The sequence below is a fragment of the Talpa europaea genome, assembly GCF_964194135.1.
Source record: "Talpa europaea genome assembly, chromosome: 16".
In the NCBI taxonomy this organism is placed as follows: domain Eukaryota; kingdom Metazoa; phylum Chordata; class Mammalia; order Eulipotyphla; family Talpidae; genus Talpa; species Talpa europaea.
The window spans coordinates 29,283,693-29,355,781 of record NC_140084.1 but is presented as its reverse complement, the minus strand read 5'-3'; the positions used below and the strand labels follow the sequence as shown (position 1 = coordinate 29,355,781).

The 72,089-nt window shown below is 43.2% G+C and overlaps 1 protein-coding gene across 1 annotated transcript; it reads left to right on the top strand.

Annotated features, from left to right (window-relative positions):
• Positions 1-33,007: 33,007 nt before the first annotated feature.
• On the top strand, positions 33,008-62,035 carry LOC311185974 (carboxylesterase 5A-like; the record flags this gene model as incomplete). Its single annotated transcript, XM_084256860.1, is given in 14 exon segments — positions 33,008-33,110; positions 34,463-34,667; positions 36,752-36,890; positions 38,542-38,675; positions 40,679-40,832; positions 42,255-42,359; positions 44,789-44,893; positions 46,184-46,324; positions 49,467-49,535; positions 51,504-51,651; positions 58,669-58,818; positions 61,654-61,726; positions 61,804-61,921; positions 61,925-62,035. Coding segments are annotated over 14 exon segments (1,755 nt in total).
• Between the last annotated feature and the right edge of the window lie 10,054 nt (positions 62,036-72,089).

Below are 72,089 nucleotides of genomic sequence, written 5' to 3'. Positions count from 1 at the left end.
TTTATTGTTCTTTTGTTTGGGCCCTGCATCCTTAATACTCTCCTCAGAATCATCTCCGCTCGCCTGGAGGCCATCAAGCTCCAAATGGTCCTGCAAAAGAAACCCAAAATGACGTCTCCACGGTCCATCTTCCGGGGTCCCTTAAATCATCATCCTACTGTGGAACCCTAACTGTCTCCCCACGTCACCCACTCTCAGCAGGAAGCAGTCATTGACCAGACCTACGTCCCTTTTCCCTAACTGCAGTTAGGGCTCCATTTGTAAAAGGGGGGAATGAGACAGGGCAAGCTAGGGTTATTAGGCAGTTTTAGGACAGTGCAAGAGGGGACCTTTGAAGAATTCAGGAAGGCTTCAGAGATAAGGACGAGCAAGGAAATGAAACCAATTCCACTGGGAAAAACAAACATCCCAGCACCACAGATAATCTTGTTAAGGATGGTCCTGGTTTTCTTCAGATGATAAGATAAAGTGTAAAGATGCTCACCAGGAGGGCTAGACCATAAAGATAAAGATATAACAAATGGGGAAAGACAGACCTGTTAGATAAGGAATGTGAAGATCTCCCACTCAGTAACAAATTAAGTGAGACAGCCAAAAACTGACCAATCACAAAGAGACTGGTAGAACTTTAGAATAATGAGGGAAAAAAAGGTATATATTCCCTGAGACACAATTCCACTTTGGCTTCCTTGCCCCTCCCAGGCCTGGTTCCCTGGCCTGGGAGTCCCACTTTATTTCTGCTCTTTTTCTCCTCAATAAACTTTTTCTAAACAAAAAAAAAATTATCTTTTTATTTTTTATTTTTTTACATTTTAAAAGAACAGGTTTATTAAGAAAAGGAGAAAGAAAAGGAGGGGCACCTGTGCAGTTGCAGGCAGGCAGGAGAGCTGCCTATCTTTTTATTTTTAAAGGATCTTGAATTTATGTGTGCAGCTTAAGTACAAGTCACTCCCTTTCCCCCAAACAACCTGAGAATACACTGATGACTGTGTGCTCTCATCTCCAGTGCACACTTCCTACACATAAGGATATTCTCCTACACACGTGCTGTGCAGCCATTGAAATCAGAATTCCTACCATTCAATCCTCAGCCCCCATTTCATTTTCTCTGATTGACCTTATATGGTTCCAGTTCAGAAGCACCTTGTCCTTAAGCTGTCAAGTCTCTTTAGTCTCCTTCATCCTCAAGCTGTTCTCAGTTTTTCCTTGACTTTAAAGATTTTGATTCTTCTGAAGATTTAGAGATGAGTAGTTTGGGTTTGTCTGATGCTTCCACATAATTGAATTTAGGCTATGCATTTTGGCAGGAATATCACAAAATTGATGCCACGTCTCTCTCATCAATACAGCTTGTTAGTAGCGCATTTAACTTTGATCATGACTAGGATAGTTTCTACCAAGTTTTTCCACTTTACTATCTTTCCCTTCATAAGTAATAAGTATTTTGGAGATATACTCTGACTGTGGAAATATTCTGTTTCTCATCATACGTCTGCCCTAAAGTTTAATATCCATCAGTCTGGCTACAGTGGTTCATACTTTGATGGAGATTTTCTTATCTTTACTGTTTCTGCATCTATTAATTAAAATTCTATTCTATGGAAGAGCTAGACCTTTTCTTCTGTTTATTACTTATTCAATTTTATTTTTGTTTTTCAGATACATTTAAAATTTTTATTGTGATAAAATGTATATAACATAAAAGTTGCCATTCTAACCATATCTAAGTCTGTGACATTAATCATATTCACATCATTGTGTGATCATCATCACCTTCCATATCCAGAAATGTTTTCATTTTTCTCAGTTGTAACTTTGTACCCTCCAAACACTAATTCCCATCTCTACCTCCACCATTCTATTTTCTGCCTCTATGAATCTGACTACTGTGAGGATGTCATATAAGAGAAATATTACAATGTTTGTCATTTTATCACCAAACTGTCCCTTATTTTTTTTGCTCAGTTATTTATTTATATTAATATGCACTCAAGAATATTTATTATTTATTCTATGGCATATCATCTCTTAGTTTATATTTTTGTTGTTCAAATTGTCCCAGCTTTGCCCCTGGTAGCTCCTTCAGGTTGATGTCTATATTGTTTCAACAGGTCCATCATTTTTTTTGAATGCTTCTTTACTTTTAGATACCACTAAATGTTTCAGATTCATCTCATTTTTCCTGTCCTTGCTCTAGAAGCCACTTCTCCATAGAGCTCTGCTCCCTTTCATTGGAGAATGTTATCTTGAAACAGAATCTGGGCACTGGGCTGTTATTGCTACTGGATATCACTCTTTCTAGGCTCTTCCAGGTAGACAGAACTAGGAAATATATCTACACACACATATGTATGTATCTGTGTATGCATGAGTGCATAATATATCTGTAGATATATTAAAATTCATGCCTTTAGATTGATATCTATATCAGTGTGTGTGTGTATACACAAAGCCAGTGTGTGTGTGTGTGTGTGTGTGTGTGTGTGTGTAGATACATACACACACAGGCTTGTGCTCTACTTTCTGTTTTCCTGAGCGATAACTTCTTTCTCTGACAGTGGACAGCCTGGCTCACAATATCTACAAAATATATATTGTATATATTGCCATGAAGCTTTGCCATAGTCCTAAGAGTCAGGGGTATACAAAAAAGTAAAGGCAGAGAAATATTGCTCACCCATCCTACTACCCTTTCCCATGCCCCCATCTCCTTTTCTATTGCCACGAACAACCAGAAAGTAACCATGTGCATTGATTAGTGTTCTGCACAAGCAGCTGTATATTTTCTTTTGTCCCTTTCTTCCTTGCATGAAGGCTAGCACTGTAGATACTCTTATTGTGCTTTGCTTTTTTTTTCTTTCTTCATATATCCTGCATATCACCCCACACCAGAGAGAGCTTCCTATTCTTTCTTGTAGCTACATATAATGCAGTACTCCTTTGTGGTGTGCATCATAGTTTCTATAACTACTCTTCTATGTATAGATATTTAGATTGGCTCCGATATTTTGCAGTCACATTGTCACAATCAATAATCTTGTGATTATGTATTTTTGTTGTGTTAGAGATGTATCTTCAGTCTAGATTTATAGAAGTGGAATTGCTGGGTCAAAAGATACACACTTATGTAGTTTGTCAGGTACAGCCAAATTCCCCTCCAGAAGGGTTCTGTTAGTTTGTCTTCCCATCAGAAGTGTAGCAGAGTGCTTGTTTCCCCATAGCCTTGACAAGTTAATAATAATTTTCACTAACCCAGTAAATGAGAAATGGTATCTCAGTGTTTTAATTTGCATTTCTCTACTATAGGTGAGCTTGATCATCTTGTATAGGCTTAAGGGTCACTCTAGAGGGTGTGTGTATCTGTTTGTGTCACTGTTCCATTTTTCTATTCAATTTTTAGTCCTTTGCCTCAATTAAAAAAATTCTTTACATAGTAGGGAAATTAAACCTTATGTGTGGTATCTGCTACAAATATTTTCTCCTTGTTTGCCAACATCTTTCATTAATACTTTCTTTTACTACCTTTGGGTTTTGAACCATGGTTAAAAGCCTTTGTCTAACCTTACAGACTTTATGATATATTTTAATGTCTGGCTGTTTGTTTCTCCCTTCTTTCTCCATGCTGTTCAAGGTAGATTTTGTGATCATCTGGAATGGTCACCTGGAAAAGAATCTTAACAACAGGGGCTCTGGCCTATGCTGGAATCCTGGACAGGAGCTATAACATACTATCTAGGTTAAGTGGTCTTAAGTGGAAGGCCTGGTCAGTCATGCAGGAATGACTTGTTTATAATATGTTTCATAGTAAGATTTGACTGGTGGCAGCTTGAGATATGAGATGAATGGAGGAATAAGATGATATAAATAGGCATAATGCCCAGGGCTAAACTGTAATAATGTAGTAGAATGAGCATGGACTTTGGAGTCAGACAATTTGGATTTGAAACCAGTTCTGACATTTCCTGGCAAGTTGAGTCTCAGCTTCTCATGCGTGCTCAACATTAGTAGTACCTATCTTAGCATTGCTGCGATGATTATCGATGATGTACATACACCACAAAATGTCTGTTAGATACATAGATATGTGGTCATATATATCATTATGTAGGTCATACTGTAGACTATGACATAGAATAGAATAGAATAGAATAGAATAGAATAGAATAGAATAGAATAGAATAGAATAGAATAGAATAGAATAGAATAGAATAGAATGGAGAATATTAACCTGTGATCCCTAATCAGTGTTCTCCTTCTCTTTTCCCATTATCCTGGAACTGTGGAGCACCTTTTAAGCTTTGGGGGAGGGTAGGTCTTCATAGTTGGGGTTGCATTTAGGTGTTGGTGGATTCTAATGTTGGACAAAATATCACAGGCTTTGGTCCTCCCATGGAGGTAATGGAGGATGAATCCTATGTGTTTGGGGATCGTATTCATAGGTATTTTTTTCCCTAGGGAGCCTTCCTCCCGGTGGTCTGAGCTTTTGACTGAATCTTTGACAATTTGAGCTGCAAGAGACAATGATGGTTTTGCCTGGTGAATAGCCAGTGTTGGGGAGATGGGACTGAAAGAGGTATTGCTTTGATTTATATTCCAGTGGATAAGGGTTTGGACATTTACTGGGATATGTAGTGGGAGTAGGGATGAGGGGAGAGCTATGTGACTGAATAATGGGTCATCTTAAATATCTATGTGAGTGGCTAAAGTGATGAGACTTAAGGGTGGAAGACATGATAAAACTGCAGCTGAGGGAAGGGTCACAGGGCAGCACCCCATTCTCTGTTAGGGTACTATATAAGCTTATAGAGTCAGAGTCTAGTGTAGCAATATTTGGAAAGATGAAAGTGTGATGGCAAAGGTCCGGAAATCCTAGGGATTCCCCTTCAAAGTCAGAAATGAAAGGGCTGTCATTTGGTAAATAAATGTTAACTCCTGCTGACAGTGAGAGAGGAAAAGGAAAAGGAAGGACAAAGGGAGAAGGAACTGTGATCTCAGGAACAAAATTAATCAATAAAGTGAAACAATAGGAAGGTCAGAAAGTCAAAATCAAGCTTCATCTTACTTAATTCGACATCTGGTCAGATGAGCATCAGAGAGAGAGAATACTATGAATAAATCAAATACATGAAGAAACTTGATTGTCATGTTAACTATCCCTTCTTTCTCCCGTAATTTTTAGTAGATCATGTGGGAAGTTAAAATTTGCTGGTAGGAGTTTTCATCTTCTTTTGTTTCCTGGCCCGGCATGTGAAGAGACCAGTGAACCTCAAAATAACCAAATGGCAGAAAACCCAGGGAATTTGGAAAAGCTGAAATGCCTAAATAATCAGTCTTTGAATACTCAAGATCAGGCGACATTATAATACAGGCAGAGTAATCAGACTTAGAAACTTTAAACTATGAGGTTGTAATTTTTGTGTATAGCTGTGAAGTTAGATAGTTTGGGGAAAATTTAGTTTTTAATTGAGCGATGAAAGAATTGATTCTGGGCGCAAAGAGGGGAGGGGATCCCAAATGACTATGGTAGAGGATTATGGGTGTTTTGGTGGTAGGCTTGGTATGGTAACATACATCTGAAGAGGTATGAACCTGTACCCCTAAATCATATACAGTATTATAAACCACTGTTATCTCAAGAAAGTTAATACAATTCTTTAAAAAAGAATAACTTAAACAAAGACCCAAGTGGGACACAATTTGAGCTCTCATTGAAATCATTGTGCTCACTGATTTGCAAATCTAAAGACCCCAAATAAATGCTGTTATTTTATTTAAAGAAAAAATATTGATCATGCATTTTCTAAATATCTTGATCCATAGATCTGGAAACTCTAGGAGGATGAAACAAAAACTTAGAAACACTGCTGCATTGACCACAGGTGCTGTTACTGTAGGAAGAAAGTCCCTCCCCCCCATTTTATTTTGAATGCATGCAGTGTGCCCTCCCCAGAGTGCCTTTCAGACTCACTCCATTGAGAGACATATAATTTGGCTGACTCCCAATTATGAAAGTGAAAGCAATTATCTGGATTCTTACCATGCATTTAAGATTATAGTTTTATGTTTATTTGTATGTTAAAAAAAAACACTAACCAGGCAAATGACTTATTTAAAATGCAGCATATGGGTGAACTGATTTAAGCAATAACAACAGACATAGCCCTTGTGATTCTCCAAAATGTTCATTTTCTTTCTCTGCAGTTTGATTCCACATGTTTAGCTTGGATTTTGATGTCTCTTCTGAGTTTTGTGCCTTTCTGGACACTGAGAGATGAGGGAGAGAGAGAGAACTAAGGAGCCAAACATGGCACTGTAAGCTCCAGTTTAAGAGTTAATTTAGTTAACAATTAACATTTCTAACTTGTGTGAACAAAAGATAAAAATTCACAGAATGAGTTTGTGATTATGTAGTAGAACCCAGAAGGTAATTACCACCTCAAGTATCCTTGAATAGAAGAAACCAAATGAAGTATGATTTGAACAATACAAGTATTCCCAAATTAATTGAAAGATTCTTTAAGAATAATCATCTTTAGGGGTTGGATGGGGAGAATATTTATGATATTATAAAATGTTATGCTATATTTAGCATAACCCAAAACAGAACAGAACACAAAACTGAAACTTGCTGCTACTGACCCAACCCAAAAGTGAATCCTTTTCCCGCTAGAGAAAGAATTTACCAGAGAGCCCTAGGTGTAGTTAAACCAGGCAAGGCTCATACACGAGGAAACCAATGCCAGAAAAGAAAATTTAGTCTGGCTCCATGAAGGGAGTTAGGAGGAGTTATATGAAGCATTGGTCCACAAGGCAGAGGAGAGCAGCATCATAGCTCCTTCTGTTGGGTTACACCTGGGCATGCACAGGGAGGTTACATTCGCACAGTTCAGGTGCGTTCTTGATGTTTCTCCTTCTAGGAAATTGTGAGATAATCATTAGTAAGGATCTAAATATTTTTGTCTAGAGTGGTACCCTGTGGTCAGTGTAGTGGGCAAAATTGTTTGGACAGGATGTTGGGACAAGATTTGCCATACTGTGATTTAGTCCACCTGTTCAAACAGAACTTGGGGTAACTTATACTACAGGCTTGTAATTTCTTTTATCCAAGCTGTCTCATTGCCAATAGACTATCAACTTTACCCTGTCTCACAAAGTGAGTCTAGGTTTCAGGTAGAAATTCCTGATGTCTTAGTGATTTTCCGACAACTCCAAGCTCTTTTGAAACTAAATTTAAGATTTACATTCATTCTTTTCCATCTCTTAATCATCCTGTACCTAGCAGACATATTGGCATAGTTCTAATATTTCTTTTATTGTTGTTCTAATAAATTTGTTATATTTAATTTGCATATATTTTTATTTTTTTCTATTTATTTCTATAAATATTTCACATCATTATTCATTTTTGTACATTTTACTTTCTCCTCTCAGGTGTAGTCTCCAAAATGTGCAATATTTTTATTTTTTAAAAGATTTATTTTATTTATTTATATAAACAAGAACTGGGGTGTAGGCCAGAGGTGCAGGTGGGAAGGGTGAGAGGATTCACCAGAGACAGGTGGACTGACAGAAATACACTGCTGAGGGGGGCAGTGGGTGAGACAAGAGAGGTCTGCTGTGCCATGTGGGTCACCTCCCTGGCTGGGGATTGAACTCGTGCTGCAATGGCTGCTGATAGCTTCATAGTGCTGAGACTTAACCCCTTGCACCACCAAGGAGGACCTGCATATATTTTTATTATTTTTTATATTTTTAAAGATTCATTTATTTATGCATACAAGAACTGGTGTACAGATCAGAGGTGCGGGGCGGTGTGTGTGTGTGAGAGGATTTACCAGAGACAGAGTGGGGAGCAGAATAGGCAGACTGACTGAAATACACTGCTGAGGGGAGCAGCGGGTGAGACAGGAGAGGTCTACTGTGCCATGTGGGCAGCTCCTTGGCTGGCCGGGGATCAAACTCGTGTTGTAGAGGCTGTGGACAGCTTCACAGTGCTGTGTTTAACCTGCATATATAAATATATATATATATATATATTTTTAAGATATATTTTTATTTATACAAGAACGAGGGTCCTGGCCAGATGTGCGGGAGGGTGAAAGGATTCACCAGAGATAGAGCAGAGAACAGAACAGGCAGACCAACAGAAATACAATGCTGATGGGAGCAGCAGGCGAGACAGGAGAGGTCTGCTGCACCATGTGGGTATCTACCTGGCTGGCAGGGATCGAACCCGTGTTGCAGAGACTGCAGACAGCCTCACAGCGCTGTACTCAACCACCTGTGCCACCAGGGAGGCCCAACCTGCATATATTTTTAAACTCATCTTCCCTATAAAAAAAGGGATGGTTTTTTGATTTCTTCTTCTTCAGATTTATTGTTTGTGTATAGGAAGGCTACTGACTTTTGCGTGTTGATTTTGTATCCTGCCACTTGACTGAACTGATTGATGAGTTGAATTAGTTTTTCTGTGGAGTTTTTGGGGTTCTCTATGTATATTATCATGTCATCTGCAAATAGTGATAGTTTGACTTCTTCTTTTCCTATTTGGATTCCTTGGATGTCTTTCTCTTGTCTTATTGCTCTGGCTAGGACTTCCAGTATTATATTGAAAAGCAGTGGTGAGAGTGGACATCCTTGTCTTGTTCCAGATCTTAATGGAATTGCTTTCAGCTTTTCACCATTGAGAATGAGACTAGCTGTTGGCTTGTCATAGATGGCCTTTATGATGTTGAGGTATGTTCCTTGTATCCCAAGAATTTCAAGGGCTTTTATCATGAATGGGTGTTGCACTTTATGGTTTTTATATTTCTTTTTGTTGATGTGTTGGATAACGTTGATTGATTTTCGGATGTTAAACCATCCTTGTGTCCCTGGAATGAATCCTACTTGGTCGTGGTGAATTATCTTATGGATACATTGGTGGATTCTGATAGCTAAAATTTTATTGAGGATTTTTGCATTAGTGTTCATTAGGGAGATTGGCCTGTAGTTTTCCTTTTTTGTGTTGTCCTTGTTTGGTTTTGGTATTAGTGTAATGTTGGCTTCATAGAACGTGTTTGGTATCGTCCCTTCCTTCTCAATTTTTTGGAAGAGTTTGTGAAGGATAGGCACTAATTCGTCTCTGAATGTTTGGTAGAATTCATTTGTAAATCCATCAGGTCCTGGGCTTTTGTTTTTGGGGAGGTTTTTGATTACCATTTCAATTTCGCTGCTTGTAATTGGTCTGTTTAGGTGTTCTATTTCTTCTTTATCTAGCTTTGGGTGATTGTAGAGTTGTAGGAATTTGCCCATCTCCTCTAGATTGTTAAACTTGTTTCCATATAACTGTTCATAGTAGTTACTGATTATTCTTTTGATTTCTGCTGTGTCCGTTGTGATTTCTCCTCTTTCATTGATGATCCTGTTTATTTGTGCTTTCTCCCTTTTTTCCTTTGTGAGCCTGGCTAGGGGTTTGTCTATTTTATTGATTTTTTCAAAGAACCAGCTCTTGGTTTCATTGATCTTTTGGATTGTTTTTTTAGTTTCAATTTCATTTATTTCTGCTTTGGTTTTTATTATTTCTTTTCTTCTACTGGTTTTGGGTTTTTTTTGTTGTTCTTTTTCTTGATCTTTGAGCTTCGAGATTAGGTTGTTTATTTGAGTTCTTCCTTGTTTCTTGATGTGAGCTTCTATTGCTATATATTTTCCTCTTATTACTGCTTTTGCTGCATCCCATACATTTAGGATATTGGTGTCCTCCTTGTCGTTCAATTCAAAGAATATTTTAATTTCTTCTTTGATCTCCTCATTAGTCCAGTGGTCTTCCAGTAGTGTGGTTTTTAATCTCCATGAGGTAGGAAAGTTCCTTGCCTTCTTTTTATGGTTTATTTCTAGTTTGATGCCTTCATGGTCAGAAAAGATGGTTGATATGATTTCAATCTTGGTGTATCTGTTGATGTTTGTCTTGTGCCCCAGTATGTGATCGATCCTGGAGAATGATCCGTGTGCGCTTGAGAAAAATGTGTACTCCATTTTTTTGGGGTTTAGTGTTCTATAGATGTCTGTTAAGCCCAATTGCTCTAGGTCCTTATTTAGAGCTTTGGTTTCTTTACTTATTTTTTGTCTTGTTGATCTATCCATTGTTGATAGTGGTGTGTTGAAGTCTCCCACTACGTATGTGTTTTCTCTGATGTCTGTTTTCAGAGAGGACAACAGTTGTCTGATATATTTTGGTGTTCCTTCGTTTGGTGAGTATATGTTAATGAGTGTTATTTCTTCTTGAAGTATTGTCCCCTTGATCATAATGTAGTGACCATTGGGGTCTCTTTTTATCTTTTTGAGTTTGAAATCTGTTTTATCTGATATAAGTATAGCTGTTCATGCTTGCTTTTTTGGTCCATTTGCTTATAGGATTGTTTTCCATCCTTTAACTTTGAGCCTATTTTTATCTTTTGTAGCTAAATGTGTTTCCTGGAGACAGCAAAAGGTTGGGTTTTGTTTCTTAATCCAGGCTGCAACTCTGTGTCTTTTTATTGAAGAGTTTAGTCCATTTACATTTAGAGTTAATATTGATATGTTAGCATCTGTATTTGCCATTGTGATTGTCTTTCCTTTGATTTTATTTATTTATTCTTTTAATAACTTTTTTTTTTTTGGTCTTCTTTCGTTGTTATTCGTCCCTCTGAGGTTCTGGCTTTAGAATTCCTTGTAGTATTTTTTGGAGTGGGGGTTTAGTCGCAATGAAATTCCGGAGTTTCTCTTTGTCTGGGAAGGTCCATATTCTTTCTTCATGGAGGAAAGAGAGCTTTGCGGGATAGAGTATTCTTGGTTGACATCTGTTTTCTTGGAGTCTGTTGACTATGTCCCTCCACTCTCTCCTTGCCCGTAGTGTTTCTTCAGAGAAGTCTGATGTCAGCCTGATTGGCTTTCCTTTGAATGTTATCTGTTTCTTCCCTCTTGCCAGCTTCATTATTTTTTCCTTGTCCTGGATTCTTGGGAGCTTTACTATTATGTGTCTTGCTGTATTTTTCCTTTTGTCGTGGAAGTTTGGTGTTCTTCTTGCTTCTTGTATATCAATTTTCAGCTCCTTCTTCACATTTGGGAAGTTCTCTTCAATTATCTCTTTGAATATTTTCTCTGTTCCTACATCTCTTTCCTCTCCTTCTGGTATTCCTATAACTCTTATATTTCCTTTCCTCATGGAGTTAGATAGTTCCCGAAGTCTTTCCTCGTTCTTTTTCCTTCGTACTTCTCTTTCCTTTTCTGTTTTGGTTCTTTTTATTTCTGTGTCTTCAAGAGTACTTATTCGTTCTTCCATTTCATCTATTCTGCTTTCATTGCTTTTCCCAGAATTTTTTAGTTCTTCCATTAATTCTTTGATCTCCTGCATTTCTTTTACTTCCCTCTTTAGGGACTCAATTTCATTCTTCTGACCATTGTTTTCCCTCTCTAGGGTCGCAATTGCATTCTTCTGATCGTTGATTATTTTTCCCTTATCATTGTTTTCCTTTATGACTTCTGTCAGTTTTTTAATCACGGCAATTTTAAATTCTCTTTCTGGAAGGCTCAGAAGTTCTTCCAAGTTAATGTCGTTGCAATCTGGGGGCTGGTTTCCTTTTTGTGGTATGCTTTTTCCCTGGGGAGTTGCTAGGTTGCGTGTGGTTCTTCTACTCCCTACTGTCTGTTTTCTAATTTGCCGTATGCGTTGGGACACTGTGTTGTTGGGACTGGCCAGCATCTTGGGTGGGCTTCTCTGCTCCCCTCTGGTTCCTCCAGGAGTCATATGTCAGTTTCAAGCAGTCTTTACTGGAGAAAGGTCCCTGTTCTAAAATGCCGATGTGGGGACACACTCCCCTGTGCGCCTGGTCTGCCCCGGCAGTGGGTTCCTGCTCCCCCTCTGGGCTTGGACTGCAGGCCAGAGGGGGTCTGGCGTGGGCGAACTTCCCCTGCTCACCTCTGGCTCCTGAGGAAGCCTTCTGCAGGTAGTCTTTACTGAAGAAATGTCCCTGTTCTAAAATGGTGATGTGGGACACACTCCCTTCGCGTCCGGTCTCAGGCACACTCTTCTGCGCACCTGGTCTGCCCCAGCTGTGGGTGCTCGCTCCCCCTGTGGGCTCAGACTACTGGTCGGAAGGGGCCCGGCGTGGGCTAACTCCCCAGCTGGCCACTGGCTCCTCCAGGAGCCTCTGCTGGCTTCAAGTCGCTAGGCGGCACCAGAGATCTCTCCTAGAGCAGTTGGGGAGCTGATTTTCCACCCCGAGGGACAGGGAACAGAGCGGGAATGGTAGGGTAAACCTCAGCGGCTTTGGGGTGCTGTGTCTGCCTTGTGCACGCCCCTAATTTCGTGCCCCGGGTCTCAGTTCCAAAGCCCTCACTGAACTTTAGCCCAGTTCAGTGGTGCGGGAATGGCGCCTTTTGAATCCTGCTCCCGTGCCTGGGCGCCTGGTTCCTGCTCACTCAGTGAGGGCCTCCGCGCGTCTCCCCGCAAGCCTAGGTCGCAGGCGCGGGGACCTGGGCAGCTGCGATCTGGATCCGCGTTTGCTTTTCAACCGCACTGCTTTTCCGCGCAATCCCGATCCCGATCCCGATCCGCGTCTGCTTTTCCAGCGCTCCGCTTTTCCGCGCAAGCTTACCGGGTGGCCCGGGGCTGTGTGCTGGTCCTGGCCTCCTCCTGGGGGGCGGGGTCTCTCTTTAATGGCGCCTGGAGCTCACCTCCTCTGCGGATCCTGCAGGATTCTCCACAGCTCCCGTTCACAGGGTGTGGTGGCTGAAATAGTTCCTTTCCACTCACAGTCCCGCTTGCTGTGTAGTTTGTTCTTGTTGATCCTTTTAGTTTGTTTTTTTTTTTTTTTCCTCCTCTCTGCTGGTCGGAGAGTGCCGACTTTGTGGGCGGGGGAGGGGAGCAGGGTTCTGCGCTTTCCTCCGTTCTGGTCGGCTTTGGGTTGTTTTGAGACACGAATTGGTAATACATTTAAAGTATCTAGCACAGTAATGAGTATATTAAACGTTCAATAAATGGTGGCAATTATTATTTTAAAATAAATTTTATTAAGATTAAAGCAACCAGTCTATATGCTTGTGGGGGTCCCCTGGACCAGATAAATGTGGAGATGTGAAAAGAGTAGGAGATTTTAGGAGAGAGTGAATGAGGAGCAAGAGATAGTACAGTCTACACAGACTATAGGATTAGAGAATGAGGATTTTAGGTTCAAAATTCTGCATCCATCCGTCCGTCCATCCATACCATAAGTATTTACTGAGCAGATGCTATGTGCCAAGAGCTGTTCTAGTTGCTGGATCTATGTACTGACTATACTACCTTTGCTCTCATGAGCTTTCTATTTTTGTAACAGAAACTGGGCCATTTGGTCAATCCCTTTATCACATGTGGGAATCCTGCTGTGATGCACCAAATGAGGACCCTCTGGCCTCTGTTTTTATAAGTTTAGGAGACGTGCATTAATGAGCAGGAGTAGTGCCCTTTCTTCTCGGGCAGTTGGGAATGTGACCTTCTCTTAAAAGTACCTAAGTTTTCTATGCTTTGAAAATACTACTGAACTCTGAATAAAGACAGCATCAGAATGAACCTAGAGGCTCAGAGAGTGCAAATTCTGGTAAATACCACCCAGAACTAATAGGGTAGGAGAAACAACTGGGAAGCATCCAGGAGTATAGCTATGACAAATGCAACAAAGATTTATTTTTCTGGCTTTGCTAGGGGAAAACCCACAGTAGGATGAGGCAGAATCATGAAGTGTGATGAGTAGGCACCTTTCTCCAACCCAGATAGTGTCGGCAGTCCCATATCTGGCTTTCCCCTCAGCCACGTCTGTCTAACTCATTACCTCATGTAGTTACTCTACTATCTGCACTGCTGAAACTTTCCCTCAGAAGGAGGCAAACCTTCCCTCCAGGGAGGTTACCAAGGATTGCAGTGTTTTGCTTCATGTAAACAACCCTCCAGGGAAGGCCTGCTGTGTGGCTAGATTGAGGAGCCCCTGAGGCTTGGCAGCAGGTCAGTGCCAAGCCAAGCTTCCAGAACCAGAGGCACACATTTTTATCAGAATTTAATTCCTCTTTCAGAAGACTGTTCATTGCTTCTTAGTTCTTATTTGAATTTAATGCCATGGATTACAATTTTGTTGTATGATTCCATCTAGTAACACTGACACTTCAGGGGCTTTTGGTCCTTGGCTTCCTCACAGAGCTACAAGAGTCTGAAAAGACTCGCCCTCTCCCTCCAGATGAGGAAGCAGGGCTCAAGAAAGTCAAATGACCAGCCAAGGTCAAGTGGCCAGCTGGTGAAAGCACTGAACTAGAAATAAGGTGACCAGTTTCAGACAAGTTTTTTGCAATCACACTAACACATTTTCATTAGCAAGGGGAAACTTTTCTCAAAAGTTAACTGAAACGTATCCTAGAAGATCTTAGAGGTCATAGGTAAGAGTGACTGCATAGAGCAGGCTTCTCATCGAAGTTTTAAAGTTCTTGAGTATCCTCTCTCCTTATTTTACTTGAAAGAATGTCTGGTTTGGCACATTTGTGAATCTGTGCTGTGTTCTGCTGAGCTACATGTACCTGTGTGCCCAGGGATGATGTCACTGTGACTCCCTGAAGATTTTGAGAGAATGCCTCCTCTCAGGTTTTATTTTGTAGTAAAAATAATCTGTGGTGGTTTTGGTTTTCCTTGTTTTATGAGCTGGGGGGTGTTAGCCAGGAGGCCACCGTCTCCTGATCTTCTACGTGGTCATTATCCTACTCCATTCAGACCACAGTTAAGACCACTGATTGTAAATCACCCCCCAGAGACTGTTCGTGTGGTCATCTGTGGGGAGGGAAAGGGGAGGCATGAAGGCAAGTTACGCTGACCAAAATATTTCTTCTGAAAGCTCTCATGCTTGCAATGTGAATTCATCACTGGAAGACTGCCATGTCTTCTATTTTAAGGTTCCATGTCCCTTATGTCGCTCTGCTGCTCCTTCTTACTCTGCTGTGCAGTATGGAGCGTAGAAGAGATGAAGATATTGGGTCCTGGAATTGGAATGTCTGACTTCAAATCCTGGCTTTACATTTATTAATTTTGTGATTATGGGCAAATGTCTTAATCATTCTTGTTTGTTTGCCATCTGTAAAGTTTTTACAACTCAAATGATTGCTATGAGGTCTAGCTAGATAGAGTATAGACATGCTGGCATACTGAAGCCTTTCAATGAATGTCACTGTTTCCATTAATATCTCCTGCCCCTGTAGCCCGCTGTTGTGAACACCAGAATGATGACTCAGGGGACACAGGATCTGGTCTAGGTTCTTACTTTTACATAACTGCAAGAACTTGGGGTACTCACTTTATCCTAACTCACAGGATGCAAAACACAGAAACAAGAATTTGGTTCAACTTCCTCATTTAACAATGAAATTGGGGCTCAAGAGAAGCTCACCCAAAGTCCCCAGGGAGTTAGCTCCCAGGCCAGGGTGAGCCATCACTCACTCTTTTGACTTCCAGCCCAGTGCCCTCCAATCATTACCTTGGGGACAAAAGACCTTGCCAAGTGTCCCCAGTTTTACTAAAGACCTAAGGATTTGGGGTTGGGAGACAAATGCTTCCTAGCAAGTTGTCTTTGGGTTTGGTCCTCCCAGAAGCAGCAGCCAGTGCATTCTAGTACATCTTGGTTGGTATAAGTGTCAGAAGCACTTATCAGGTGCTGCCTGATAAAAGATGCTGTACCTCTGCAGTGCTCGGAAAACTCCTTCCAGGCCAACAGGACAAAGTTGTGCAGGTTCTGAGTCCAACAGCTTAATAATCAACCATGTTTCTTTTCTATTTCTTCACTGCTGCCAGAGAAATTTATGGTGACTGCATCTCTATCTTAAACTGTGAATGTCTTGTCTTACAACAAGCCCTCACACCCTTTCCTTCTCTCCTCTGACTCCCACTCAGATCCCAGCATTATAGGTTGACCAGATAGTCTATTCTTGAGTACATGGCTTTGACTCTCAAGATCTTCTTTCTGTTCTGCACACTGACCACAACAGACACACAGCAAAGCCAGCCCTCTGCTCATTACTCTAAATATATCCCAGGTTTCTGTCTCTGGGTCATTGACTATGATATGTCTCTCCATTGATTTTTGCTGAATCCTCTCAGATTAACCATTGCATTTCTAAGATGCCAACAATGGTCCCCATTACTTAAAAGTGCTCTTCTGCTCCTTAGAATTTTCAAAGCACATACTGACTGTAACTCTGTACACAGAGTTACATGTATATAGAGTTCCTATCACCCTAAGAATCTTGTACTGACATCTCTTTTATCCCCCAAAGTATTTGGCAGAGTTCCTTGCCATTGCAGGATCTCGGGTAGACCCCCTTGAATAAATATTGACTGGTTTGTGTGCTTGGAGTAAGATGCGCCAATCTTAAAAAAAGGTTAATCCTTCATAATTGAAAGTTCTCTCTCCTTAGATGGGACTTACCTGTGATAAGTCAGTCACAGTTATGCAAAGGTTTCTTGAAGCTTGGCAGTGCCCGGTTGTTTTTAGAATTCTACTTTTTAGAAATCTGATGTGGTATATTTTTCAAATGATAGTCAATTAAAATTCATTTTTTTTCTTTCTCTTCTTTTCTTTCTTTCTTTTTTTTTTTTGTTTGGTGGAAATTGACAACCCAAGTTGGACAAGTGAACTTTAAAAGCCTGAAACTTCTCTCATTCACCAACTCGTTCACCAATCAGCAAACATATTCTTGCAGTTTGATTCCCCACATGTCAACAGGAAACACAGTTGTATATTTTGTTCATGCAAAATTCTGTGTAGCCCTCTGCTAGAGCTCTATCCTTCTGAGATCTGTTGGCTAAAACAATGGTCAGAATTAGTTTGTGTTCATGAAGTCAAAATTAGTGTTTCTCTAAGATCAAACACTTTATCCTCCAAGTCAGGAAAAAATGAAAAGAATGTAAAGATGAATTCTTGGATTCCTCTTAAATGAGCCTTTCCTCTTCCATTCTTTTTGCTTTTTAAATTTTGCATGCAGAAGATAATAGGTGAGTCCTTCTGTGGATAATTAAAACATATGTAAATTGAAATTCACAGGCCAATAATTAAACGGAGGAGCTTACTGGGTAATGTTTACTTTTTAGCTCCAGATTATGAGATCAGTTCCTCTCAAGCTGCATTTTTCCTTTCTTTTTTTTTTTTCAATCACAGAGATTAAAGCAGTCTAAATTTTATAATAATATCCTTTAAAAGAAGGGGGTAAGCATGAGGAAGCCATAGTAGTTTTAGTATATAATGCACTTTAAGGTGCTTTTTGAGAGGCCTGATGTATCTAGGAGCATTTAGAATACAATTTTAAGTCCCCCAATCAGGACTGTTTGCAGAGCAAAATGGATGCTAACATTCCTCTCACCGCTATTTTACAACGCTGCACCTCCATTCTTTCCTCCGAATTTTGTGTGATGTACATGTCACTTCCTTACGATGTGCCCACTCTTTTTTTGGCTGCTGTCCACAGTTATAAATAGTTGTTAACCTTGGCTTGAGGGTTTGGGTAATTCATGACTTTGGGTAAGAAAGAGTACAAGAATAAGACTTAACAGAAACACATTTTTTTCTATAAAACTATAGAGACATTTCAAGAGCCCCTCTTCTGACCATCAGAAATACCTGCTGAGTTGTCACTGTGGTTAAAGATTTTATCTCTCTAGGTTGAAATGTGTTGGTCCCACTAGTTTGCTCTCTGCTGCAGGTGCCCCAGAGCCATTTTAGAAATGTCATGGCCCTTTGACTGTGTTCAGACTTCTAGGCAGCAAGAAGCTTAGAAATCCAATATATATTGTGGTATGAGGAGAAATTTCAATACTTTTCTGCTAAAATCCCAGGATAAAATCCCCTTCATACCTGCCTTGGAGCCTCTTAGATCACACAGGGCATTTGCATCCAACAAGGTCTCAGTAGCTCTTTTTATTCTGCTATAATATTGTGTTATGATGTCATGAGTGGTTGCCATGGAGGTAATTGTCATGATGTGGGAGATGTGTGAACTCAGGTGTGGAGAAACTCAACAGTCAGAGTGGGTCTTTGAGAAAAAGAGACAAATCCTCTTTCATTCCCAAATCCATAGGAATAAATGGGTGAAGCAGAAAAAAAAAGGGTGAGGGTTGTCAATGTAAATATGATAACTGAAAATTAGCTTTTGAACAGCATGCTTTGTATGCTTTGCGTAACATATTGGAAAGTCATCCATTTATTTATCTAAAGTATATTTTGATCACATATCTTGTAGCTGTAGTATGGTCTTAAAAATAACTTTGAAGTTCTTCCTTGGAGAAAAAAATATGACTTGTGATAGGCAAAGAGAACAATATATTATGAAGTCCAAGGAATACAGGTAAATCTTTTGGGTAAACCAAGAAGCTCAAAGGTGATATGTTTTTTGCCTAGTTGGGGTTAAAAAGGTTGCTGCAATCTCCAAAACAAAATAAGATACAGGCAAGCTAACAATGCAGCCAGACTGGCTTGCTGCTGGCATTTAACAAGCTAGGAAAATGAGACTGCAAAAATCCACAGGGAATTATTTTCCCCTTCGTGTTAATGAAGTACCATGCATTTCTTTCTTGCATGGAGGGGTGCTGGGGGTGAGGGCAAGGGTGCTGCTGAGCAAGTATTTTAAGGAAATGATCCAGAAGCCCTTGTCTCAGCTTGGAATAATCAATGTTATTACTGCTTGTTTGGAAGCTTTGTCTTTTCTTGGAAAGGACCCAGGGCTGGCAGACATAAGTAGTCAGTGTGGTGGCTGGTGGAGGAGGGAGGTGCTGCCAGGCAAGGGCAGGGAGTCTCAGCGCCCTTGAGCACTGGATTCCAAGAGACCTGGGTTTCAGTCCCAGCTTTGCCACGGTACGTTTTCTTTTTGACCTTTGCCAAAATCCTTTACTTCTCTGTTTTCTCATCCTTTTAATTCAGTGAGACTGTAACAGGGTGGTCCCCAGGAAAGGGGGAGGTTCCCTGCCCCACCCAAGGGAGGGTGGAGCTGAGCAGGAAGAGGAGAAGCGGCAGAAGAGACTGAGGAAGGAAGCAGGATGGAGCCAGGAGACCTGGAGGAGGTGCATGGAGCCTAGAGACACGTGAGGAAACTCTGCTTGTCTTTTGGTCGTGGACTGGGTGACACAGATGTGGGTGAGACCCATGGGGAGGTGACCATGGCAGCTTTTATCTTGATGTTGATTTTGCTCTTTTCCTTCCGGGCTTGTCTGGTTGTTTCTGACCCTTTTCTGTGGGTCCCCACTGGAAGATGCTTTAGACTTGTGGCAGGCTTTGGGGCCTTGTTCTGGGCCGATCCCATATGGATGTGTTAGGGAGAAAGGATGTCCTGAGATAATCTCATACAGGCTTTGTGGACTCCACCCCCACTCCAGACTAAAGCCATCAGGACATTGGGAAAGACAAATCGCATCACCACCAAGGGGAGGGTGGCTGGGACCTGAGGGTGGAGTTGGGCAGCCAGGTTGGATATAAAAACCAAACACGTGGGCCTTGCTCTCTCTCTGGCTCGCGATCGCTCGCCTCCTGGCTTCACCGCTCCTGGCTGGCGGCCAACTCTGAGAGCGCCATTTTGGGATTCCTGATCGGCGGATCGGGTAGGACTCATTTAAAACTTTGTCTCCCACTTTTCTCCCAGAGCTGTACATTTCCTCATTTCCCCTTCCCTTGTAGATAAACATTTTATTAACCTTTCACGTGTGCCTGCAGTAGAGCATTGATAAGTCCTTTTAAGCGCGCGCGTGAGGACCCACAGTCAGGCACCCCATTTTGTATCGGGGTTGCTCTACAACAGTTGGAGTTTTACACACGAGGGGACGGGTAACTTTGGGTGCTTCATTTAGAAACTAGAATCTTTGCCTTTCCTGTATTGTTTTCCTAGTTGCATTAAAGTTCCTTCCCATTAAAGTCTCATATGTTTTTGTGTTGATGTGGCGGATGGCAGAACCCATTTAGAATAGGCAGGTTTGAGGGGTTTGGGCTGCCCCTCTCCCTGTCCTATAACAAGACTATTATGAAAACAAATATGTTAGGCATAAAATAAAAGTTTCAGGTCAGTTACAAATGCAAGGGGTTGGAACTTATTATTTGAGGTTTCAAGTCAGCACAAAGATATTATTGAGTTGTTAAATTGTTCAATGAACTTTCAAGTTCAAGTGGGCACTTTGGTGAGCATTGGTGCTTCTAGCCAACCATGCAGGGAAGGCATTGCTTTGGGGAAAGGAGACGGTAATAGGATTCTCCAGAGAAACAGAACTAATAGGATATCTGTCTACATAGAGAAATCTTTAGCTGTTTCTATCTCTCTATCTGTCTATCTATTTACCCATCCATCTATGTAAATAACTATCTGTTCGTCTAAGATTTATTGTGAGTAGTTGGTCCCATGGTCTGCTCTCTGTAAACTGGAGACCTAAGATAACCAGTGTTATAATTCACTCTAAGTCTGAAGGCCTGCGAACTAGGGGTCCTGGTGAGGTAAACCCCAGTCTGAGAGCAGAAGATGAGATAACATGGACTAGCTTAAACTGTGAAGCAGATAAAGGGACAAATTCCTCCTTCCTCAACCCTTTGTTCTATTCAGGTGCTCAAAGCCCACCCACCTTCATTGGGGAAGTCAATCTACTTTACTGAGCTCACTGATTCAAATGTTAATCTCAGCTGGAAAAATCCTCATGGACACACACCCAGGAATAATGAGTGTTTAATCTGAGCACCTCTGTGACCCACAGAAATTGACACCTAAAATTAACCACTGCAGAGAATGAAGTCCCTGGACAAGGCTCAGCTCTTACAGGTCAAGTAAACAAATGCTTCTTAGCCTGGCATTTGGGCCTTCTATAACACTCCCCAAACCCCCAATCTCATTTCCTTTCGCCACCAGGTGCACCTTTCACCTTGATCAAACCTGATTTGTCCATGGACATGCCTCTGCCATTCCTTTAGTAATTTTGTCTTTCCTTCCCTGTTACTTTGGCCTAGTCCCTGACTTGCCCACCCTGTATTGGGCCTCCCTGCGATCTGCGTGGGTTGTACAAAGGTGCCTGCCCCATGCAGGGAGATAGGGCTGAAATCCAGGCAAGTCACATGACCCATTGAGGGCCTTGTCTGGAAGAAGAATCCCTTTTTCCACTGAGAGGGTAGGGTGGCTGTGTGTGTATTAATAAAATTAATTTTTCATCTATCTTTGTGTTGTATTTTCTTGAGATTATAAATTCCTTGAAGGCTAGAGCTTTGTTTTTCTTGTAAATACCTCACATGGAATAATGTATAACTTGGTTTTGAATTATGATCAGAGCACTGAGTTCTGAGTAAAAGGTTGCATTAGAAGCAACTGAAGACAGAGCTTACGTATTTTCTCTACTTGTGCTTTGCACATAAGTAGCCTTTAATACATATGTACACCCCTAATAAATATCTGATTATTGCTTCTCTAGTAGTAGCAAGAAGCCATGAATGCCATGCTCTTTTTATGATTCTTCAGTACCCATCTTGGTTTCTCGGAAACAGAGATACGGAATGGGAGACCATTTCCCCTCTGAAAACACTGGTTTTTAGATGAGGTTCTTGGATCTGGGCCTACATGCTCTCCCACTTCCAGAGCAACACAGCACAGGGCTTTGAGTTGGGCCACAAAGTGGGCCTGTATCTTACTGCTCACTTAAGAGCGAGGTCTGCTCCATGTGCTGAAGGACAGCCACGTGTCTCTGTCCCCAAGGTGTTCCTGGATTGTTAGTGGAGAAGATATGAAGAGACTGGCCACACAATGATACAAGAGGCCCTGTAGCATCGGGAGCAGGTACCGAGGCTTAAGGGGTTGCCCGAGGCAGCAGAGATCTGCCCTCCCTGCATGGGGACAGGCTCAACTGGAGAGAGGAGGTGACCGTAAATGATGTAAAGCAATCTCATCCATGTGGTATGCAGATGGCTCTTGAAATAGCCATCCCCACCCCAGGCCCATCAATCATTGACCTTTCCACTTGGAGGCCTCAAAGTCTCCCTAAACCCATTATGTTCCGAGCTGATCTCAGGATCTTTTCACTCAAATCTGACCATCTTTCCAGATGGCACTGCCCATCCATCTGGTTTGGTGAACTAGTTTGGTAAATCCATTTGTTTGACTCTCTACTCTGAGCTCCCCAGTCCAATTTTACATCCAAATCTCTACCCTGAGATGGATGCAGTTTCTTTCTCGCTGGGCCCCCAATGTATTCTGAACCCATAGCTCCTTCTCTTCACAGCAGCTGCTGCAGTGAGCATTTCAAAATGCAAATGTGATCATATCCTTCACTCCCCAAACTACCCTTCTCCCCTGCTTAAAACCTCTTGCCATCTCATTTCTCTTAGGATAAAGACCTGAATCCTCAGCAAGATCTTAAGACCCCCTCCCCACTGTCATCTGCTCTGGCAACTTCCCCAACTTCATCCCAGACTAGTACCCCCACTTCTGTCCTCAGTGGCACTGGCCACCTTCTTTCTGCCTTTGCAGACCCCAGGTCAAGGAGGAGCATCCTTTGCATGGAATCATGTCTTGAGTTGCTGCTGCCACTCCTGCCCCATTTGCCTACTTCATCCTTTCTGTTGTTCAGCTGTCAGCTCAAATATTTCTTCAAGGAAACCTTCCCTATCCCCCAGACTAATTCAGTCCACCCAGGAGGTCTCAGAATTCATTTCCTTATCAAACCCCCTTGGAAGTGTGCAAGGTGGCAAATCCTGCCCACAAAGTGCTCCAGGCAGGCACTGGTCTTATTTTGCTGGCTGACATGGAGGCATACCTCGTTCAGTGCCATGATGATGTCGTTTTTGGAGTTGATGGGTTTGGAGTGCGGGGTCTTTGGGTTCACTCTGGGAAAGATTTCATCAGAGCTCCCCTTTCAGTGACACACAATGAGTTTCCCAGGTGAGTTTCTCCATGAGACAGAGACAATAGTTATATTTAAAGAGCAGTTTTGTTAGGGAAAGGGGACAGAATAAAGGACACTTTAGAATAAAGTGTAATAAAGGACACTTTAGAATAAAGTGTAATAAAGAAGAATAAAGGACACTTGCATAGACACAAGTGGATAGCAAGAGCTGCCCCAAAAGGAAGAGCTGAGAGAGGCCCGCAAGGTCACAGGCTGGTGGCCTTGAGGAAAGTGGCCTCTGCTGAGGGAGGTCAGTGAAGAGAAGCCTTGGCATGGTACAGGTCACGGGCAGGCAAGAAGGCTGCTGCCCTGCGGAGGGACAGAGAGTTGGTGAAAGAAGCACCTGCATAGTCACAGGTGGGCAGAAGGACTGCTGCCTAGTTCCAGTGCAGAGATTGCACTGACATAGTCCTCTTCTCTTTGGAAAGGGCTCACTCCTTCATGGAATGGCTTGTTTGTTGTTGACTTTAAATAAATCATGTAGAATTTGAAAGAGGCCAGATTTCTACAATGATTTGCAATGTCCTAGGTAAATGCTGGCTCTGCAGCAAGGGCCCAACTCCTGTATCCAAATCCCGGTCTCCTGGTAGATCAGTGTTTGAGTAAATGAGTGACTGGGGACAGATGAAGCCTTCACCCGGGAGCACAGTGTCGTGATTTGTCTGAAGGTCCCTGAGTGCCATCAGCAGAGCCGGCAGCCCTAATCTGCAATCCATCTGGCTGGACCTCATCCATCTTCAGTGTGAATGCTGCCCACATGGTGAGGCCCAGAGGATGTGCTCTGGGTGTTTTTCTGACTCGGTTCCTGAACCTTATGCATCTTTCTTGTACCTAGGAACACACCTCCCCTGACTGTCCTGTTCCCTCCCACCTTGATTACAGCTACAACTGAATCACTCTCTTCCCATAAGGGGTGCATTAATAAAGTGGAAGATTATAATTTCAATAGGGAGTTGTAAAAAATGAACCAGCCTCTAAAACACCAAGGACTTAGTCTGTAAGGGTGGAATTTCTGGTTGGGTGAGAGAATCCTGAACCTCTGGGTCTTTTGCATGGGAGATTGAGAAAGGACCTTTGCAATCACACACCACAGATGGGAAAACCGAGCAACCACACAGTGCATTTGAGGAAAATGAGGCCTCTAGGGCTACACCCCAGAGGTTTGTTCATCATATCATGTTTCCTCAAGTCATTTTTAAATGGAGTCTTTCCCAACACCATTTCACCAAATTTAGGGAGCCCTGCATTTGGACCATCTATGTCCCATAAGTGTTTGGGGATCAGGAGGGCAGTGTCCTGGAGACAGGGAGCTTGGTCAGCAGAGCCCTAGATGTCGGCATGACCCTGGGATCCGTGCTTTTAAATGCTGTTATGAAATGCTGTCTGTCTAGAGCTCAGTGCCTTTTCCCATCAGACTAATGCAGCCCTGGTGGAGGGTGGGGTGGCGGCTGGCTGCCCAGCAATCTCGCCGAGCATGAGCACGGAAGAGGGATTATGCTCGCTCAGGCAGATGCCTCATCACCATAATAAAAATGGGAGTTATGTTTATCGACTCATCAGGACTGCCCATTTAGACGATTACCCCGTTTTCAATCCCATTTCTAGAGAAAAGAGGATTGCTGGACACTTCCTCCGACCCCCAACCCTGGCAGTGCCCTGTTTGTCGAGGTTTTGAGGGGGAGGAGTTAGAAGTAGGCACACAGCAGGCTGAGAGCTTTGCCCACTTTGTCTTCCAAAGCTGGCAAGCCACAGCAGGATGGCTGTCCCCAGAGAGATAGGAGAGGAGGAGAAACATCCCAGCAGGGGCCTGGAGCAGCTGGCTGGCGTCAGTGATTTCCTGCAGGAGACCTTGCACCCTCCTGTTGCCCCTCTGCCTTCTCCCATGTGCTGCTAAAATAAACTAGAGCATCCCCTAGGCTGCATCGTCTAAATGCAGGTCCTCAGCCTCATCTCTGTGGAACCCAGGTAGATGGTGGCAGCAGCGTCTATTTGGAACAAGATAGGGAGGAGGTAAGACAGAAAGATCCCTGAGCAGCTGGAATACACATTACAGAGTTTCTCTTTACACACAGAAGAGCCTTTTGGGTCCTTGCTCAGAGACCATTAACTCTTACTTAACACAGAGCTCTAATTAGCTTGATAAACTGCTTTCTGACACCTAAGCAGATTGGAAGTGGGAATTGAAAGTGGGAACGACTGTCATAAGCTGGAGCCAACCGTTAAGAGGTGACATCTGTGGGGACAGTGTGGATGGGAATCCTGCTCCCAGGGGAGCATTGGGTGAATGGCTCTAGAGTTCTCCCCAACTTCTCAGTTCGTGGCCCTGGGTGTGTCTGGTTGGACTGTGATGGTGAAGGGTAGAGGAATGGCAGGGATGGAGACATCAGTGAGGATTTGGTGCCTACCAGGAAATGTGGCCATGTGTTTGGGGGAGAGCCCGAGTTTTGGTGCTCAGAAGTACTTGCCAGCTTTTGCTAGAGTCCTCTAGGCACAGCGTCTGCTCTTTATCCTCCTTTGTTCTTTTCCACAAGAGTGAATTTTTATGGATGTGTCTAGAAGAAATTCCGTGAGACGTCAGAGAGTAATAGGTAGACATGGGGGGAGACAGGCCTGTGTTCAAATCCTGGCTCCCACCAAGGCACCTGGGTCACCTTGTGAAGTTCCTGCTACAAACATTTTGCCTCACACTCTCGCCTGCTTTGGCCTTTCAGCAACTCTTCACTCTCCCTCCACTCAGCTCAGGATGAACGCCTTTCCTTGCAGAAATTTTCAGGATGTCCAGTGAAATTTGAATTTCAGATAAATACCAAATAATTTTGTAGTGTATTTATGCTCCAAATGCTCAAAAACAGCAACAAAAAATTAGTTGTTTATCTGAATTGAGATTTAACAGGAAATCCTGTAATTTTAAATAAACTTTTCTTTTTAGCATCATTGTAGATTACAGAAAATTACGAAGATTTGGCAGAGTTATACACATGAATGTCTTACATTGGCACTAATTTGTCACAATTAGTGAATGAATGTTGACATAGTATCATTAACTAAAGCCCAGACTTTATTAGATTCCTTTAGTTTTTACCTAATGCCCTTTTCTGTTTTAGGATCCCATTCAGGAGACCACAGCACGTTTCATAGTCTTGTCTTCTTGGCTGGGGCAGTTTGTCAGACATTCAGTGTTTTTGATGACTTGGACAGTTTCAAGGAGCACTGGTCAGGTGTTTTGGGTCTGCCTAGTACTTTTCTCATGAGACTAGAGTGACATGTTTTGGGGAGGCAGCCAGAAGAGGTTAAGTGCCATTTTCATTCCATTGTGTCAAGGGTAGTACTTCCCATATGAGGTTGACCTTGATTACCTGGCTGAGGTGGATTTCCCATTTTAATATCCTGTGCTTTTATTTACTAAATCCAGTACCCTGTTCCAGGTGAAGGAATCCTTCATGATCAGGTCACTAGCTTACTGCTGTGGACTTTTCTGCTCCAACCTTAGGAACTGCCAGCAATCTACCTAATGAACAAATCTCTATCTCTGTCACTGCCAGGCCTTAGCATATGCTCTTTCCTCTACCTGGGGTGTTGGACTCACACACACACACACCTTCTTCCTGCTAAGGCCTGTGAGGTACTGGTCTCAGCCCTGGATCCACTCTGGGAGCTGGTTGTCACTCTGTGGTTACAATATGTTTGCTTCTCTGTCTCCCTGATTTCACAGCATCCTCAGCATCTTGTACAGAATATTAGAAATCAGTAAATAAATGCTGAATAAGAGAATGCTGATTCCAAACAGACCAGGAAGAGTGGTGTCTGCCTTGTAAACAATAGAGGTTCAGTCCATGCCTGTTTCTTCATTATAGAGAAAATAACCTTCCTTAAATCTGAGCGACTATATTAAGTTTGTGCTTGCCCAACACCCTCAAATCATGCCCCTACCTGGAGACACGATTAGGCCCTCCCCCCCTTTTTTTGACTCTAGTCCTTCCTCTCCCCGGGTTTTGACTTTCTAGTGAAGATTTAAAAAAAAAAAAAAAAAAACCTTTGAGTATCTGAATAGGATGCCCATAAGTTATTTGCTTGCTGGTTTTCTTTCCTTCCTTGTCTGGGAAACCATCCTAACTAAAGTATAAGAGAGATTAGCAGCTTTTCCCCAACTCAGACAACCCCATCCCCTCCTTTGTGCCTCAGTTTCCCCATCACCCAAGGAGGATATGAGACCAGGTGGGCACTTAGCCACAGGCATTCAATAGAAAAGTGTTTGAACAAAAGTCAGGTGAGGGCCTCCCTGGTGGCGCAAGGGGTTAAGCATCAGCACTATGAAGCAGTCCATAGCCACTGCAGCACAAGTTACATCCCTGGCCAAGGAGGTGACCCATATGGCACAGCAGACCTCTCCTGTCTCGCCTGCTGCTCCCCTCAGCACTGTGTTTCAGTAGATCCACATGTTCTACTCCCCACTCTGTCTGGTGAATCCTCTCACCCCCTGCACCCCTGGCCTACACCCCAGTTCTTGTATGCATAAATAAATCAATCTTAAAAAAAAAAAAAGTCGGGTGAGACACTGGGCGGGTGGGGTTTAAGTGTTCAAGTATTAAAATGAGCGTGAGAGCATGTGCAGGTTACATTCAAACTGGCACATAAACTTCCTCACAGCTCCCTAGCTGTTGGCTGTAGAAGGAGCCAACCCCACTCTTGCCCCTTTCCCCCAGTCTGCTTCCTTCCTCTGGCTTCTTTGCCCCAGCACATCTCCAAAGTTCTTCCAGCTCCAATGAGCAGAGCCCCTTGTAGCTCCCCTCAGCTTCACTGTACCATCACATTCACATTCACTTCCTGGAGGACAAGTTCCCCTGGGCTCCTGCAGACCCCAGTGTGGGCGTTATTATAGGTGGCCCTGGGCTCATTCTTTCAAAGTGAAGGGCTGCTTGTCCCTCTGAGGCAAAGCTATTCTTCCTGGAGAGGAAAGCCTTGTCATTCCCCATGCACTTCTCAGGCGCCTTTTCTCTCTATCAGCATGAGTGGGTATTAATTCTCTTAATTCCCTGCAGCTGGCCTCACTTTGCATGGCTGTTTGGGGGTGAGGTTCTTTTGTTCCCCTTTCCTTTCTTCCTAAGCAAACATTTTCTTTTGAGTTCTGGATAAACGTCATTCCAAGTTTTTGGTGGGAAGCCGCTCTCTCCAGAACTTTTCCCCAGGGCTGGGCATAGGGGCAGCAAACAGTAAGAAGCCATTTCCTGTGGTTAGAGAAATGAGCCTGCCATGGAGGGCAGGCTTCTGCATGGAGAGGCAGGGCTAAAAGGGGTGCAAGGGGCCAATGTTCAAATCTGGAGTCACACCAATTTGCTGTGTGACCTTGGGAAATCCCCTTATCCTCTCTGTGTCACATTCTTGCTTGCAATTTTTAAGAATACTTTGGGACCCTCTCTTACCCTGAAAACGAGTCAGTGAAATATGAATCAGTGAAAACATGTTGTTGGTCAAATATTGGCGATATTATATGGTGTGCTCCAGGGTTTCTCAACCTCAGTGCTATTTGACCTTTGGAAAGGGGGATAAATGTGGGGGGCTGTCCTGTAGGTTGACCTCTTGCCTTGTCCGTGACCTCTACTCACTAGATTCCAGTACTGCTTCCTGAGTTCTGACAATCAAAAATGTCTTCAAACATTGCCCAGGGCCTCCCTGGTGGTGTAAGGGCTTAAGTCTCAGCACTATGAAGCTATCCGCAGCCACTGCAGCCCAAGTTCAATCCTGGGCCAGGGAACTGACCCACATGGCAGCAGATCTCTCCTGTCTCGCCCGCTGCTCCCCTCAGCAGTGTATTTAGTCAGTCTGCCTGTTCTGTTCCCCGTTCTGTCTCTGGTGAATCCTCTCAACAGCCCCCCTCCACCGTGCACCTCTGTTCTGCACCCCAGCTCTTATATGCCTAAATAAATAATATAAATCTTTAAAAAACTTGCCTAATCTAACAGGTAAACAGTGAGAACCACCTTTGAAGGATGGTGGGACAGTGTTACTTAGATTCATTCTCTATGGCATCAGAGGCTCTTGTGATGCAGTGTTTTAGGACACTACTTCTTCAACTATTTTTTCTGCCCATTTTTCTTTTTCACCTGTAAGGTTCTGAGTTTTCTATTATATATCATATATTGAGATTATATTATATTATATTATATTATATTATATTATATTATATTATATTATATTTGTATTATATATCATGTATCTGATAGTGCCCCACAGATTAGGCTTAGGCAAGTGCAGTTCCTAAGCCCCAGTGGGACAATCATGATATGGGTCCTTAGAATTCCAGAGTGAGGCCATGCCCACAGCACTAGAGAACTGCATGCCCTTTGGAAATCATCTCCTGGTGTGTGACTAGATCCTGATTAAGAAACAGTACTCAATCATTGCCACCAATGAGCATGCATCTGGAACTGCCAGCCATTGCTGTGATGCTTTCAAGATCCCTTCAGCCTCCCCTTATGAATAGAGAAGTAAACTTTGATCTCTCCTGCATAAGCAAGGATACATTCCCAGACCTGCTTTCCAAGTTGGCATCTAGTCCAAGAGTTGGGAGAAGCTTAGGTGACCATAGCCATGGAAGAGCAGAGGGAGCCGGGACCCACTTGCAAAGGTTCTCACATGGTCCTGCTCTCCACAGCAACTTCTCTCTGCATAGGTTCCTGGCAGGAGGATGAATTCCTCCTTGTGGTCTGTGCTTATGTTTTAGTCCAAATCCACATTGCTCCCCTGGCACTCAGTACCCAGATCCGGCTGTGGTTCCACTTTATTCACAAGCCCAGGAGGCACCTCTGTGGGTTCTCTGTCCTCGCTCCCCATCTAGCTCCCAGCCAGGTTCTCAATCACTGACAAGTTCCCTTAAAGGTCACATGTCCTTCCAAGGAACAATCAATCCCAGGAAGTAGGAGCATCACCTAAAATCTATCTTTGCCCAACTTCTTTGACTCTGCTGTGGTTGCCACGGCCTGGCTCACAGCTGCAGGTGCCCTGGAAGCAGCATGTTCTGGGGACTCAAGACTGCCTTGAGCCTCACATGTCTAACACATCCCCTACCCTGGGACTTCCACCTAAGAGGGGGACTCAGGGCATCTTGCATCACTCCCTACTTTGCCAACCTGGCTTCCCTTCTCTTTTCTTGTCAAGGGGCAGATTCTCCACTTTGTCCTCTCTACTTTGGGGTTCTCTAAACCAAACTCTACTTCTTTACCATAATGGTTGCCAGGAGTAGGAGGAATGCTTTATAGTGCTGAAATGTAAAACATACTGCTTTATTCTTTTCAAAACACTATCCCCATAGTTTCAAAGCAGTGTCCCCAGATATATAAAGATTTCTTTGATAATGAACAATTTTTAAAGGAAAAGTTACTAAGTCAATTGATAGCCAAGTTAACAGTGGAAATAATACAAATTGTGACACTAGAGTGTTAAGGACTGAATTTTGGGGAATACCAAGATACATAGAAGGAGCTGGGTGGATACATAAGTGGAAAAGACCTTCTCAAGGAGGAAGATAGTTATGTCCACAACCAAGTAGGAAGCAAGAGAGGCTGGGAAGGCAAGCACCAAGGGGTTAAAGAGAATCTAGGAAAGCTTTTTGGAAGAGGTGGTAGTTGAATTGGGCTTTAAAAGATAAACTGGAGAAGAAAGACATCCAAGATGTATGTGGGGGGATGTGACAGTAAGATAGTACATGTGAAAGCACTTTAAAAACTATTGAACAAGTAGAGGTAGAGAAAGTTGGTATTATTCCCTTGGCTACAGGGATAGAATTATGGGCCTTTTAGGTGGGCCAGAAGGGAGAAGATAGTCTAAGGAGCCTCATTTTGTAAATAAAATGGACATTGAAGACCCTGGTTGGTAGGACCTGGGGGATGCCATTTTGCGTTGACATCTCTCACCTCCCTGCCAGAAATCTCCTCTTCTTGGGAACCTCTCTGCCTCTGCACCCTACTCTGGGTTCTCCTGCATCACAGTGAGGGAGGGGAGGGCCTGAAACTTCATTCATACTTGTAGCTCTAGAATGTAGAAACCTACAAGTCTGCAGTGTTGTGTAAAATAGGAAGAATGAGGCCTGGAGGAAAGAAAGAATTTGTTCAAGAGCGTTCTTGACTTAGAGGAATAATCAAGGTAAAACCCAGGTGTCTGGAAAAAGGTTCCCAAGGCCATGGGTCAGAGCATGCAGCCTTTTAGAGTGTATGAGTGGTGTTAGAAAGGAAAGTGTAGGGGCCTCCCTGGTGGTGCAGGGGTTAAAGTCTCAGGGCTATCAAGCTATCGTCAGCCACTGTGACATGAGTTCAATCCCCGGCCAGGAAGGTAGCCCACATGTGGCACAGCAGACCTCTCCTGTCTTGCCCTGTGCTCTCTTCAGCAGAGTATTTCAGTTGATCACCTCCAGGGTGAACTGTTAGAACATCCAGATGTCTCATATAGACAGTCCCTTCTTCCTTACCCCCACCCATCGTTCTCAACCATCATCACACAAAAGATTGCTGTCTACAGTTGTTCACTGGATTTCAGGGGCAATTTGAGGTTAATTTGAATTTTATGTGATTTCTGCTGAATTAATAATCAAAGCCTCGCATAGGACTCTACTGAAACCTTTCCATAATTCCTGGCACTGTCAGCAGAAAATCAGAACTGGAGTTGGAATTGGGGAGTAAGATATTTACTAGTGGACTTCAAATCGACAAAGATTTACAGTAAAGCACATTAGGCAGCCTGTTGCTTCAACACTGAAGAGAACCTTTCCTGCTTGTGCGGAGGTCTGCAGCTAGCACGAGCTTAAAACTGAACACATGTACGATCTTATTGGCCCCCTTGTCTGTCTCAGGAGGTGACTACCCTGGGAATTCTCCTGTGCCTTAGCCTGATGCTTCTTAAATCAAGAAGCATTGTTTCTCCAAGGGGTAGGGCAAAAGGATGCATTTTCAACAAAAGCCCCAGATAAATCTCACTCTACCAGGCCAGTACCAAACCTTTGGTTAGCCCCATTTTTGCTCCTTTATCCTCAGTGAGGCCTGGAGCCTGTTGGGGCAAGATGGTGATGTTCTGGGTCCCATCCCTGCTCCTCCATGATCCACTAACTGTCACTCAGAGCATGGCCTCCTGATTGAAGAACTGCAGTGACAACCCAGATGCTGCTTATTGTAACTTTACCTCCCTGGGATTGTTTCTTCATATTTACACTGGGGGTTCTGGGTCTAGATCAGAATTGCAGAGACTTCATCTACAACATAATTCAGTACACAGCCTGCAGAAATTATGTTGGGCTTCCACTGTGATATTTTTTTTAATTAAATTTAAAAAAAAATTTTTTTAGATTTATTTTTTATTTATACAAGAGCAGGGGTACAGGCCAGATGCACTGGAGGGTGAGAGGATTCACCAGAGACAGAGCGGGGAACAGAACAGGCAGACTGATGAAATACACTGCTGAGGAGAGCATTGGGTGAGACAGGAGAGATCTGCTCGCCACATGGGTTCCTCTGAGGCCGGCAGGGATTGAACCAGCACTGCAGAGGCTGCGGACAGCTTCACAGCACTGCGCTCAACCACCTGCACCACCAGGGAGTCCCCTGTGATATTTTAAAAGCAAGTCATATACAAATTAAGAGGTTTGGCCTACTTCTGTAATCAGAAAGCAAATGTTCACTGGAATTGAGAAGTCACTTCCCCTTTATAGAGAGCATCTGCTGTCTAGCTTTTTTCACAGTCCCCACATCCCCCATTGTGTCTCCTGGTCAACTTTATTCACTGCTTATTTGCTGCCTCCCTGACCTCTGTAGGCATTTGAGTTTGAGGTCTCTACTTATTTAATACCAAATGTCCTTTCCACTCTGCTGTCCTATGAGTCCAAACCTACCAAGTTATCTTTTCCCAAGTCAGTGGTTAATCATCAGCTTCTTCTTATGTAAATCAGAACAGGAAAGTCTTGTTTGGCAATTTGTTTGAAAATCTTTGTCTGATGCTATTCTTCACCAATCCTGCATCCTGTGGCAGCCTGCTCAACATTTGTCTTCTAAGAGGGAGCTGGCTCTTTTTACTGATCACAGTTCTCTGAGGCCAGCAGTGGCTGTGATGTCCTGGGAGTTCAGGGGAGCCAGCCGGATGATCAAAGTGAAGGTGCATCCAGTCCAGATCCTGATCTGGGCTGTTTTAGTCTTTGCAGCTGCCACCAAGGGTGAGATATTTGTTGTGAACAGAGGGCTCTCAGGAGTGGGTTTGGGAGATTTCCCTACCTTGGAGGATTTTTTTTTTTTTACAGTCATGGTCTCTGGGGTCCCGCGGAAGATTGTATGGTAACCTCAGGCACCTGGTCTTTATTGCTGGTAGTTAGAGTCTCCTTCTTGGGTACAGGTAGAACTCAAAAGACACTGGTCCTGCCCTTGGTTGCTCACATCCTGCTTGGAGAGGGCTTGGAGAGCACTGTCCTGGGTACATGAAACAGAATTTGTACTGTAGTGGCAGCCGCCAGGCAGGACATTAAGACAACTGGGTCCTGCTAAGTAAATAGCTGGACAGTTAAGGCCCCGTATTCTATGTGGACAGAAACACTTGCACTCAGTTTTCCAAAGTGCCATCCTCATACCGCTGGGGGTAGATGAGGTAATTTCAAGTTGTATCTGAATCAGAGGATTTTTTTCTTTTTAATATTCATTGATGTATAAAATTATTTTCATGTGTATTCAAAAGCATACACCCGATTCATTAAAACTACCATTCCATAGATGTAATTGCTTAGGATTCCTCTAGATAAAATTTTATTTTTTTATTATTTTTTAAAGATTTATTTATTTATTTTTACAAGCACTGGGTACAGTCAAAAGCACAGGAGGGTGAGAGAATTCACCAGAGCCAGAGCAGGGAACAGAACAGCCAGACTGACAAAATACACTGCTGAGGGGAGCAGCAGGCACGGCAGGAGAGGTCTGCGCGCCATGTGGGACCCTCGCTGGTGGCCGGGGATCAAACTGGTGCTGCAGAGGCTGCGGGCAGCTTCGCAGCCCAGCACTCAACCGCTGCACCACCAGGGAAGGCCCTAAGTGAAATTTTAAAAGCTTATTTAAATTTAATTTTAAGAAAAAAGTTTAAGTCAGTAGTTTCCATACAGGAGATGCACAGCCATGCCAACAATTGAACTGATAGTTATGAAAATGCCAAAATTTTTGAAAACTCTGGGCCAGATGATTTTATAGGTCGTAGGGTCTTAGACTCTGGTATATATCCGTTTCATGGTAAAGGAAAGCTTCAGTGCTGTAGAGAGAGACGGTTTCCCAAATTAACAGGGGAATTGTGTGGCTTCCTCCTTGCTCTTAGGAGGAACTCAATGGGTGCTCTCGCACAAGTGACTTCTAAGACAAACTTGAAGGAAGCGATAGACATGCTTCATTGAAAAGGAATCCTGATATTTCCCATTGCGGTGTCTCAGTCAAGAACAATCGTCCGCTAGAGGGAGCTCCAAGTTTGGCTTGTTGCCTGCCGCCTGCCAACCAGCTCCTGATTCCACCCCTTCTTCCCTGTTTGTTCCCACAGGGCTGGCTGCTGATGCCCCATGGAGGAACACCAGACTGGGATGGGTCCAGGGGAAGCAAGTCACTGTGCTAGGAAGCATCATGCCTGTGAACGTGTTCCTTGGGATCCCCTATGCAGCACCCCCTCTAGGATCCTTGCGATTTGAGAAACCGAAGCCTGCGTTACCCTGGAAGGGCTCCCGAAAAGCCACTTCCTATCCTAAATTGTAAGCCCGAGCTCAGTCCCATGAGTAGTCTACAACCTGGGCGCAGGGGCAGAGCATTGAGGGGGATAAAGGTCTTGCAGCCCAATGGGAAAGGAGACGCTGGGTGGGCATTGGGGAGGGGGAGGAGAGGACTACAGAAGTGCTAGAAAGCTTCATTTCTGATACAGATTCCTGTGCTGGGCCCAGGAAATTCTATTAGCTGACAACTCTCTAGGGATTCTGAGGACCAATCAGGTTTGGGAACCACTGCAATAGCCTTATTGAGTCTTTTGGTTGGAAGGGATTGCAGAGGTGTTTCTGTGTGACTTCTAACCCTCTCACCCTAGTCTAGCCTCTATGGTCATGCTGGGGAAGAAGTGTTTTAGAGCTAAGAACCCCCTTAGTGGCCTTTTATCTCTAGCACTCAACACTGTGCCCAGTGTGGGGTCTGGCCCATAGTGGGAAATCTACCAGTGCTTGTGGAATGAGTACATGAGTGTGTTTCTGTGACATGGGAGGCAGGGAGTTAAGCAGAGCCCACTTACTATGAATTTTCATGCTCCGGTGGCCAACTAGTAATAGTTCCAGGTGAAATGTGGAGGGTCCTTGAGTATTAGATCGGAGGTGGGACTTGGAAATCCCAAGAATCTTCTTTTTTTTTAAGATTTATTTATTTTTATACAAGAACTGGGGTACAGGCCAGATGCGCGGGAGGGTGAGAGGATTCACCAGAGCCAAAGCGGGGAACTGAACAGGCAGAATGATGAAATACACCGCTGAGGGAAGCAGTGGGTGAGACAGGTGAGGTCTGCTTTGCCATGTGGGATTCTCGCTGGCTAGCCGGGAATCAAACCCACACTGCAGAGGCTGCGGAAAGCTCCACAGCGTGGTGCTCAAGCGCCTGCACCACCAGGGAAGCCCTCCCAAGAATCTTCTGACTCAAATTCTGTGAAGCCTCAATCAGGTTGGCCACCTTTGGCTCTTGATGTTGGAGTCCCAGGTAGAATGAATGTTCTAGTGCCAAGAAGCTCCCTAAGTCACAGAAAAACTATGTAGCCTTGGGGCCAAGGACGATTAGCTGAAACTCAGCTGTTCATTCATTCATTCATTTCTTCATTCAACGAATATCCATGGGAACCAGCTCAACAATTAGCTCTTTATTAGGCCCTGGGGGAAACCAGAATGGTTTAGGCACAGCTGCCCTCAAAGAACCTGTAGGCTGGTAGTTGTGGTGGTGACATAAACAATAATGACAACAAAATACATAGACTGAATGACAAGTGTAGCCATTATTGGAGAAGGGCACCAGGACACACAGAGAACCACCTCTCCTCACCTTCAAGGGAAGTTAAGGATAGCTGTGTTGTGGAGCCTTGATTTCTGATTTAACCTTATATCAGGGTTGGTGCTAGGGGCTATGGCATACAGGCTTTTGGCTGCTCAATAAGTTGAGGACACTGGTGAGTAAGCCTAGGAGACATTCTAGGAAATAACATAAAATATATAGATGTTTACAAAGATGATCTAAATGAAAAAAATATCAGAAGGTTTATTGGAGGAGCCTGAAAGGGGAGAATTGTACTGAAAGGGGAGAACATGAGGAACTAGATATGTGATAATAGTCTTGGCAGAGGGACTGGCTTGAGCAAAACCCTGGACACAGGAGCCTTCCTGCCCTCCTTTGTCAGTTGGTTCCTGTGAATGTCATTGCATTTCTCTGGAGATCAAAAAGGGAGCTTCCTGAGGAAAGCCCTTGATATGCTAGTCAGTGTACAGCCCTCTAGTTTGGGGAATTGTTGAGCCAGTTTGAGTCTTGATGCATGTGTCTGGATTACAGTGGTGGGTGTAGACATAGGTGAGTGCCTGGAGTTAATGGTATAATTATTCTGCACAGTGTGCTTTTCCTTCCCTTTTTGGGTAGTTTGTCTGTGCCTTCATGGGAGGATGAGGCATGATTAGACTTTGTACCGATCCAATAGCTCCCATAAACCTCTTCGGCTCAGGCACAGGGAAAGTCCAGGCCTCCCCTCTGGCTGTCACAAGAACTGACTCCTAAGCAAGTTGGCTGACAGCACCTCTGGGGGTCTCTCCTTCCCTTTTCCAAGGTGCTTCCAGAACGCAGACTGGCTGATCACAGATGAAAACATACTCAAGGTGCATTACCCCAAGCTGGAAGTGTCAGAAGACTGCCTGTACCTTAACATCTACGTGCCTGCCCATGCAGACTCTGACTCCAAGCTCCCTGTAAGGCTACCCGTCATGTTGGGGTCTCCAGCCAGCAGGTTGTGTTGTCTGGGTGTCTGGAATCTGACCTGGCCCCTTTTTGTATGAGGGAAATGTAATTACTGGACACATCAATAAGCTTTTTAAAAGTGATAAGGACAGATTCACCTGATCTTCTTTTCCTGTTGCCTCCTTATTGGCAATGACTTCCCCTTTGATTTTTATTTTTTTTTGTCTCTCCTGAAGCATTTGATGACCTGTAAACTCAGAAAAAAACACTGTTACAAAAGACTGATTCATTATTGTTGAGAAATCCCCCTTTTAAAGAGTATATTGCATCCTCCAGTTTTCCTGTTTGCAATGATGATCCTTATAGAAGAGAGTGAAAAAGAAGTGAGTGCAAAAAGTATATCCCACCAGTGAGTTTTTAGTCACACTAAAACACACTACAATGGGACAGTGGCTTTATTTTATCACATCAGCAGCATCTATGAGCACTGACTACCTGCCCAACACAACATGCTATTTCATTTAACTCCCTCAATAACCCAGTGGGTAAAGATTATTGGACCCATTCTACAGACATAAAGGATGAAGCATGGGGAAGGCATAGTGTCCTGCTCCTTGTCACACTTGTAGTAAGTGACAGAACCTGCTGCCAAAGCCAAAGCTTTTGTCAGCTCCTACTTTCCCTCAGTGGTTTTCTTTTCTTTCTTTCTTTCTTTTTTTTTAACTTTCCCTCTACTCTTTTTTTCTTTTCTTTTCTTTTTTTAATTTATATAAACACTGGGTACAGTCAGAAGCGTGGAAAGGTGAGAGAATTCACCAGAGCCAGAGCGGGGAGCAGAGCAGGCAGAAGGACTGAAGTACGCTGCTGAGGGGAGCAGCAGGTGGCAGGAGAAGTCTGCGCGCCATGTGGGACCCTCCTCCGGTGGCCCCTCCTCCAGTGGCCGGGAAGGAGCTGGGGATCGAACCGGCACTGCAGAGGCTGCGGGCAGCTTCGCAACTCAGCGCTCAACCACTGCGCCACCGGGGAGGCCCCTCCCTCAGTGGTTTTCTTCTCTTTTCCTGCGACTTCCCAATATAAGACCCTAATTAACCAATTGTTCTAATCAATATATTAAAATATCTACATCTACACATCTCTTCCTTTTTTTCCTCTTCTCACCTCCCTTTCTCTCTGTAGGTAGGGGGAAAAAAGCCTTAGATTAAAACATCCTAAGCAACTTCAGTTCTCATACATGGCTGCCAGTGACTTCCATCTTCCTGTGAGTCACAAGTCTCATGATATTCTGTTAACACTTCTTGAACGCTTGAAATGTGCCAATATTGCCCATGAGCTTTAGATGCAGAATCTTTTTAAACCTCATGATAACCTCGTTAGTGAGATATTTTCATTCTTCACGTCTTACAGATGGGAAAAACTAGCTCCAGAGGGGTTAAGTAATCTGCCCAGGGTCACGCAGCCAGTCAGTGGCAGAGCTGGGAATCAAACACAGGTATTCAGGTTACAGAACCTACATGCTTAACCTGGACCATCTTCAAAACACAAAACTTCTGATGCTGTTTAGACAGGAACGTGATTTATATTTCTCTAAAGAAAGAATTTCTTGTTTAGGGAGGGGGTTGGGTGCCCCAAGGGCTGACTGGAGCATTTTCTCCTCCCCTTTAGGTCATGGTGTGGTTTCCCAGGGGCGCCTTCGAGACTGGCTCAGCCTCCATCTTCGACGGGTCTGCCCTGGCTGCCTACGAGGACGTTCTGGTTGTGACTATCCAGTATCGGCTGGGAATATTTGGCTTCTTTAAGTAAGTGATTGACCCCCTGATCTCCCAGGAGCAGCTGTGTAGTAGCCATAGGAGATTCAGTGTCCAGTCACCACAGGAGAAAGGAGCCTTCGTGCCATTGAACCAGCTTGGCCCAAGTTACTTAGTTATCACAGGTGAACTCCCCAATCTTAGTAACTTTTCAGATGAAAATCTCTTTCTCATTCAAGTAAAGTCCAATGGAGTGTTCCTGATTGACAGATATCCTTCCACATAGTAAATCAGGGACCCGGGCTCCTTCCCCCTTGTGGCTCTGCTCTTCTCCAGGGCTCCAGGCCCTCTGCATTGGAATGAGAGCATGGAGTCATGCCAGGGAGGTCTTCCGGGGTCAGCCTGGAGGTGGCACTCATCACTTCTCTTCACATCCTGTGGCAGAACGCAAAGGCCACACCAACTCCAAGGGGAATGGAGACATGTAGCCCAGTTGTATTGTGAGAGCAGTCAGGAGTGTAGCGTGGGCCCCATCTCGAGGCTCCCCGAATGCTCCCTGAGAAAAATGATTCATTGTGCTGACTTCCTTCTGTCCAATAACATCTCACATGCTTTGGGCGCTCACTGTGAGCCAGGTAGGGTGCAGGCACTCACCATGCATTATTCCAGCTCACCCTCAGAATAGTCTTCCTGGAAGCACACTGTTGCTAGTCCCACTTTACAGTTGAAACATGGAGGTACAGAGAGGGGAAGCAGCTTCTCAGAGCTCACAGAATAGAGCCGAGGCTCTTGACATTTCTGGTATCCTACCAAGAATATGGTGGAAGGCATGAGTGAGTCAAGAGGGCAGGCTGCTGTTTGTCACAGCGGGGAATTTAGCAGTGATGCTAATATGGATCTGACCTTGAGAAACTCTTAGTGTCATGGGGAAGCTAATGCAGCAGCACCAGTACTCATGCCACCGGGTAGGGCAGGTTTAATGCCCTGAGATTGCAAGGCAGTGGGACTGCGAGACCGAGAGAGCTGCAAGAAATCAGGGAGGCTTCATGGGAGAGGTGGCATTCCAGCTGCACCCGAAAGACAAGGTTGGGTTGGGAGAGATCATACTTTGCAAAGACTGCTGCCAGAGCAAAAGCTGGGAACTTGCAAGGAAATGTAGCAACATGCGGTCCTGGAGCACTGGGAGATGGCTCCGGGGCTTCAGTGAAGACAAGGAGGACTGAGAGAGGTACCGTGACCAGAGCAATTACACCTCTAGCGATTGTGTACAGTGGTAGACTGCAACAGATCCCTTTGGCAGAAAGGTTTCCAAAAATTGTTTCCAATATCTGGGCAGGCAAATGAGGACACAGTAGGATATGGATTTAGAAAGGTGAGGGCAGGTCTGATTGGCAGAGACTTTGAAATCCAGGCTGTGCTCTGGAGAGTAGAGTGAAGGAGGGGCTAAGGGTGTCCAGGCTGCAGATGGGGAGTTTGACTGGGAGGCTACTGTGCAGTCTTAATGCAGACCATAGGAGTGAATCAGGGTGGTGATTGACTGACTAGTGATCGTTGATGTGGACATAGGGCTTACTGTGTGCCTGGCACCATCAGCCTTCACAACCACCACTCAAATTAGGCACCAGGATTAGCCCACTCTAGACAAGAGAACATTGTGGTAAAGCAGGTTCATTGACTTGCTCAAGGCCACCCAGGATCATAAGTGTCCAGATCATGAAACTTCTGTGCACAGGGAGGCCTTGCTCCCTGGTGCAGCCCAACTGCCAAGAACAGGGCTCTTCTGGATCCATTGATTCAGGGGAACCTATGAATATCCTGCAATTTCTCCTGCCAGGCTGTGCTTTTTCCTCCTGGCTGCTTAGCATTCATCAACTTTTCAGAGAAATCCAAATCTCAGCAGAGGGTGAGAACCCAGCCTGGTTTTCTAGCTCCCCCAAACTTCCAATATACCTCTCTTCCCTATAGGATGCTGGTGATGCCCTGACACCCTCCCACAGCCTCACCCCCAATGTCAGTGGCTCACTGGGCATTCTCACCCTGCCTTTCATCCCCAGCACAGGGGACCAGCATGCTCCAGGGAACTGGGCCTTCCTGAACCAGGTAGCTGCCCTTACCTGGGTCCAGAAGAACATCAACCTCTTTGGAGGGGACCCACTCTCCGTGACCATCTTTGGCGAGTCAGCGGGAGCCATTAATGTTTCTGGCCTTGTGAGTGCTCCTCTTTGGGGCCTGAACTAATCTCAGTGGGGCAGGTTAAAAAATACACATGATGAATCCCTGACATCAAATTGGTGCTTTCGAGTTGAACAAACACTCTTAGATCTGTGATCTCCAGAGAGGCTCACATTGTGAGTTAGGGGCTCAGTCTCATTTCATGGACTAGAACTGTCCTGGGAAGTTTAACTGAATCACCCAAGGTCACATTGTAATAACAGGAGAAAAAAATCATTTATATTTATAAAATTGGAGCCCTGGTATCCAACACCAGAACTGGTAATTACTTGTCTAATAGAAAAACTAAGCTAAAAGCATAAAATACAAATGATTCATATAATCATTTTGGTTTTACTTAAAACATAAAATGTACATTCCTTCACCAGTGATTTGATTTAGGGCCTTGTCATTTCAGTTTGTCGCTGGCTGGAGGGCCAACATGCATTTGCATGCAGAAACCTCCTAAAGAATTCATTGCCCTCAAATTGCAGTTTTAGTTTCTTTCCAGTGAGCATGAACTTCAAGATGCCTAAAAGTAGGCTGTGAAGTGCTCATGGAGTGTTTTATTTCCCTCTGCACACTTTACTCTTACTTGTTCACATCTAATTTGACAGCAGTATTTTTTCACTACTTGCCTTTATCAAGGCTTTGTTTCCCCCAAACATTTTTTTTCACATGCACACTTCATTCATTCCCATGGTATTTCACCCATTATATAATTACAGTAGTAAGTGTAACTGAAAAAACAAGTTCGGAAGCAAACACACTTAACTCTTGGCAGGAAATGGATGATAATAGGAATGTACAGAGGTCCTGGAAAATGGCTCTAGAGGATACCAGTTAACATATAATCACAGAAATGAGCTACAAGAGATGGGTTAAGAGAACTTCTGCTGTGTAGCCCTTGACAAAGTATTTTTTTATATCTTCAAATTAATGCAATAAAGGGATTATAGTAACTCACTTTATATATGTGATGATAGCCACCATTTCATGAGCTCTTATTATTCAAATGAACACAGTACAAAACCTTCTATATTTAAGCTTCTCCTGCTCCTCACAAGTCCAGGAGATAGGTTCAGTTTCAGTATATAGGTTCAGTAATAGGTTCTATTTGAGTGTATTGCTCCCCTAAAGGGGATGCTTAGAAGTAATAAGCATCTTGCCTGTGCTTCCCCAGCTAAGAAATGACAGAGCTGGTGCTCATGAACTTCAAGTTTATAAGGAGTCAGGACTTGGAGAGGTTCAATAACTTGCCCAAACCCCTTGACAGCTCTAACCCCCAAACCAGATTTTTTTGCCCCCCTCTGAGCTTAGAGCTTCCTAGAAAAGTTTTTTCCAAAAAGGAATGGGCGGTGTGTGTGATGGGGAGCCAGCCCCATAAATAACTTCGCGTCTCCTGTGTTCTCTCTCCAGCTTCTGTCCCCACTGACCACTGGCTTATTCCACAAAGCCATCATGGAGAGTGGAGTGGCCATCATCCCTTACCTGAAGGCTGCTGATGACGCTAGGAGTAAGGATGTAGGTTCACTGTTACCCTTTCCAGTTTGTTCTCAGGAATGAATTTGATCATCTGTGCATAGACCACGTGCTTCCCTGTACTTGCTAACCATGGTCAAAGAATCTGATGCTGGCCCAGAGAGGCTACCATGGAAGACCTGGTTCAGTAGGAATTGGGTGCAGCTACATAATGCAATATTGCTGGTGTACATGGCTGTGAGTGCATGTGTGCATATGCATACGTGTGAAAGTGTATGCGTGTGAGTGTTATGAATATCATGTGACTGCATATGCATATGTATGAATGTGAGTATCTGGGTTTGTGTGTATGTGGGTGTGTGCAAATGTGTGTGTTTTTGTGTGTATATGCATGTGTGTTTACTTGTGGGTGTGTGCATACATGTGTGTACCGTGATCATTTTTCCACCTTAACTATATCATTTGCTTATGATATATAACTTAGTCCCCTGTTTATATAAAATTCATCTCCTATACTTACTCTGCTTCACCTCCTAGACTACTATGTTAAGAAAGATTCTGAGGCTATTTACAGCTCAGTGGGAATAACACTATGACTGATTAATGTTGTCTGGCACAAGATCATGTGGGGAGATAGGACATATACCCAGATATTTGTCATCTGTCGTCTTGTCTTAGCACTCTGCCAGATAGTGAGGACCTGGATCCTGAGGTCTCTATCTTTCATGTCCCAGCGTAATGCCTTGGTTATTTTAGGTGACCGTAAATGTTTACTTAATGTTTGAGTTAAGGAATATGCTGTTGCAGTTGATGAATATTAAATAAACATTAGACTGTGGAGCCCGGGTATTGTACATTTTAGTGGTGTATTTTCTTAAATATCCTCTAGAAAATACAAACCCCGCACTAAGAACAGAAACAGAAGCAGAGTTATAAGATTGTAAAAATAACCTCAATACACAGGGATTATTGATTTTGGTAACACGATATATCAACTTCTGGTTTGTGCTCATATTTGTTCATTCACCACATGCATATTGAGTTCCCAATGTTTTCTCAGCTCTGCTATGACCTCTGAATTTATAAGTAGAAAACTAGCTCAAGACAACAATAATATATCATGCCAAGTATTTTTAACCTGCAGTCCGTGTGTTCGGAAGGTGCTCCTTGAATTCCTTGTATGCAGATTCTCTTTGTGTCCATTTTCCCAGGGAGAAGGTCTATAGCTTTCATGGGCTGCTTAGAGCATCTATGACACCCAGAAGAGTAAGGGCCACCACTTTGAAGGGACAGGATCTGCAGATGTGCAAAGTTCAATGTCGGGGTGAGCAGGCATTTTGCAAAGGGCTGGGTAGAGAAGGTGAGGATCCTTGGGCAAGAAGAGTTAAAAGGAAAAGAAAAAGAAAAATACCGGATGGTCTCACTCATAGCAGGAATCTAGAAAACTTAAATAAGGGATCAGGAAAAAGAATAACTATAAGAAAGTGAAAATCAACAAAAACTATGAACCAGAGACACTTTTTGGGGGGTGGGGGCCGGGAGGGGAGGGATTGGGGTCAGAATGGGGCATGTGCAGTTGTATGGGGGAATATAAAAATAAAATTTATTATGTAATAAGAAAAAAGGAGGAAAACTGCAGTGGTTTAAAAGTACCTTTTTTTTAAACAAATGTCTTTTTCTTTTTTTAAAAGATTGATTTATTTATGCACACAAGAACTGGGGTGTAGGCCAGAGGTGCAGAAGGAGGTGGTGAGAGGATTCACTGGAGACAAAGTGGGGAGCAGAACAGGCAAATCTACTGAAATACATTGCTGAAGGGAGCAGCAGGGAGACAGGAGAGGTCTGCTGCGCTATGTGGGTAGCTCCCTGGCCAGGAATCAAACTTGTGCTGCAGAGGCTGCAGATAACTTCACAGCGCTGTGCTCAACCCCTTGTAATTCTGAGAGAAGTAGGAGGTGGGCCCGAATTAGTAGAATTGGCATAGAGATGGAAAAAAAAGACTTCTAGGGCTTTCCAGGCTGGGGGTGAGAGAGAGGTTTCAGAGAACTGACAGGCCAAGACTGACTAGAGGCATGCCTCAACTGGCAGTTAAGAAGCTTGCAAAGCTATTCCTTACTCTTGGGCCTCCTAACTCCATATAGCAGCCCAGAGTTGAGTTTCTCATCTCCTTGGGGGACTGGTGCCAGACTGGCCTTTCTGGAACCCAGAACCTTGACTCTGTCCCAGCCCACAGACTGACACAGCACCTCCCCCAGCTCTGACAATTAGCAAAGATGACAAAGAGATTCAGGTGAGCGAGTATGGAGAACACCAGTCCGTCTGTCCTTGATGGGTACATCCCATTCTAGGCTCAAGGTGGTGAGGGGGCAGCAGGCAGAGCAGCCTGTGGCTGGATTAAATACTCTTTCCAAATTTCACTTTTTTGGAGGTTTTCAGTACCCAGCTGTGACCTGGTCCTTTTCTGGAAATAGTTGCAGATGATTGCAGACGCCTGTGGTTGCAAGGCCTCAGACTCCCCTGCCTTGCTGCAGTGCCTGAGGGCAAAATCGTCTGAGGAGCTGCTCAACATCAGCCAGGTAAAGAGCAGGGGAGGGCTTGGGGCAGGTTGGCCCTTTGAAGGGAGCTGAAGGCAAATCCTACTTCTCTCTTATTTCCTTAGGCTTGAGACTTGGAAAGCTAGGGATTAGTGATTCATAGTAATGCCTGACATTACTATTAAAAAATAATGTCTGCCCATGTAGAAGGCAGAATCCTTATAGGTAATTTAAGGAACTTGATGGGCCAGGGGTGCTGCTTAGCCTGAAGAGCCACTAAAATTCAAAGGTTGTAGGTCACTGAAGGCATCTCATGGACAGAGATGGGGACCATCCTTGCTCCACATGCTACCAGAAGCTAACATCAAGGTCAAGAGCTCAAAGTTCTGTTAGGAAACCACTTTGAATTTGTATAACCAAGGCCTTCCTAAAAACCCAGTTGTCTGAAAAACAACAGGCTCCATTAGAAGAGAGTGAGACACTCACTCTGGACGTATTCAAGCAGGGTCTAGATGACCACTGGCAAATTTCAATCACAGAATGAATCATTGAACTGGATGAGCTTTTATGTCCTTTCCAATCTTGGAGCTTCTGATTGTCCTCGAATCATCAAGGTCATTATCTGTCAGATTTCCATGTTTGTTAGTTATTTGGCATGAGCTGTGCTCACATCCAAAAAATGGGTAACAGTCCTTGATCTGATGTCGCAAGACAGCTGTTTTGTGTCTTCCCTTCTGACCCACTCTCAACACCTTGAAAAATCAGGATGAGAGCCAGGTGTTGCTTCCTCAGACCTAAGAAATATCCAGCTAGATCCAAGGCACATGGACGTCTCAGGACGAGCTTCCCACATCCCCACTAGCCATCCCTCTGCTCCCCACTCTGCCTGTTGCATTTAGTCAGTGATTCCCACACTTGAGCATTCATGAGAATCTCCTGGCAGGCTTGTTAAAACAAGATGGTTGGGCTGTACCCCTGGAGTTCTGGATTCAGGCGGTCTGGGATGGAACCTGAGAATTTGCATTTCTGGTAAGTTTCCTGATGATGATGCTGCCGCCACAAGTCCTGGAGGCCCACTTTGAGAACCACTATGCAAGGCTACTATTTTTCTTAGGTAACTACTGTTCTTACCCAGTTAGAAGATGAGGAAACCAAGGCTCAAAAAAGTTGAGTACCTTTGCTCCAGGGGGCTGGCCCAGGGGCACTCTGCACTGGGATGGCTTATTTTCTTTTCTTACTGCACTTTGACCACTTGCCTCAGCCTGGCTAGGGGTTGGGGACAGTGGAATTTGTAAACAGAAACAGCTGTCAATTTTTCCCTTCTTATTTCAGAAAACCAAGTCTTTCACTCGAGTGGTTGATGGATTTTTCTTTCCTGAGGAGCCTCTAGATCTAATGACTCAGAAACAATTCCATCCAGTTCCTTCTATCATCGGAGTCAGTAACCACGAGTGTGGCTTTCTGCTGCCCATGGTGAGGATTCTGGTGGTGCTTCTGGTCTCTCCCAATGAGTGAGGTGGTTGTTTGCTTCCACAGATGGGTTCCCCTTAGGTGACACCAAATACTGTGAGGGCTGAGGCCCCTCAGCTAAGTGATAATCTTTTCTCTCCGAGGTGGGTGACAGAGGATGGGAACTGCCATAGCAAGTGGACCCCCATCTCCTTGTAGATGCTTGTGGAAAAATGAGTCCGTAAAATGTTAGAGGATTGGGCCAGAGCTTTGGTCAGAACATCACAAGTGCTTGTTTCAAATAAGCACGATTATAGTTTCAAAGGTGAAATTCATCTAGGTTTGGAAAAGTTCAGCCTTTACCTTTTCTTGTGCAGCCTTGGTTGAGGCCTCTGACTCCTGAGAATGTTCTCTAAGATTGTGCAAGTTTGAAATTATGGATTTATGTCATTCACTCAATGAGGATGAACTGAGTACCTACTATGTGCTCTGCGCTCTGGCAAAAACTGAGCTTATGGCAGTGGCCGGGTGACACGGTTCCTGCTTTCTGCTGGTTTACATTCTCAGAGAGAGCGCCAAGTTGAAAAGATGATTCCAGAGAGTGACAACTGTCAGGAAGAATGTAAACCCAGGAGAATGAGTTGCTTTAGGGAAGAGAAAGCAATCGCTAAAGACTTACCTGAGGAGGGGCCATTGAGCTGAGGCCTGAATGCTAACAGGGAGCCCCACTTTCTTGACCCTCCACGTTCAAAAACAAATTTTCTCAGTGGCCCTCAGCAGAGCAGAGTGCTTAAATTCGTAATGCCATCAAAGCTCATTCAAGTTGACAAGCCTCCTTTCAAGCTGGAGAAAGGAGGGTAAGGAACACAGAGGTCTGTCCAGTTCAGGGGTCCACGGTGGCCTTCTAGAACCAAAACCCCGCATTCATGAGGCTGTAAAGGCACATCTGCCATTATTAATTTGACTGACAGCAATGTTTAGGAGTTAAGTGGGGGTGGGAATTTTTTCCTCCTATTGTAAGAAGGCAATTGAGAACCCCTGTCCAGACCACTGCCACTATCACAGACTGGCCTAAGTAAGCCATTTTAGTGCACTCCGCCTGGGAGGAGGGTGGCCCTTTGAGTAGAATGGTAGGAAATCCTACCACTGTTACTAATTTTGGGTCTGTGCAAGGAAGAAGAAGGTTGGTGCTGCTGATGGCAGCCAACACCCCACAGCACTGTGGCCAGTCCTGTATGCCTTCTACCTGCCGAGTGTTCCCATCTGTGCTGTGACTGGCAAGCAGGCAGTATTATTCCAGTTCTGAGGCTCAGGGAAACAAAAGTGACTTTTCTAAGTCTCCCAGCTAGTGTGGAAATAGTTGTAGTATTTATGCACTTAGAATCTGGCTTTAAGTGTGGAGTTCTTGATTTACCTGCTGTGTGACCCTAAGTGAGTTGCCTAACCTCTCTGAACCTCTATCCCTTCATCTGTGAAATAGGGCTGATCTTACTACCTGCCTCACATGTACACACTCAATAACTTGCAAATAGTAAACAATCAGTAAATGTTAGATAATTGGAAATATTCAGGAGACAGAAAGGGAATTGGAGCCTGGTCTGCATAGCTCAAAAGCTTGATTCAGTGCTGATCTTCTGGTCATTACACTCATGGCTGGCTGTGAAGGAAGGAGCAACGCGGGAAGGAAGTCTATGCCCCCAGCATCTCCCAAGAGTGTGGCCTAGTGTGGTCACACTCCCAAACATACACAGACAATTCTTAGTAGTTAGACAAACTATAAATAAGTTGAATGACTGGGGGCTCCCTCAGACTCCAAGTGACAATTATGTTTAAATATCTACAAATTTGTTATTTAAAAAAAAAATTTCTACAAGCCAAATGTAGCTGTTAGAAACAGTCAGCATAATAAAACCACATCCTGCCCAGGTTAAAAAATAAATAAATAAAATAAATAAATAAATAAATATCTACCCTAGTGATTCATTACCCCAAGATTTCAGACAAAAAATGAACTAGGGACATTCATTTGACAAATGAGTAGTATTTCTACTCCCTCCTGTTTTTAAGCAGCAATGTTGGCCTGCGAAGATCACTTAACAAATAATTACTCGTAGTTCTTACTATGTACCAAGCAGCACTGGTTCTTAACCACCAGCCTCGCAGCCTTACTGGCTGTCTGCCAAGTGCCGGCTTCTCAGAGGCCCTGATTGCAAAGGTCTTTAGAAAGAGAACATCAAACCACTAAGTTTGAGATTTGTCTGGTTTCTCTTTGAATTTGGTGTCAAAGTCAAGTTGTGGCCTATATTACTTTGCTAGTGTGGTTCTAACAAAATACCCCAGTATGGGTCACTTAAACAACAGAAACTTATTTCCTCAAATTCTGGAGGCCAGAGGCCGGGTTCAAGGGCAGCAGGGCTGGTTTCTTCTGAGACCTCCCTCCTCAGCTTTCAGGTGGCTGCCTTCCTGCTGTTTCCTCGCTTGGTCTCCCTCTGTGCTTGCACATACCCGTGTTTCCTTGTGTCCAGACTTCCTTTTTAAAAGGACACCAGTCAGACTTCATTTTAATTTAATCACCTCTTAAAACTATCTCCACATGGGCCTCCCTGGTGGCGCAGCGGGTTGAGTGTGTGCTGTGAAGCTGTCCACAGCCTCTGCAGTGTGAGTTCGATTCCCGGATGGCCAGGGAGATTCCCACATGGCACGGCAGACCTCTCCTGCCTCGCCTGCTGCTCCCCTCAGCAGTGTCTTCTGTCCTTCTGCCTGTTCTGCTCCCTGATCTGTCTCTGGTGAATCCCTCCCATGCCTCTTGCCTGTACCCCAGCTCTTGTATAAAAATAAATAAATCTTTTAAAAAAAGAACAAATACTTTCTTTACATAAGGTTACATTCTGAGATATAAGGGCGGTGGTGAGAACTTCAGCAGAGGAATTTGGGCAGATACAACTCCCCCTGTTGTGTAGCCTCCCCTCAGGGCAACCATTGGGTCCCCAAGATGGCAGGTATGACAGGAAGTCATATTGCTCGAACCACCCTCTGAGGCTGTCCTACCGACCTGTCAGGGGACAGCAGGGGCTCCTGCCCATCCCAGCCACCCTGAGGAAAGACAGGTGCCGGTTTCCCTTCCGACAACCTGAGGTGCTGACAGAGCCCTGGTTTCTCTCCACAGAAGGAATTCCCTGAGATCCTCAGAGGCTCCAACAAATCTCTGGCCATGCATTTGTTACACACACTAATGGTAAGTGGGCCTGGACAGCAGGACCCCCACAGAGACCTGTTCACTTAACAAGCCCTGCTGGGTGGTGCTCTGGGTAGGGGCTGGGGCCATGCACTCCTTGCTCTCCTTCCAGCCCTTTCTTCTTCCTCCACCGTCCCTCCTCCCCCACCCTCCTTCCTTCCTACAGTCTTTACACGGTAGAGTTCTGCAGTCCCTTAGCCAACCTCTCAACATACAAAGAGCTCTGGAAGTCCAAAGACTTTTTGTAATCACATGGAGGCCAAACCTGACCCAGCTGACATGTAGCCAGTCTCCACCATTCCCACACAGGCATTCTTTTTACTTATTCTATTATTCATAGGTTTCTTTGTGGACATGTTAATGTGGATGTTGGGGTGCTGTCTGGGTCCCCAACCCCCTAAGCATGTTACATAATTGGAGCATGTGTGCTGAATTATCTATCTACGATCTGAAAAGTTCTGAATTCTGAACACAACTGGGACGAGGTGCCTGTAGTCAGCACAGGCCAAATGAGGCCTGTGCTGGGTTCCAGCTGTGCTGGGAGCATTTTTTCATTAGCTCCCTGCACAGACGGAGCCTAGGCACGGGGATGTAGAGATGGATTCCTTTCCTCCTTTCTCTCTCGTCATGCACATTTATTCAGGTATATTCCATGCAGGTTTGTCTCAGTCATTTATTCATTGAACAAATGTTCATTGAAAGTCCTCATGCTTCGGTCCTTCCCAAGGTCCCGAGGAATTGGTGGACTGTCGAGGTGGATGGACACGGCCATCCATGTCTGTGGACTAGAGTAATGACTGTCTGACGCCCTGTGGGGCTCACAGTAGGAGCAGCCAGTTCAAGTTAGGTTTCCCTGGCTGGCAAAGGAGCAGGGTGAGGGGAGCTGTAGGAACGGAGAAGACAAATCTGGACCAGAGGCTTCAAAGAGATCAGCGGGAGGACTTGGCTGCAGCAAGGGAGGGTGCACATAGCTGTTACAATACAGAAAGAAAATGAAGCTGACCTCAGGGGCAGGGACGTTGTTTGATTTTCATTTTAGAAAGAGCCCTGTGGTTGCAAAGTGGGGCAGACTGAACGCAGGGGATCCCTCAAGCCTGAAGGCTTACAGGGGGTATTTGGTAGTCGTGGCTGCCTGTTGATAAGAGTTGCTGAAAAGGTTTGAAAAATATTTAAAATACAAATCGGACAGTGGAATCTCTCAGGCTAGATTGGAAATGGGCTCATGGGAGGTCTTGCCTTAGAGAAAGGGAGCATTTGAGCAGGTGTACATGTCCAGAGGGAAGGTGTCAAACCAGATCACCAGACTAGGAAGCAGCCTGTGTAGGAAGGTGCCGGGGGACCGGAAGGGCATGCGGTCTCTCCTGGGGTGCAGGAGTACCCCAGGTGCTGCCTTTCAAACGGTATAACTGTTCCTCTGATGACATCATTTTATTGTAACGTTGATGAGAAAAAAATATGTTCCAGCCAGGGCCACTATTTTCATGGTGTTTGCATGTCCTGTGTGGGCTCTCTCCAGGGGGTCTGGTTCCCTCCCACTTCCCAAAGATGTACACGCTAGGTTCCCTGGCTTGACTCAGTTGTCCAGTCAGAGTGAGTGTGGTGTGGGTGTGACTGTTCTGCGACACAAGGGCATCCTGTTCAGGACTCCCACTTTATGCCTTGAGCTGCCAGGGCGGGCTCTAACCACCCAAGATGCTGAACTGGAACAAGTGTCTTGGGAAATGAATGAATGAATACAAATTATTACTTAAGATTAGAAGAGTTTGCAGTCTTTATTTAGAAGTTTGGGGATGTTTTTGTGACCAGAGTAAGAAGTTAACTCCTGTCATACCAATTGGCCTCTGGTTAAATTTGTTTTCTTGATGCTGTTTGTAGCTTGTAACTTCAAAGAACTGCTGGGTAAAGGAAGACTCACTGTGTTGTCTGTTGGTGTTGACCTGGGTCTCCTGTGACCATGACTCTTTACAGAACATCCCCACCCAGTATATGTACCTTGTGGCTCAAGAATACTTCCATAACAAGCAGTCTCCACTTGAAATACGAAATTCTTTTCTGGACTTGCTTGGAGACGTGTTCTTTGTGGTCCCTACACTGATCACAGCTCGAAATCACAGAGGTGAGTCTGAGTAGCCTACTGCTGGCCCAGGGCCATAGCCCCACTGGAGGAGCCTGTTGCTGGCTGACCAGCCTGCTCTGCCCTTCAGTTCCCTCACTGACAGGGGCTCCCACTGGTGTCTGGGATATCACCTGCATGCTGACTTTGCATCTGCCTGTCTTCCAGAGTTTAGGAATGCTGATGAGTTCTTGCTATTTCTGTTCCTTCCCTTCTTCAGAATCATGTAGAAAATTCCTACTTCCTCAAAACTTTCTGGGACTGTTCCCCAGATTCCCTTTGAAAGTATCTTCCCAGATATCTTTTTTTTTTAAGATTTATTTATTTATTTATTTGTTCATTTATTCATTTATTTATTTATGTAAGCACTGGGTACAATTAGAAACATGGGAGGGTGAGAAGCTTCACCAGAGCCAGAGCAGGGAACAGAACAGGCAGAACGACGAAATACACTGCTGAGGGAGCAGCGGGCGGCAGGAGAGGTCTGCGCGCTATGTGGGACCCTCACTGGCGGCCGGGGATCAAACCAGCACTGCAGAGGCTGCGGACAGCTTCGCAGCCCAGCACTCAACTGGGGAGCCCCCCCAGATATCTTGATTATAATTAGTGCGCTCAGAAAGAGATTACTTATGGGACACAAGCTCCCCTCCCTCCTCCCTTCCTTCCTTCCTGCCTGCCTGCCTTCCCCTTCCCCCTGACTCTCCCCCTCCTCTCCTCGACCACCTCCTTCCTCTCCTCCCCTCTTCTCCCCTCCCCTCCCCTCCCCGCTCCTCTCCTCCCCTCTCCTCTTCTCTCCTCTCCTCTTCCCTCCTTTCCCTTTCCAATCTCCCCCATCTCCCTTTCCTTTGATTTCCAGAAATGTCATTAAGGTTCTGCTTTGTACTTGGCACCATTCTAGGTCCTGGAAATAGACCACTGAGCAAAATAATGAAACTCACATTCTAGCTGGGAAGACTGATAACAAACAAGTATAATATATTTGTTAGCTTGTTAAATGGTAATAAGTGCATTAGAGTAAAATCGAGCATAAATATTGCTAAACAAGCAAACAATAGCAGCCACAAGAAGGAATAATAAATAATGGGGAGGAAGTAAAATTCAGAATTGCCACATGGCAATATTCAACATCTCTGGTTTTCAACAAAGTTTGCTAAGAAACAAGAAAGTAGAACCCAACAAGCAGCAAAAAAAAAAAAAAAAAGAAAAGAAAGAAAGAAATAGTCCCTCAGGAAATCCAGACATTGGTCTTACTTTAAATATGTTCAAAGAAACCATGTACAAAAAAAAATAAACTAAAAGAAACCATAGAGAATAACAGTGAAGAGAATGTATAAAATTATAAAAATAGGGGCCTCCCTGGTGGCGCAATGGGTTAAGCATAGCACTATGAAGCTATCCACAGCCACTGTAGCACAGGTTCAGTCCCGGCTGGCCAGGGAGCTGACCCACATGGCACAGCAGACCTCTCCTGTCACGCCTGCTGCTCCCCTCAGCAGTGTATTTCAGTAGATCTGCCTGTTCTGCTCCCTGCTCTGTCTTTGGTGAATCCTCTCAGCCCCTGCATCTGTGGTCTGTACCCCAGCTCTTGTATGCATAAATAAATAAATAGATAAATCTTTTTAAAAACTATAAAAAAATAACAAAATAGAAAATCTGGAGTTGAAAAGTACAGTAACTGAAAGGACAAGTTTATTAGAGGGGATCACTGGCAGATTTGAGCTTGGAAAAGGAAGAACTAGAGAATCTGAAGATAAATCCATTGATGGTTATCCAAACCAAGGACCAAAAAGAAAAAGGAATGAAGAAAAATTTAACAGAGGCTAAGAAGTTCATGGGACACCAGCAAGTACCCCAAGCAGTTCCAGAAAGAGGGGAGAGAAAAGGCAAACATTCTTTTGAAGAAATAATGATAAAAATATTCCAAATTATGACAAAGGATAAATTTTCATGTCCAGTATCTCTATGAATATCAATTAGAAGAAACTCAGAGATCCATCAGAAACAAATTATATCTAAATAACCAAAATCAGAGAAAAGGGAAAATTCATAAAAGCAGTAAGAAAGAAGGTATAATCATGTAAAAAAAAATCTAATAAAATCAACAGCTGATGTCTCATCAGAAGCTATGGCAGCTAGAAGTCAGCAGGATGACATATTCAAAGTGTTGAAAGAAAAAGCTTGTCAGTCAAGAGTTATATATCTGTCAAAACTATACTTCAGATACGAAAGGGAAATTAAGACATTCCCAGACAAATGCAAACAGTTTGCTATTTGTAAGCCTAACAAGAAATTCTAAAGTCCTTCAGTCTGGAATTGAAAGGACATTACACATTACCACAAATCCACAAGCAGAAGAAATATATATCAGCAAAGGTAACCATCCTTATTTATCATATGAAAGTCAATATTAATGTATTTTTGGTTTTTAATTTTTTTTCCTTATATGATTTAAAAGACAACTGCTTAACTCCATACAGCCGATAAGGAACTGATCACAGATATACAAAAAACTCACACAACTCAACAAAAACAAAGTAAAAAATCCAGTCAAGAAATGGGCAGAAAAGAATCTCCCTGGTGGCGCAAGGGGTTAAGCACCACACTACGAGGCAATCCACAGCCTCTGCAGCACAAGTTTGATCCCTGGGCATCCAGGGAGAAACCCACATGGCACAGCAGACCTCTCCTGACTCACCCACTGCTCCCCTCAGCAGTGTATTTCGGTGGATCTGCCTGTTCTGCTCCCCACTCTGTCTCTGGTGAATCCTCTCACCCCCCACACCTCTGACCTGTACCCCAGCTCTTGTATGCATAAATAAATAAATCTTTTTAAAAAAGAAAGAAAGAAATGGGCAGAAGAACTTAAAAGAAACTTCTCCAAAGAGGAAATGCATATGGCCAACAGGCATATGAAAAAATGTTCAACATCCCTTATAATCAGGGAAATGCAAATCAAAACTACAATGAGATACCACCTTACACCAGTAAGAATGGCACATATCAAAAAATCTAGCAACAACAAATGTTGGCAAAAATGTGGTGAATTCTTTGTATATCTTTGTGATCAGTCCCTTATCAGTTGTATGGAGTGCAAAGATTTTTTCCCTATCAGTGGGGTGTCTCGTTGTTTTGGTTAATGTCTCTTTTCCTGTACAGAAGCTTTTCAGTTTCAGGTAATCCCCAGTGTTTATCTTTTCCTAGACATTCTTTGCTTTGGGAGATGAGTCTTTAAATATGTTTTTGAGATGTAATGCCTTGTAGTGTTTTACCTATATTTTCTTCTGTATATTTTATGGTTTCAGGTCTTATGTCCAGTTCTTTTATCCATCTTGAGTTGATTTTTGTGGACAGTGAGAGGTAGTAGTCTAGTTTCATTTTTTTTTTTTTTTGCATGTGGAGGTCCAGTTTTCCCAGCACCATTTATTTAACAAACTGTCTGTGTTCCATTGCATATTCTTTGCTCCTTTGTCAAAGATCAGTTGTCCAGATAAGTGTGGCTTTATGTCTGGGCTCTCTATTTGGTTTCATTGGTCTGTGTGTCTGTTTTTGTTCCAATACCAAACTTTTAATTATTATGGCTTTGTATTATAGCTTGAAGCTTGGAAGTGTGATACTGCCTTTCTCCTTTGTTTTCATCAGTAGGGCTTTGGCTATTCATGGTTTTTTGTGGTTCTATATGAATTTCATTAGTATTTGTTCTATTTCTTTGAAGTATGTCATTGAGATTTTTATTGGAATAGCATTGAATCTGTATACTGCTTTTGGTAGGATGGCCATTTTAATAATGTTAATTCTTCCAATCCATGAGCAGAGGCAAACATAAAAAATAAGATACAAAACCCTGATTAATGGAGAACAGATAAATACTGTGGCTAATTCTACTGTATAATAGATCATCTCTTCATCACTCCTGCTTCCTTGTAGAGCAGGCCTATACTGAGAATGTCCTTCAGAGTGTGAAATTGCCCTGTAGTGTTGTGCAGCAAGTCAAGATTATTTTATGGATGTAGTCATCTATCCTGACTGTTTACTTGCTCTGATAGACTTTGCTCTATTGAGAAAAATCATCACCATTATTTTGCATGAGACAGTATTTAGCCAAGTGCCTTTAAAATGTACTTGTCACTTGCCTTTTGATTTTAAGCAAAAGTCTAAATGTGAAAGTTTAAGTGAAACTGAGGTGGTAGAAATTTAAAGAAACAACAATTTTGGTTATCACATATACTTTGCATATAACTTTGCTGTTATGAGAAGGCCAGTTATACTGATAGAGCCCTTGCATGGAAGAAACCCACAAGTCACTCTTCTAAATTATTCTTTTGTTTCTGTTTCTAAAATTCCAAACACTTGCCTCATTGATTTAAGTATCCCCTGAAATGTGTAACTGCAAAAACATTTTGAAAATTAAAATGCTTATATTCTTTTAGCCATCCATTACTACTGAGGTGTGAAAATAATTTATTCCATTATATTAATGATTTTTGATGCATCAAAAGATAATTTGCCATGTAATTTTATTAAACCTGAAACTGTAGCATATTTTCTTGATAATACCATTAATATATCAAGAGTAAATAAAATGTTCAGTGGTAGTCACATTAAAAAAAAAAAGATTATGGTGGAAAAGGAATTCTCCTACATTGCTTGTGGGGATGCACACTGGTCCAACCACTATGGAAAGCTGTATGGAGGTTCCTCAGACTACTAAAAATGGAGCTACCGTATGACCCAGCAATTCCACTCCTAGGAATCTACCCAAAGGACACAAAAACATTGATTCAAAAGGGTACCTGTACCCCTATGTTTATTGCAGCACTATTTATAATAGGTAAAACCTGGAAACAACCCAAATGCCCAAAAATAGATGACTGGATCAAGAAGATGTGGCATATATACATAATCGAATACTCTTCAGCAATCAAAAAATATAAACTAATGCCACTCGCAGCAACATGGATGGAGCTAGAAGAAATTATGCTCAGTGAAATAAGTCAGAAGGAATAAGAAAAATATCATATGGTTTCACTTTTAGGAGGAATATTGGGGAACCAAATAAGCCATCGGGGGGAAAATAATAACAATACAAAACAAAACAAAAACAAACAAACAGACAATTATAAACCAGGGACATCTTGCAGGGGAGGGAGAGGGATCAAAGGAGGGAGGGAGGAGCAAAGGGGGCTGTGGTGATGGTGCAAGGGTGAATTGGTGGTGGAAATTCTATGGGGACTACACCTGAGTAAAGAAAGCAAACATTATTTAAAAATGAACAATGATGTAAAATATATACAAATTAAAAAAAAGTAATAAAAAAGACAACTGCTTAAAGCAATAATCATGAATCTAAGTTATTAATACAAAATATATAAAGATGCAATTTGTGATAATAAAGGGGACAGAGCTACATGGGGGGAGTTTTTGTGTACTATAGAAACTAAGTTGGTGTTAATTTAAACTAGATTATTATAAATTTAGATGTGAATTATCATCCCAGCAACCACTTAGCAAACAAAAAAACCAAAATAACCTATGAAATACATGGTTAAAAAAACAAAAGGAGAATCAAAATGGTACACTAGAAAACATTTTCTAACACAAAGGAAGGCAGTGATGGAGGGACTGATGAACAAAAAGAGATGACATACAGAAAACAAATAGCAAAAAGAAATAGTATTTTATCAGTAATTACAAGTAAATGAACTAAACTCCCAAAAGGCAGGATGAATGATTTTAAAAACATAATCCAACTATCTGCTATCTACAACAGACTGACTTTAGAACCAAAGATACAAATATGTTGGAAGAGAAATAATGGAAAAAGATACTCCATTTAAACAATAACCAAGAGAATTGGTGTGGCTATATTGCTATCAGACAAAATAGACTTTAAGATAAAAGTGAATCCATCAGAAGTTATACCAATTATAAGCCCTTCTGCCCCTTACAAAGCAATCCAAAATATATGAAGCAGAAGCTGAAGAATTGAGTTACTTAATGGTGAAAGATTAAATGATTTCCCTCTATAATCAGAAACAAGATAAAGTTATCTTCCCTCACCACATCTATTCTAGCCAGGGCATTTAGATAAGAAAAAGAAAGAAAAAGGATTCCAAATTGGAAAGAAAGAAGTGAAACTTCCTATGCTCACAGATGACTAGATCTTATATGTAGAAAACTAAAGATTCCACAAAAGAACTATGAAAGCTAATAAATAAATTCAGCAGATGTTCAAGATTCAAGATCGATACACAAAAATCAGTTGCATTTCTACACACTAACAACGAACTGTTCAAAAATTAAATTAAGGAAGCAACTCCATTTTGAAGAGCATCAAAAAGAATAAAACACTTGGGAATAAATATAACCAAAGAGTACAGTATTGTACACTGAAAACTATAAAATACTGTTGATAAAAATTTTTTAAATTAATGGGGACACATCCTGTGATCATGGAGATTTACTATTCTTAAAATGGCAATGCTACAATTCCTATCAAAATACCAATTTCATTTTTTGTAAAAGTGGGCAAACTGATACTAAAATTCATACAGAATTTCAAGGAATGTAGAATAACCAAAATAATCTTGAAAAAGAATAAATTTGGAGGACTTATGCTTCCTGACTTCAGAACTCCCTCAATACAAAGAGAGCTGAAGCGTGCACAGTGTCTTGGAAGCAGGGAGTAACTTCGTTCTGTTTGTCTTGGGCCAGTTGAACCAGGGTCAAAGTGTGGAAGTCACCAGGCCAAAGATCTTGGCTCAGTATGAAAGGTTTTTTGAAAAGTAGAAGTGTTTCCCTCTCAGGCTGCCTCAAGAGGTAGTGTGCCTGTGCAAAGGGGAGAAGAGGGAAGTTAGTTTGGTTCTAGTTGCCTCCTGTCTGGGCTGTCCCTCCTATGGCTCTGTGAATCCAGAACTAGAAGGGGAGGGGAGTGGAGAGGGGCTAAAGGAATGGTGAGGACAGCCTGTGCTTCACCCTACACACCTGCCTGCCTGCCACAGTCTCTTCCCTACTTTTCTGCAGATGTCGGTGCACCTGTCTACTTCTATGAGTTTCAGCACCGACCCGAGTGTTTCCAGGACTCAAGGCCAGCTTTCGTCAAAGCTGATCACACTGATGAAATCAGATTTGTCTTTGGAGGTGCCTTCCTGAAGGGTGACATTGTCATGTTTGGTAAGGAACTAGCCTTGGGCTCCTGCTCTTGCAAGTACTCAAGTTTGGGGTGAGCTGGGAAAAGACACAGGGATTTGTTAGCACGAAGCCCCTCAGCCACACCAGTACTATGGCTGGTGAGCTGGCATTTACTCTAAGCTCTAGAGACACAACCTTGCCCTGGAAAATGCACCATTCATATTTTCAGAAACCAAGATGAAAAAGGGTAGCCAACACTTATTTGATGAGTGTTTGTTTTTTTTTTTAATTTTATATATTTTTATATCATTTTTCATTTTTGCACAATGTATGCATTTTCATCTTGGTTATAGTCCCCATAAAATTCCCTCCACCCTTGTTTTGATCCTACTCCCTTCTCCCCCACTGTAGTGTGTCTCTGGTTTATAGTTGCCGTTGATTTTGATTTTTACTTTATTGTAATTAGTCTTTTTCCTGATCCCTTATTTGGGTCTTCTAAATTCCTTGTCTTTGTACTGAAGTCTGTTGGGTGGACACTTGGGGGCACTCAGGCAATCTCATTTGTTTGCAAATTAGAACCTCTTTCTTTTCTCTGATTGCTCTTCTCTCTACCTTTCTGGAGCTTCCATAAGGCTACATCCTCCCCCCTCCCCCCAGGGCTTTGAAAGGCAACAACCAGATTTTTCACATCTAATGTAAATAACTGTGAACTCTTACTGTAATGTTCACTCATTTATTCTTGAATTTATGGCATGTTCACTGCCTAAATAATAAACCAATCTGATGAGGTTATCAATAGAAAAAGCAATAGCAACAGCACACAGGAGATATCACTGGAATGTTTGCACAATACAGGCTCTTAACTAGTTGATGTTGGCCTCAATGATGAGGATGGAATCACTCATATAGGTGTGCTTTGCACTATGGTTTAGTCATTTTTTTCATTTATTCATTCTCGTCTAATAATACAGATAATAACAGAACTGTCTCCTAGGTTTTCATAAGGATTAAATGAAGCAATTTCCATAAACCACATGGAAGGTGCTCACTAAATGTTACTGTTATTATTGCTCAGCATCCCATAGTGAAACTTGACTATGTTATGGGCACATGGATTCCCCAAAAGAGAAAAAATAAAATGAACATCAGTATCAAAAGGTTAAATCTGAGAGCTAAAGCACTCCTGAAACCAATGAGAAAAGAACAACCCAGTCAAAAACTGGGTAACACATAGAAATAGACAGTGTGTGGGAAAGGAAACACAGCAGACTTTTAAATATGAAAATCCATTCAGCTTCATTCATGACATGAGGATGGCCAACTAACCTTGATCGAAGAATCCATTTTCATCGATCAAAGTTGAGGACAACATATTTTACATAATGTTGTTGAGCAGGTGTGAGGGAAGAGACCACCTCATATATTAATAAAAAACTCAGCATTTATCATGCCTATAGCCTTTATCCTGGTGATTCAACTACTGGGATTTTTCAGAGTGCAATTATGCATCCACATGTGCAAAAATACATGTGCACATTAAAGCTTTGCTTTTACCAGCAGAATTCTGGACACAAAGTAAAGCTCAATAAAGTACTAAATATATAAATTACATATTTATACATAATTAGCTATAAACATTTATTGTATATTTATAAGTCATAATAAAAAGAAGTTTTATAGGTGCCACTATGGATCTATCTCCCAGATAGAATTCTAGTAAAAAGAGAAAGTAGGTTTCCATTGTAGTACCAAGTGTGTAAAAAGGTGTCCGCTTAAACCCTTGTACTTGTCTTGGCTGTCTTCAGAGGGCGCCCAAGAAGCTTTTAGCAGTGGGGCTTGGTAACAAGGAGGACATGGAAGGGAGACTAATTTTCATTAGATATGCTTTCTGCATTTTGGATTTTGTACTTTGAGCAAGTATTGCTTTTTCAAATAAAGAGATATATTAAGGGCCTCCCCTTAGTATATTAAGGAGTTAAGTCTCAGCACTACCACTGTGATGCAACTGCCTGAGTTGGATCCCCCGCCAAGGAGCTACCAACATAGCACAGCAGACCTTTCCTGTCTCCCCGCTGCTCCCCTCAGCAGTGTGTGTTTCAGTAGATCTGCCTGTTCTGCTCCCCACTCTGTCTCTGGTGAATCCTCTCTTCCCCATACCTCTGGCCTGTACCCCAGTTCTTCTATGAAAAAATAAATACAATCTTTAAAAAAGAAAAAGAAATATATTAAGTAGTTTGGCATGTGTGAGAGAGAGAGAAGAGGGAATGAGATTAGCTCGGTCCCTCTGGAATTTGCAGCCTACTGAGAGGGACTGTACAGCACTGGGTGGACGGGAATGACATGTGCTTAGTCTCCTCCTTTGGGGAGTCATGATTCCTTGGACAAGTTGAAATTGCTCTGAGCATGCAACTTGTAATAATATAGATAAATCTTGTAAACACATTGTTGCTCAGTTTAAATAAGGAATAAAGACTGGCAACACTAATCTATGCTGTTGGAGGTAGAACAGATGACCAATGTGGGAGTGGGCGGGGAGTGGCGTGAGAGGTTTATGGGATTCGTGATACCGATGTTCTGTTTCTTGGTTACACTGGTGTGTTCAATTTGTGGAAAATCAGCTATGGCCTTCTGATACATTGTATGTAATGTATGTTACTCTTCAATAAAAATTTCAGAAATGAAATGAGATTTTTATATATAAAAAAAGAAATTGCTCTAAGCAGTATCTGAGCCTCGGCACCCAAACTGTGTACAATAACTTAGCTGGCTGGCTAGGATCCAAGAGGAGGGGAGGTGTAAAAGTGAGTCCTCAAACGGGAGGCCCCTTGAACTTCTGGTGAATTGTTGTGAAACAGCTTTTGTGATTATCTCCTTCAGAAGGAGCCACTGAGGAGGAGAAATTGCTGAGCAGGACCATGATGAGCTACTGGGCTAACTTTGCTCGGACAGGGTAAATAAACCTCCCAGCCTCCCCCACACTGGGTGTTTGAAGATGAAAATCTCATCTGTACCTATTCTCACTTGCAGGGACCCTAACGGGATAGGCCTGCCTCTGTGGCCCAGCTACAACTACAGAGAACAGTACTTGCAGCTGAACTTGAACCTGAGCATGGGAGAGAGACTCAAAGAGCCCAAGGTTCAGTTCTAGACAGAAGCCCTCCCCCTGATAATGTCCACTTCTGGAAGGGTCCTCAGCTCTCTTCCATCCTTAATTTTCCCTTCTCTGCTCCTGCCTTTCTCTTTTTCTTTTGTTCCATGAGAAGTTGTCTTTGTGGATTTGGGTTCTCCTCCTCCCGCAATTTCTCCTGTAATCATTAGCTTCACTCTGTGTTTCGCTGCTTTCTGTGGGGATCTTCACGGAGTCAGCATCTTTTGTTGATGTTTTATAGACTTGGAGATGATCCCCAGGGAATTCTTTTCAACATCAAGAAATGCAATTTGCCTTGGAAGCCTACCTTATTTCATAGGGGGAGGGCTGGCCTATCAATTGCCATAATAACCATCTCCTTACTCTTATGAAATAAAATCAGAATGTAAAATGCGTACGGGGACAGCCTTTGCCTCAGTGCTGAAAATTCTCCCTTCACCCCTAGAATCCCAGAGCTAGTAGAGTTTGTATTAGAGAAGCAATCTACGTGTGTTGCCTCAAATATGAACCCGCCAACTGCAGCCCAGGTGGGTTTCAGCCATAAGCCAAGCATCCATGTCCTAAACATCACTGGCTTGGACTGGGTTTCTTCTCTGACTCTGGGGATACATGGAAGAAGAGGGCATGCTGGAGAGCCCCCTTCTCAGCCACGGAAGCCAGATGTCATGCACTGTCAGGAACCCAGAAGTCAGACCCCAGCAGCAAGGTCAGGTCAAGGACAGCAAGTATTAGTTCATGACTGATGGGGATCCAGGGACCCTCAAATGTTTACACTCTAAAGGGGCCCAGCCATCCATGCACACAAAGGCCAAGCATACTCTTAGCAGGAAAGATGTTTAATGGAATTACTGTGCAGAGAGAGAAAGAAGAGGAGAAGATAATAGTTTTTTAGTGAAACAGCCAAAATTACCCATCCTCTCATTGGCAAATGCCCAGCCAAATGGGTTTGGCTGGAAGCCAGAGCCACTAAGACCTGAAAGCCTGCCACAAGTCTAAAGCACCTTCTGGCAGGAAAACCTGGGAAAAGGGTTCTTAAGCAGGTCCCAAAAAGCTGGGACAAAAGGAGAAAAATCAAAGTACAAATCAAGATAACAGCTGCCTTGTCAGTCTCCCCATGTGTTTCTCCCCCTGTGTCCTATTCAAGTGTCTCCTTGTCTCTTCGCCATGTGTCTCCTTCCATATCTTCCAACAGTACCAGGGTGCAAATCGGGTTGCAGAAGCAAGAGCTCTCTCTCCTCATTAGCCCACCATCTTCCCTGTTATGTGGCTTTCCCTGCCTGCTCAGCTCCACCCCTCATTCCCAGTAGCCAGTCTAAGGTGCCTCATGAAGTGGGGATAGGAACATGGCACCTCCTCTAACACAAGGAAAAAAGATATCTCTCTGATAGGAACAAAACTAATCTGTCATTCAATAAATCTGCAATTGGTATGTCAGGGCACAAAGGAAATCATCCCATATCCCTCTGGGTTCTCTGCTGTTGACAAATAGTCAGACAAGCATCAGAAAGATTGATAAGAGAAAGAAGTTAAAAAGAAGTTTAATAACATGTAGACCTTTTGTATTCTAGAGGAGACCCAGCATGACTGAGTGACTCACCTGTGTGGCCTCAGATGCCATCTTCAATAACTTAGCTAAGACAAGGGAGACGGGTGAAGAAGGGAAAATTCAGTTAGAGCATTTACTGGGAAAGGTACAGCAAAGCAAAGTATGCAGACATAAGTTCTGCCTTCTCCACTGGAAAGACATAAGGAGACTAGGTTTTCCTGAGAGAGGCCCTTACAAAGAGAATCTTTCAGATAAAAATCAAAAGTAACTTCCACCTAACTTTCATAGCCCCTCCCATAAAACAAGCCTCTTGTTGAAAAGACATTTAAATTGGGGTGCAGATTTTGGCTCCCCTCCAGATACATGATGTGCACCAGGCATATCTCCAAGATACACTCTCCATCAGTAAGCAACATTTACACAGGTGAATCCTTACTACGTAAACTTGGTACGTTCACTCAAGGAAAAGTATCAAAGAATAAAATTCACAGATTGAGAGATCTAATTGACTTTATTAAATGATCCATGAATCAGGCAGCATCCTTTCTAGATACTGCAAGGGGTCACACAAATTGAGAGTGTTGTAGATAGAAAGAGGGTGTGACAAGACATTGAGCAAAGGAAAAGATGATTTCAAGTTAAGCTACTTTCCCTCAGATGAAGGCAGGGGGTCTTACAGGCAGATGACCTCAGTCCCGATTGGCTTAGGACTACCCTTGGGAAAAGCTCAAACTGCCAAAGGTGTGAAGTCTGTCTGGAAGCCCAACACGAACGATGCCAACTTGGGCCCGTTTTTTCTAAGAAAGTGCAAGGAGAACATAATTTGAGTTGAAGCCTGGAGAAATAGCATTTATATTAATTTACAGGAATTGAAGTTAGCCACAAGATAGGTAGGGAAGACTTGTACATACCATATTCAAAAAATGCACATTTGCATTTCATATCTATATAATCCTTATTATAACCAAATAATCCATATCACGTCCATGTAATTTATCGGAGTACACATCCACTGCATAGAAGGGAAGGTTTCTGAGATGTCAGGAATTTAGCATTCATCTAGGTGAGAGATCTCCAACTCCTGACTTGAATCTGCCTCCCCACCCAAGTGTATCTTAGCTCACACATTGTCAAAAATGTTTTGTAATTAGTTTCCAGTTAATTTTTAAGGTAGGGGAATTTAACAATAAAAATCCCATTTCGAGCTTCTCCAGGAAATAAAAATGGGTATCTGACATTAGACCTGCAGTCCCAGAACTTCTGACAGCCCATATGGCACCTTTGTGCAAAGTAGGAAGTATCCTTCCCTCAAAACCTACTACAGACATTTTCCCAGAAACTGTGATTGATAAATATCTGTATCTAAGATGTGAGTGATGTCCTCTGAAGTAATGTGTGTGTGTGCAGTGCACAACTTGCACAGCTGTCCTCAGTCACCCTAGTGGAGCCATCTGTAGGAACTGAGTTGTGGCTACTCCCTTTACAAAGGCAAGAGCTCTCAACTTTCCACAGTCCTCACTATTCCCCTTTGGCCTGTTTCACTCAATTGATATTACCTGACTCCTGATTAAGTTTGGATCACTGACCTCGCACTTTAATCTGCAGATACAAAGTAATTCACCAAGATCACTCAGTAGGTTAGTGGCAAGTCAAAACCAGGCATCGAGTCTCTTATAAGTCTCCAGAGCTGGGCTCTTCTGACCACACTGCCTGCCTCCCTCAACAAATGGTCAAAGGTTGTTGGGTTGTTTCTGGCTTCACGGTTGAGGGAGAGGGTAGATCTGTATCAGGGGCAGTTAGGCAACTTTATGACTCGAAGAGGAATCAAGCCACATTTGAGAAAGCTGAGCATTCAGTTGCCTCTGCAACTGCAGAAGACTAATTTCTACATTGATATTGGCAAAATTAACAGCTAGAAAACACCACTCAACTCATTTTTTAAAATATTATATTAAAAACATTCCACATATTAGTTATATTCTTGAAGTCCCAGACTCCTCAAATATGGTCCTAATTTTTTTTATTTTATTTATTTATTTATTTTTTAAATAATAAATTTTATTTTTATATTCCCCATACAATTGCAGCCCCCCCATTCTGACCCCAATCCCTCCCCTCCCGCCCCCGCCCCCCTAAAAGTGTCTCTGGTTCATAGTTTTTTGTTGATTTTGATTTTCACTTTCTTATAGTTATTCATTTTCCTGGTCCCTTATTTAAGTTTTCTAGATTCCTGCTATGAGTGAGACCATCCGGTATTTTTCTTTTTCTTTTTGGCTTATTTCGCTGAGCATGATCCCTTCCAGCGCCATCCATGTTGCTGCAAATTGCATGTGTTTATCTTTTTTGAATGCTGAGTAATATTCCATGGTATATATGTACCACATCTTCTTGATCCAGTCATCTATTTTTGGGCATTTGGGTTGTTTCCAAAGCTTAGCTATTGTTAAATATGGTCCTAATTTTAGAAGGTGTCTTGCAAAAAGGAGGCTATCTCCAAGTCACCCAGATATAGGGCCCTCTTCCTTGTTCCTGTCCACATGCAGTCAAATGTTTGATTGACTTAAAGCTGAAATATAAATTCCACTTAGTATCCTGCTTTTTTAATTTAATTTAGGGTGTTCTAACAGGATGTAAGTAGAAGAACCACCTGAAGAATTCTCCTAAAATTTCAATGCCCATACCATAGCCCAGTCCAACCAAAGTAGGCTCTCCTTGGATGGGACCAGGGAATCTGCATTTTCAATTTTCAGATGATTGATGTGTACCCCTATTAAGAACCACTGTGTATTGATAGTGAGGCTTATGTCTTTTCTTTTTTTCTTTAGCATATGATTTTTTATACATTCTTTTTTTTTTTCCTTTTTTAATTTTTGCATAGGCCAGACGTACGGGGGGTAAGAGGATTCACCAGAGACAGAGTGGGGAGCAGAGCAGGTGGATCTACTGAAATACACTGCTGAGGGGAGCAGCAGGTGAGACAGGAGAGATCTGCTGCACCATATGTGGGTTAGTCCCTGGCCAGGGATCGAACTCAGGCATAGCAACAATAGCGCTGAGACTTGACCCCTAGGCCACCGGGGAGGTCCTGGCTTATGTCTTTTCTAAGATGCCAGAGGAGCTTCCAAAAAAAATCTGCTTTCATTCCTGTCTACTGTCTCTTTAGCCATCAACCTGCTCTTGGATATTTATGGACAACTGAAAAAAAAAAAAAACTTCAAAAATAAGTATTTTTACTCTTTTGTTTTTAAGCTTAACTTTCCCATTTGTTAAACAGGTGTGTGTGTGTGTGTGTGTGTGTGTGTGTGTATGCTTATAAATAAGACGCTGGGCTACATGCTAGAAGTTAGAAAAATAATCAGACACTGATTTTATTCTCAGAAGTTTTCTGATGAAATGGCTGTAGAGTCATTATTGTGTAAATGGTCATTTCTTCAAGTAGTCACTAGTACTTTACTTTTTAAAATTTATTTCTTGCATCTGGGTTTTCAGAAAATGGATTGTACCCTTTAAAAGTGATTCTTCTTGTGAAGTTTTACAATTTCATTTCCCTTAAAGGTCACATCACTTCATACTCATTAGCAATGCAGCTACATAACTTCTGCTTTTACATTATTGTAAAAGCATAAAATATTTAATAACTTTCTTATGATAAAATAAAAAATTCACTTTTTACAGAAAATCCTTTTTAAAAACAATCTTAACTCAAATCCCTAAATAGAACCAGTCTTTTCCTGTGAATTTCCTAATGTCCAGCAGAGGGCAGCATTACAATGGCGGGAAAAAATGCTTCCCTCTACTCAGAGACTTCTGGGGCGATATTGTAGACCTTGAAAGGGAAAGAAAACCATACAAAATCATTAAATTACAAACCAATGCTATACACCATTGTATCATTTCCCAGTAAAGGGGGAAATATAACCCGTTATTTGAAAAGTCTGACAAGACTGTATTTCCAGGCAGAACAGAGGTTAAGGCCAGGACTCTTGCTTTTATAATGTTTGCTTTCCCATCAAGTCCATAGAAACCCACTTCAGACGGCAGAGAGGAGTCCCTTGCCCTGTGGCTCCTTGTTTCTTCTCTTTCCTTAAAGGCCATTTGGACTCTGGACCTTTCTGCCAACCCCAGTGCTCCCTCAGCCTCAGCCCTGGCAACAAGGCTGCCAGGTCTCCCCCAAGACAGAGGCAGGGGGAGTGTGGCGGCCAGTTCAGCCCTGCACTTGGGTGCTGCTCCAGGTGACACATCTACAAGATGAACCCCACAGAGGGGCAGGTCCATCAGCCACAGCCCTTGTGCTCTGCTGAGTGTGTGTTAAGCACACACCTCACTGTCCCCCTGGGCAGGGAGAAGTAGGGGAAAGAGAAACTTACCCTGCCACTCAGTTCTGTCCGGACACAAGGGAATTCCTAGGCAAAGGGATTGCTGGGCTCCATGGATGCCTCGGAGCTCAAGTTGGGACCTAACAGATGGAGGATGAAATCAGCAAAGGAGTGTGATGGCGCGGCTCTGAGTGTGTAGTGGTGGCCAGGGTCCAGCCCAGAGGGCAGTGTGGCTGATATTAGCAAGGCTGTGAAGCAAATGGTGGAAGAACAGTTTTTATACCTTGATCTTTACAGGGGATGACTGATAAAAGATGAATTTACCCATCTCTCTGCCCATCCATCCCTCTATCATCTGTCCATCCATCTATCACCGCCTATCTAGTCATCTGTAATGAATGTATGTATATGTCCACCTAACATTCTTCCGTGTGTCATCTATCTGTCCACCTGTCTAGCTTGCTAGCTATCTTGGCCCCTTTATATAGCTACACTTGAAATTCTGTTTACCTCCTCGACAAGAGGCAACACAGTCAGTATATTCTTTAGATAAAGTAGGATTTTAGTACGTATGAAAGGATCCTGATTAAAACAATTGCACATTTAACTATTTACATTTTTCTATCTCTAAAACTTGAGAGTCCTTGGTAATTTTATCCATAATAGTCTTATCTCCTCTGTTAGATAATTTTTTAGTTTTCTAATTGAGTATAATATACATACAAGAAAATATATATACTAGTATATTATATTAGTTATATTACATTATATTGGTGGATTTTCACTGCCTGATTACACTTGTGAAACCAGCACATAAAGACACAGATTATAGGGGCCTCCCTGGTGGCACAAGGGGTTGAGCACAGCACTATGAGCACAGCACTATGAAGCTGTCCACAGCCTCTGCAGCACAAGTTCAATCCCTGGCCGCCTAGGGAGTTGACCCACATGGTGCAGCAGGCCTCTCCTGTCTTGCCCACTGCTCCCCTCAGCAGTGTATTTCAGTCAGTCTGCCTGTTCTGCTCCCCACTCTGTCTCTGGTGAATCCTCTCACCCCACGCACCTCTGCCTTGTGCCCCATAAATAAATAAATCTTAAAAAAAAAAAAAAACAGATTATGACCAGCATCCTAGAAGCCATCCTGTGCTCAGGTCCAGGCCCTGCCCTCCAACCCCTCCCCACCCAGTACCCACCATGACCACCCCAGTGCCCACTGTGGTAACCACCATGCTGACTTCTGGCAACATATTTTGGTTTTCCCAGGTTTTGTACTTCATATAAGCAGAATGTGTTCTCTTGCTTCCGACTTCTTTCTTTCGACATTAAGATTGTGACTTTCATCCATAGAGAATGTGATTGTAGTTTGTTCTTTATCTTGGGGGATAATCGTGATTTCTGTGACTATGCCCTAATCAGTCCGTGCTGCTGTTCGGATGGTTTACAGTTTAAGGTCATGTGTGAGCAGTTTCCATGAGTGTTCTAGAATACGTCTTGCAGTGACTACATTTCTCTCATTCATTTCTTCTGGATATTGACCTAGGGTGGCTTTGCTGGGTTATGGGGTTGTATACATCAACTTCAGTGCATGCTCCAAAGAGTCTTCCCAAGTGTTGTACAAAATGCCCACTTGGGGCCTCCCTGGGGTGGAAGGGGTTAAGCACAGCACTATGAAGCTATCCACAGCCTCTGCAGCATGAGTTCGATCTCCAGCCAGGGAGCTACTCAATGGTGCAGCAGACCTCTCCTGTCTCACCCACTGTTCCCCTCAGCAGTGTATTTCAGTAGATCCACCTGTTCTGCTCCCCACGCTGTCTCTGGTGAATCCTCGCATCCCCCATACCTTTAGCCTGTACCCCAGTTCTTGAATGCATAAATAAATGAATCTTTGAAAAAAAATTGCTCTCCTGTCAGCAGATGAAGAGGCTTCCAGCTGCTCCATGTTGTTGATACTGGGTATTTCTGCTACATTTTTATTGTTATCAGTCTATATTTCCTTACTTCAGTTACTGTTCACTGATGCAGCAATTGATTTACAGAATTGCCTTTACTCCATGGGAAGAGTGGTGTCTGATGGTCAGTAACACAACAGGGAACCCTTGTCTGCCACGGCTTAGGTGGCCAGGTGCTGGCTTCATCCGGGGTCACGTTTCTGCAACCATTTCCTTGAACTTAAGGGAAATTCTCCCTTTTACATTCTGATCCCTGGACAGAAATCACTGCATGTTGACACTGCAAAGATCCTGCACCTGTTCTTCTGTAATCAGGTGATGAGATTTCATTCAGTTCTCTGGCTGGCAGAGGCAGAGCTCCAGTGTGGGATTTAGGCCTGAGATGGATCTGGGAGGAAAGAGCTGTGCTCCCCATGTACTTAAGTGGTAGATACCTGCCCCCCACCCCATTAACACAGTGGATACCTCTATATCCAGAATTTTCTGTTGCTTCCACTTTGAACCATGTGTCAGCGGTCCCTCCTCCCCAAGCAATGACCTTCATTTTCTCTGCTCAGAAAAGAAGTTGTCATTCCTCCGCCAGCTTCTAAAATGCTGTTGCTGTCACCCCTTCTTTTCTTTTCTTTTCTTGTCTACTTTCTTTCTTTCTTTCTTTCTTTATTTTTTAAAGATTTATTTATTTATGCATACAAGAACTGGGGTGTAAGCCAGTAGTGGGGGTGGTGGTAAGAGGATTCACCAGAGAAAGTGGGGAGCCCAACAGACAGATCTACTGTAACACACTGCTGAGGAGAGGCAGACCTCACCTGCCTCACCATGTGGTTGCTCCCTGGCCAGTGATCCCAGGTTGGAACACGTGCTGCAGTGGCTGGCAATAGCTTGATAGTGCTCTTGTATGCATAAATAAATAAATAAATCTTTTTTCAAAAAAAGACTAAGGAAAAATTTATTAGGTAGCCCTAGCAGCAGGGGCTGGGTTTACCACCAGGCTCTTAAAATCAGAGAAATACCGAAGCTGAGTGTTTACCAAAGTGCCTTATACTCATTCCAGGAGTTATGCAATATGATTTTAAATGGTGTGCAAATGAACTGTAAACCATTTATGTAATGGTCATCTACTGATTTCCCACATAGAGAAGAAAAATCCCTACAATCACATCCATGATTTAATAGATATTGTTTGTGGCAGGAATTGCTAGCTGTCCGTTAAAATATGTCCCGCCTTTTTTGGCATCCAAGCAGACCACATTTCCCACCCACCTGATATTAGATTGGCCACATGGTTAAGTTCTTTAAGTGGAAGTGCATCCTCATCATCTTCCCATTGAGTCGGCAGAGAAGGAGGAAGGTGAGGAGGTCTTGCTGTGTCAGGGCTGGCAGAGACAGAAGAAGGGGAGGAGGTAGAAGGAGAGATAGAGACAGGAACACTCAGTTTATTGAAAAAATACCCTTAGTGGCCTCTCTCAGGGCCAGCTGCATCAACTCTGCTGCTTTTGCTACAATGGCAGAACTGAGTAGTTGCCACAGAGACCATATGGCCTGCAAAACCTAAAATATTTGCTATCTGACCCTTCATGCTGACCTCTGGTCAAACCCCAAACTGCTACCTTGTTGACCTGAACAGCATCTACTCTTTACATAAGCAAGAATTAATCTCTGAACTTCTCTGTTGCTCCCATAGTTGACCCTGCTCTCACAATACACTCTTACTCAGTGGGAGCTCAGCCAGGCAGCACCACGTGATGGCCTGCTGGACCTGAATGCCGGTTGTGTGTGCCACACACATCACCATGCATGCCTGTGCGAGTGCAGCACTCAGGGATCCACCCCCAGGCCAAAATTATCTCCCACAGGGGCCCTGCAGTACAGTCTGTCCTGAGACCAAGCTGACCCCTGGGAGCTTGGTCTGGCCACCTAATGACAACACAGCCTCTACCCAATGATTTGAGTGTTCAGAGGATGAAGTTCAAGGAAATGGCTGCAGGGATGGTGACTCTGGATGAAGCCTATACCTGTTTACCTAACTGATCATGATGGTGGATGAGGTTGTGCCTGCCATTATGTTACTAACTGGCCCTCAACAGTTCTTGTTTCCCATGGGGTAACTTGTTTTTCAGTCATACACTTTGATAAATCCATTAGAAGTGTTCTACTCATCTTTCCTTATTCACTTTTTAAAACATTATTTTAATTTTAAAAGTACAGTAACACAGTTTCCATGCTGTGGCAGGCTGCGCCTCCCATGCTGTCTCTTGACATGGTCTGGGCATTGGGGGAGACTCCCGAGAATTGGGGAGATTCTGTGATCCCCGAAGAGGGAAAGTTGTACTTCCCAAAGAAGATCTGAACTTGGG